The 68,167-nt window shown below is 40.2% G+C and overlaps 2 protein-coding genes across 2 annotated transcripts in view; one reads left to right on the plus strand and one right to left on the minus strand.

Annotated features, from left to right (window-relative positions):
- Positions 1-27,907: 27,907 nt before the first annotated feature.
- LOC311124940 (desmin-like) lies at positions 27,908-46,903 on the minus strand. The gene is made up of 9 exons (XM_084199035.1): positions 46,287-46,903; positions 41,793-41,853; positions 41,278-41,373; positions 38,292-38,453; positions 37,666-37,791; positions 34,521-34,741; positions 34,036-34,115; positions 33,177-33,262; positions 27,908-28,511 (listed from the first exon to the last, which is right to left on the minus strand). Exons 1-9 carry the CDS (start codon positions 46,853-46,855, stop codon positions 28,470-28,472), a joined length of 1,443 nt encoding a protein of 480 aa, XP_084055161.1. The 5' UTR covers positions 46,856-46,903; the 3' UTR covers positions 27,908-28,469.
- Positions 46,904-64,742: 17,839 nt separating this feature from the next.
- LOC311124938 (receptor-type tyrosine-protein phosphatase-like N) overlaps positions 64,743-68,167 on the plus strand; it is a gene marked incomplete at both ends in the record, with an annotated part of 30,991 nt that continues 27,566 nt past the window's right edge. Inside the window, one exon of the mRNA XM_084199033.1 lies at positions 64,743-64,863. Within this exon, the coding sequence (XP_084055159.1) occupies positions 64,743-64,863 (121 nt within the window). The remainder of the gene's footprint in view (positions 64,864-68,167) is intronic.

Genomic DNA, 68,167 nt, shown 5'->3' on the forward strand with positions numbered 1-68,167 from the left:
CTCCTGTTATTATGAAGACTAGTATTACCTCCTGTTATTATGAAGACTAGTATTACCTCCTGTTATTATGAAGACTAGTATTACCTCCTCCTGTTATTATGAAGACTAGTATTACCTCCTCCTGTTATTATGAAGACTAATATTACCCCCTCCTGTTATTATGAAGACTAGTATTACCTCCTCCTGTTATTATGAAGACTAGTATTACCTCCTGTTATTATGAAGACTAGTATTACCTCCTCCTGTTATTATGAAGACTAGTATTACCTCCTGTTATTATGAAGACTAACCTCCTCCTGTTATTATGAAGACTAGTATGACCTCCTCCTGTTATTATGAAGACTAGTATTACCTCCTGTTATTATGAAGACTAGTATTACCTCCTGTTATTGTGAAGACTAGTATTACCTTCTGTTATTATGAAGACTAGTATTACTTCATGTTATTATGAAGACTAGTATTACCTCCTGTTATTATGAAGACTAGTATTACCTCCTCCTGTTATTATGAAGATTAGTATTACCTCCTCCTGTTATTATGAAGACTAGTATTACCTCCTCCTGTTATTATGAAGACTAGTATTACCTCCTGTTATTATAAAGACTAGTATTACCTCCTCCTGTCATTATGAAGACTAGTATTACCTCCTCCTGTTATTATGAAGGCTAGTATTACCTCCTCCTGTTATTATGAAGACTAGTATTACCTCCTGTTATTATGAAGACTACTATTACCTCCTCCTGTTATTATGAAGGCTAGTATTACCTCCTCCTGTTATTATGAAAACTAATATTACCTCCTCCTGTTATTATGAAGACTAGTATTACCTCCTCCTGTTATTATGAAGACTAGTATTAACTCCTCGTGTTATTATGAAGACTAGTATTACCTCCTCCTGTTATTATGAAGACTAGTAATACCTCCTGTTATTATGAAGACTAGTATTACCTCCTGTTATTATGAAGACTAGTATTACCTCCTGTTATTATGAAGACTAGTATTACCTCCTGTTATTATGAAGACTAACCTCCTCCTGTTATTATGAAGACTAACCTCCTCCTGTTATTATGAAGACTAGTATTACCTCCTCCTGTTATTATGAAGACTAGTATTACCTCCTGTTATTATGAAGACTAGTATTACCTCCTCCTGTTATTATGAAGACTAGTATTACCTCCTCCTGTTATTATGAAGACCAGTATTACCTCCTCCTGTTATCATGAAGACTAGTATTACCTCCTGTTATTATGAAGACTAGTATTACCTCCTGTTATTATGAAGACTACTATTACCTCCTCCTGTTATTATGAAGGCTAGTATTACCTCCTCCTGTTATTATGAAAACTAATATTACCTCCTCCTGTTATTATGAAGACTAGTATTACCTCCTCCTGTTATTATGAAGACTAGTATTAACTCCTCCTGTTATTATGAAGACTAGTATTACCTCCTCCTGTTATTATGAAGACTAGTAATACCTCCTGTTATTATGAAGACTAGTATTACCTCCTGTTATTATGAAGACTAGTATTACCTCCTGTTATTATGAAGACTAGTATTACCTCCTCCTGTTATTATGAAGACTAGTATTACCTCCTCCTGTTATTATGAAGACTAATATTACCCCCTCCTGTTATTATGAAGACTAGTATTACCTCCTCCTGTTATTATGAAGACTAGTATTACCTCCTGTTATTATGAAGACTAGTATTACCTCCTCCTGTTATTATGAAGACTAGTATTACCTCCTGTTATTATGAAGACTAACCTCCTCCTGTTATTATGAAGACTAGTATTACCTCCTCCTGTTATTATGAAGACTAGTATTAACTCCTCGTGTTATTATGAAGACTAGTATTACCTCCTCCTGTTATTATGAAGACTAGTAATACCTCCTGTTATTATGAAGACTAGTATTACCTCCTGTTATTATGAAGACTAGTATTACCTCCTGTTATTATGAAGACTAGTATTACCTCCTGTTATTATGAAGACTAACCTCCTCCTGTTATTATGAAGACTAACCTCCTCCTGTTATTATGAAGACTAGTATTACCTCCTCCTGTTATTATGAAGACTAGTATTACCTCCTGTTATTATGAAGACTAGTATTACCTCCTCCTGTTATTATGAAGACTAGTATTACCTCCTCCTGTTATTATGAAGACCAGTATTACCTCCTCCTGTTATCATGAAGACTAGTATTACCTCCTGTTATTATGAAGACTAGTATTACCTCCTGTTATTATGAAGACTACTATTACCTCCTCCTATTATTATGAAGGCTAGTATTACCTCCTCCTGTTATTATGAAAACTAATATTACCTCCTCCTGTTATTATGAAGACTAGTATTACCTCCTCCTGTTATTATGAAGACTAGTATTAACTCCTCCTGTTATTATGAAGACTAGTATTACCTCCTCCTGTTATTATGAAGACTAGTAATACCTCCTGTTATTATGAAGACTAGTATTACCTCCTGTTATTATGAAGACTAGTATTACCTCCTGTTATTATGAAGACTAGTATTACCTCCTCCTGTTATTATGAAGACTAGTATTACCTCCTCCTGTTATTATGAAGACTAATATTACCCCCTCCTGTTATTATGAAGACTAGTATTACCTCCTCCTGTTATTATGAAGACTAGTATTACCTCCTGTTATTATGAAGACTAGTATTACCTCCTCCTGTTATTATGAAGACTAGTATTACCTCCTGTTATTATGAAGACTAACCTCCTCCTGTTATTATGAAGACTAGTATTACCTCCTCCTGTTATTATGAAGACTAGTATTACCTCCTGTTATTATGAAGACTAGTATTACCTCCTGTTATTGTGAAGACTAGTATTACCTTCTGTTATTATGAAGACTAGTATTACTTCATGTTATTATGAAGACTAGTATTACCTCCTGTTATTATGAAGACTAGTATTACCTCCTCCTGTTATTATGAAGACTAGTATTACCTCCTCCTGTTATTATGAAGACTAGTATTACCTCCTCCTGTTATTATGAAGACTAGTATTACCTCCTGTTATTATAAAGACTAGTATTACCTCCTCCTGTCATTATGAAGACTAGTATTACCTCCTCCTGTTATTATGAAGGCTAGTATTACCTCCTCCTGTTATTATGAAGACTAGTATTACCTCCTGTTATTATGAAGACTACTATTACCTCCTCCTGTTATTATGAAGGCTAGTATTACCTCCTCCTGTTATTATGAAAACTAATATTACCTCCTCCTGTTATTATGAAGACTAGTATTACCTCCTCCTGTTATTATGAAGACTAGTATTAACTCCTCCTGTTATTATGAAGACTAGTATTACCTCCTCCTGTTATTATGAAGACTAGTAATACCTCCTGTTATTATGAAGACTAGTATTACCTCCTGTTATTATGAAGACTAGTATTACCTCCTGTTATTATGAAGACTAGTATTACCTCCTCCTGTTATTATGAAGACTAGTATTACCTCCTCCTGTTATTATGAAGACTAATATTACCCCCTCCTGTTATTATGAAGACTAGTATTACCTCCTCCTGTTATTATGAAGACTAGTATTACCTCCTGTTATTATGAAGACTAGTATTACCTCCTCCTGTTATTATGAAGACTAGTATTACCTCCTGTTATTATGAAGACTAGTATTACCTCCTCCTGTTATTATGAAGACTAGTATTACCTCCTGTTATTATGAAGACTAGTATTACCTCCTGTTATTATGAAGACTAACCTCCTCCTGTTATTATGAAGACTAACCTCCTCCTGTTATTATGAAGACTAGTATTACCTCCTCCTGTTATTATGAAGACTAGTATTACCTCCTCCTGTTATTATGAAGACTAGTATTACCTCCTGTTATTATGAAGACTAGTATTACCTCCTGTTATTATGAAGACTAGTATTACCTCCTCCTGTTATTATGAAGACTAGTTTTACCTCCTCCTGTTATTATGAAGACCAGTATTACCTCCTCCTGTTATTATGAAGACTAGTATTACCTCCTGTTATTATGAAGACTAGTATTACCTCCTGTTATTATGAAGACTAGTATTACCTCCTCCTTTTATTATGAAGACTAGTATTACCTCCTCATGTTATTATGAAGACTAGTATTAACTCCTGTTATGATGAAGACTAGTATTACCTCCTGTGATTATGAAGACTAGTATTACCTCCTCCTGTTATTATGAAGACTAGTATTACCTCCTCCTGTTATTATGAAGACTAGTATTATCTCCTCCTGTTATTATGAAGACTAGTATTACCTCCTGTTATTATGAAGACTAGTATTACCTCCTGTTATTATGAAGACTAGTATTACCTCCTCCTGTTATTATGAAGACTAGTTTTACCTCCTCCTGTTATTATGAAGACCAGTATTACCTCCTCCTGTTATTATGAAGACTAGTATTACCTCCTGTTATTATGAAGACTAGTATTACCTCCTGTTATTATGAAGACTAGTATTACCTCCTCCTTTTATTATGAAGACTAGTATTACCTCCTCATGTTATTATGAAGACTAGTATTAACTCCTGTTATGATGAAGACTAGTATTACCTCCTGTGATTATGAAGACTAGTATTACCTCCTCCTGTTATTATGAAGACTAGTATTACCTCCTCCTGTTATTATGAAGACTAGTATTACCTCCTCCTGTTATTATGAAGACTAGTATTACCTCCTGTTATTTTGAAGACTAGTATTACCTCCTGTCATTATGAAGACTAGTATTACCTCATCCTGTTATTATGAAGACTAGTAGTACCTCCTCCTATTATTATGAAGACTAGTATTACCTCCTGTTATTATGAAGACTAGTATTACCTCCTCCTGTTATTATGAAGACTGGTATTAACTCCTCCTGTTATTATGAAGACTAGTATTACCTCCTCCTGTTATTATGAAGACTAGTATTACCACCTCCTGTTATTATGAAGACTAGTATTACCTCCTGTTATTATGAAGACTAGTATTACCTCCTCCTGTTATTATGAAGACTAGTATTACCTCCTCCTGTTATTATGAAGACCAGTATTACCTCCTCCTGTTATCATGAAGACTAGTATTACCTCCTGTTATTATGAAGACTAGTATTACCTCCTGTTATTATGAAGACTACTATTACCTCCTCCTGTTATTATGAAGGCTAGTATTACCTCCTCCTGTTATTATGAAAACTAATATTACCTCCTCCTGTTATTATGAAGACTAGTATTACCTCCTCCTGTTATTATGAAGACTAGTATTAACTCCTCCTGTTATTATGAAGACTAGTATTACCTCCTCCTGTTATTATGAAGACTAGTAATACCTCCTGTTATTATGAAGACTAGTATTACCTCCTGTTATTATGAAGACTAGTTTTACCTCCTGTTATTATGAAGACTAGTATTACCTCCTCCTGTTATTATGAAGACTAGTATTACCTCCTCCTGTTATTATGAAGACTAATATTACCCCCTCCTGTTATTATGAAGACTAGTATTACCTCCTCCTGTTATTATGAAGACTAGTATTACCTCCTGTTATTATGAAGACTAGTATTACCTCCTCCTGTTATTATGAAGACTAGTATTACCTCCTGTTATTATGAAGACTAACCTCCTCCTGTTATTATGAAGACTAGTATTACCTCCTCCTGTTATTATGAAGACTAGTATTACCTCCTGTTATTATGAAGACTAGTATTACCTCCTGTTATTGTGAAGACTAGTATTACCTTCTGTTATTATGAAGACTAGTATTACTTCATGTTATTATGAAGACTAGTATTACCTCCTGTTATTATGAAGACTAGTATTACCTCCTCCTGTTATTATGAAGACTAGTATTACCTCCTCCTGTTATTATGAAGACTAGTATTACCTCCTCCTGTTATTATGAAGACTAGTATTACCTCCTGTTATTATAAAGACTAGTATTACCTCCTCCTGTCATTATGAAGACTAGTATTACCTCCTCCTGTTATTATGAAGGCTAGTATTACCTCCTCCTGTTATTATGAAGACTAGTATTACCTCCTGTTATTATGAAGACTACTATTACCTCCTCCTGTTATTATGAAGGCTAGTATTACCTCCTCCTGTTATTATGAAAACTAATATTACCTCCTCCTGTTATTATGAAGACTAGTATTACCTCCTCCTGTTATTATGAAGACTAGTATTAACTCCTCCTGTTATTATGAAGACTAGTATTACCTCCTCCTGTTATTATGAAGACTAGTAATACCTCCTGTTATTATGAAGACTAGTATTACCTCCTGTTATTATGAAGACTAGTATTACCTCCTGTTATTATGAAGACTAGTATTACCTCCTCCTGTTATTATGAAGACTAGTATTACCTCCTCCTGTTATTATGGAGACTAATATTACCCCCTCCTGTTATTATGAAGACTAGTATTACCTCCTCCTGTTATTATGAAGACTAGTATTACCTCCTCCTGTTATTATGAAGACTAGTAATACCTCCTGTTATTATGAAGACTAGTATTACCTCCTGTTATTATGAAGACTAGTTTTACCTCCTGTTATTATGAAGACTAGTATTACCTCCTCCTGTTATTATGAAGACTAGTATTACCTCCTCCTGTTATTATGAAGACTAATATTACCCCCTCCTGTTATTATGAAGACTAGTATTACCTCCTCCTGTTATTATGAAGACTAGTATTACCTCCTGTTATTATGAAGACTAGTATTACCTCCTCCTGTTATTATGAAGACTAGTATTACCTCCTGTTATTATGAAGACTAACCTCCTCCTGTTATTATGAAGACTAGTATTACCTCCTCCTGTTATTATGAAGACTAGTATTACCTCCTGTTATTATGAAGACTAGTATTACCTCCTGTTATTGTGAAGACTAGTATTACCTTCTGTTATTATGAAGACTAGTATTACTTCATGTTATTATGAAGACTAGTATTACCTCCTGTTATTATGAAGACTAGTATTACCTCCTCCTGTTATTATGAAGACTAGTATTACCTCCTCCTGTTATTATGAAGACTAGTATTACCTCCTCCTGTTATTATGAAGACTAGTATTACCTCCTGTTATTATAAAGACTAGTATTACCTCCTCCTGTCATTATGAAGACTAGTATTACCTCCTCCTGTTATTATGAAGGCTAGTATTACCTCCTCCTGTTATTATGAAGACTAGTATTACCTCCTGTTATTATGAAGACTACTATTACCTCCTCCTGTTATTATGAAGGCTAGTATTACCTCCTCCTGTTATTATGAAAACTAATATTACCTCCTCCTGTTATTATGAAGACTAGTATTACCTCCTCCTGTTATTATGAAGACTAGTATTAACTCCTCCTGTTATTATGAAGACTAGTATTACCTCCTCCTGTTATTATGAAGACTAGTAATACCTCCTGTTATTATGAAGACTAGTATTACCTCCTGTTATTATGAAGACTAGTATTACCTCCTGTTATTATGAAGACTAGTATTACCTCCTCCTGTTATTATGAAGACTAGTATTACCTCCTCCTGTTATTATGGAGACTAATATTACCCCCTCCTGTTATTATGAAGACTAGTATTACCTCCTCCTGTTATTATGAAGACTAGTATTACCTCCTGTTATTATGAAGACTAGTATTACCTCCTCCTGTTATTATGAAGACTAGTATTACCTCCTGTTATTATGAAGACTAGTATTACCTCCTCCTGTTATTATGAAGACTAGTATTACCTCCTGTTATTATGAAGACTAGTATTACCTCCTCCTGTTATTATGAAGACTAGTATTACCTCCTCCTGTTATTATGAAGACTAGTATTACCACCTCCTGTTATTATGAAGACTAGTATTACCTCCTGTTATTATGAAGACTAGTATTACCTCCTCCTGTTATTATGAAGACTAGTATTACCTCCTCCTGTTATTATGAAGACCAGTATTACCTCCTCCTGTTATCATGAAGACTAGTATTACCTCCTGTTATTATGAAGACTAGTATTACCTCCTGTTATTATGAAGACTACTATTACCTCCTCCTGTTATTATGAAGGCTAGTATTACCTCCTCCTGTTATTATGAAAACTAATATTACCTCCTCCTGTTATTATGAAGACTAGTATTACCTCCTCCTGTTATTATGAAGACTAGTATTAACTCCTCCTGTTATTATGAAGACTAGTATTACCTCCTCCTGTTATTATGAAGACTAGTAATACCTCCTGTTATTATGAAGACTAGTATTACCTCCTGTTATTATGAAGACTAGTTTTACCTCCTGTTATTATGAAGACTAGTATTACCTCCTCCTGTTATTATGAAGACTAGTATTACCTCCTCCTGTTATTATGAAGACTAATATTACCCCCTCCTGTTATTATGAAGACTAGTATTACCTCCTCCTGTTATTATGAAGACTAGTATTACCTCCTGTTATTATGAAGACTAGTATTACCTCCTCCTGTTATTATGAAGACTAGTATTACCTCCTGTTATTATGAAGACTAACCTCCTCCTGTTATTATGAAGACTAGTATTACCTCCTCCTGTTATTATGAAGACTAGTATTACCTCCTGTTATTATGAAGACTAGTATTACCTCCTGTTATTGTGAAGACTAGTATTACCTTCTGTTATTATGAAGACTAGTATTACTTCATGTTATTATGAAGACTAGTATTACCTCCTGTTATTATGAAGACTAGTATTACCTCCTCCTGTTATTATGAAGACTAGTATTACCTCCTCCTGTTATTATGAAGACTAGTATTACCTCCTCCTGTTATTATGAAGACTAGTATTACCTCCTGTTATTATAAAGACTAGTATTACCTCCTCCTGTCATTATGAAGACTAGTATTACCTCCTCCTGTTATTATGAAGGCTAGTATTACCTCCTCCTGTTATTATGAAGACTAGTATTACCTCCTGTTATTATGAAGACTACTATTACCTCCTCCTGTTATTATGAAGGCTAGTATTACCTCCTCCTGTTATTATGAAAACTAATATTACCTCCTCCTGTTATTATGAAGACTAGTATTACCTCCTCCTGTTATTATGAAGACTAGTATTAACTCCTCCTGTTATTATGAAGACTAGTATTACCTCCTCCTGTTATTATGAAGACTAGTAATACCTCCTGTTATTATGAAGACTAGTATTACCTCCTGTTATTATGAAGACTAGTATTACCTCCTGTTATTATGAAGACTAGTATTACCTCCTCCTGTTATTATGAAGACTAGTATTACCTCCTCCTGTTATTATGGAGACTAATATTACCCCCTCCTGTTATTATGAAGACTAGTATTACCTCCTCCTGTTATTATGAAGACTAGTATTACCTCCTGTTATTATGAAGACTAGTATTACCTCCTCCTGTTATTATGAAGACTAGTATTACCTCCTGTTATTATGAAGACTAGTATTACCTCCTCCTGTTATTATGAAGACTAGTATTACCTCCTGTTATTATGAAGACTAGTATTACCTCCTGTTATTATGAAGACTAACCTCCTCCTGTTATTATGAAGACTAACCTCCTCCTGTTATTATGAAGACTAGTATTACCTCCTCCTGTTATTATGAAGACTAGTATTACCTCCTCCTGTTATTATGAAGACTAGTATTACCTCCTGTTATTATGAAGACTAACCTCCTCCTGTTATTATGAAGACTAACCTCCTCCTGTTATTATGAAGACTAGTATTACCTCCTCCTGTTATTATGAAGACTAGTATTACCTCCTGTTATTATGAAGACTAGTATTACCTCCTCCTGTTATTATGAAGACTAGTATTACCTCCTCCTGTTATTATGAAGACCAGTATTACCTCCTCCTGTTATCATGAAGACTAGTATTACCTCCTGTTATTATGAAGACTAGTATTACCTCCTGTTATTATGAAGACTACTATTACCTCCTCCTGTTATTATGAAGGCTAGTATTACCTCCTCCTGTTATTATGAAAACTAATATTACCTCCTCCTGTTATTATGAAGACTAGTATTACCTCCTCCTGTTATTATGAAGACTAGTATTAACTCCTCCTGTTATTATGAAGACTAGTATTACCTCCTCCTGTTATTATGAAGACTAGTAATACCTCCTGTTATTATGAAGACTAGTATTACCTCCTGTTATTATGAAGACTAGTATTACCTCCTGTTATTATGAAGACTAGTATTACCTCCTCCTGTTATTATGAAGACTAGTATTACCTCCTCCTGTTATTATGAAGACTAATATTACCCCCTCCTGTTATTATGAAGACTAGTATTACCTCCTCCTGTTATTATGAAGACTAGTATTACCTCCTGTTATTATGAAGACTAGTATTACCTCCTCCTGTTATTATGAAGACTAGTATTACCTCCTGTTATTATGAAGACTAACCTCCTCCTGTTATTATGAAGACTAGTATTACCTCCTCCTGTTATTATGAAGACTAGTATTACCTCCTGTTATTATGAAGACTAGTATTACCTCCTGTTATTGTGAAGACTAGTATTACCTTCTGTTATTATGAAGACTAGTATTACTTCATGTTATTATGAAGACTAGTATTACCTCCTGTTATTATGAAGACTAGTATTACCTCCTCCTGTTATTATGAAGACTAGTATTACCTCCTCCTGTTATTATGAAGACTAGTATTACCTCCTCCTGTTATTATGAAGACTAGTATTACCTCCTGTTATTATAAAGACTAGTATTACCTCCTCCTGTCATTATGAAGACTAGTATTACCTCCTCCTGTTATTATGAAGGCTAGTATTACCTCCTCCTGTTATTATGAAGACTAGTATTACCTCCTGTTATTATGAAGACTACTATTACCTCCTCCTGTTATTATGAAGGCTAGTATTACCTCCTCCTGTTATTATGAAAACTAATATTACCTCCTCCTGTTATTATGAAGACTAGTATTACCTCCTCCTGTTATTATGAAGACTAGTATTAACTCCTCCTGTTATTATGAAGACTAGTATTACCTCCTCCTGTTATTATGAAGACTAGTAATACCTCCTGTTATTATGAAGACTAGTATTACCTCCTGTTATTATGAAGACTAGTATTACCTCCTGTTATTATGAAGACTAGTATTACCTCCTCCTGTTATTATGAAGACTAGTATTACCTCCTCCTGTTATTATGAAGACTAATATTACCCCCTCCTGTTATTATGAAGACTAGTATTACCTCCTCCTGTTATTATGAAGACTAGTATTACCTCCTGTTATTATGAAGACTAGTATTACCTCCTCCTGTTATTATGAAGACTAGTATTACCTCCTGTTATTATGAAGACTAGTATTACCTCCTCCTGTTATTATGAAGACTAGTATTACCTCCTGTTATTATGAAGACTAGTATTACCTCCTGTTATTATGAAGACTAACCTCCTCCTGTTATTATGAAGACTAACCTCCTCCTGTTATTATGAAGACTAGTATTACCTCCTCCTGTTATTATGAAGACTAGTATTACCTCCTCCTGTTATTATGAAGACTAGTATTACCTCCTGTTATTATGAAGACTAGTATTACCTCCTGTTATTATGAAGACTAGTATTACCTCCTCCTGTTATTATGAAGACTAGTTTTACCTCCTCCTGTTATTATGAAGACCAGTATTACCTCCTCCTGTTATTATGAAGACTAGTATTACCTCCTGTTATTATGAAGACTAGTATTACCTCCTGTTATTATGAAGACTAGTATTACCTCCTCCTTTTATTATGAAGACTAGTATTACCTCCTCATGTTATTATGAAGACTAGTATTAACTCCTGTTATCATGAAGACTAGTATTACCTCCTGTGATTATGAAGACTAGTATTACCTCCTCCTGTTATTATGAAGACTAGTATTACCTCCTCCTGTTATTATGAAGACTAGTATTACCTCCTCCTGTTATTATGAAGACTAGTATTACCTCCTGTTATTTTGAAGACTAGTATTACCTCCTGTCATTATGAAGACTAGTATTACCTCATCCTGTTATTATGAAGACTAGTAGTACCTCCTCCTATTATTATGAAGACTAGTATTACCTCCTGTTATTATGAAGACTAGTATTACCTCCTCCTGTTATTATGAAGACTGGTATTAACTCCTCCTGTTATTATGAAGACTAGTATTACCTCCTCCTGTTATTATGAAGACTAGTATTACCACCTCCTGTTATTATGAAGACTAGTATAACCTCCTGTTATTATGAAGACTAGTATTACCTCCTCCTGTTATTATGAATACTATTATTACCTCCTCCTGTTATTATGAAGGCTAGTTTTACCTCCTCCTGTTATTATGAAGACTAGTATTACCTCCTCCTGTTATTATGAAGACTAGTATTACCTCCTCCTGTTATTATGAAGACTAGTATTACCTCCTGTTATTATGAAGACTAACCTCCTCCTGTTATTATGAAGACTAACCTCCTCCTGTTATTATGAAGACTAGTATTACCTCCTCCTGTTATTATGAAGACTAGTATTACCTCCTCCTGTTATTATGAAGACTAGTATTACCTCCTGTTATTATGAAGACTAGTATTACCTCCTCTTGTTATTATGAAGACTAGTATTACCTCTTCCTGTTATTATGAAGACTAGTATTACCTCCTGTTATTATGAAGACTAGTATTACCTCCTGTTATTATGAAGACTAGTATTACCTCCTCCTGTTATTATGAAGACTAGTATTACCTCCTCCTGTTATTATGAAGACTAGTATTACCTCCTCCTGTTATTATGAAGACTAGTATTACCTCCTGTTATTATGAAGACTAGTATTACCTCCTCCTGTTATTATGAAGACTAGTATTACCTCCTCCTGTTATTATGAAGACTAGTATTACCTCCTCCTGTTATTATGAAGACTAGTATTACCTCATCCTGTTATTATGAAGACTAGTATTACCTCCTGTTATTATGAAGACTAGTATTACCTCCTGTTATTATGAAGACTAGTATTACCTCCTGTTATTATGAAGACTAGTATTACCTCCTCCTGTTATTATGAAGACTAGTATTACCTCCTGTTATTATGAAGACTAGTATTACCTCCTCCTGTTATTATGAAGACTAGTATTACCTCCTGTTATTATGAAGACTAGTATTACCTCCTGTTATTATGAAGACTAACCTCCTCCTGTTATTATGAAGACTAACCTCCTCCTGTTATTATGAAGACTAGTATTACCTCCTCCTGTTATTATGAAGACTAGTATTACCTCCTCCTGTTATTATGAAGACTAGTATTACCTCCTGTTATTATGAAGACTAGTATTACCTCCTGTTATCATGAAGACTAGTATTACCTCCTCCTGTTATTATGAAGACTAGTTTTACCTCCTCCTGTTATTATGAAGACCAGTATTACCTCCTCCTGTTATCATGAAGACTAGTATTACCTCCTGTTATTATGAAGACTAGTATTACCTCCTGTTATTATGAAGACTAGTATTACCTCCTCCTTTTATTATGAAGACTAGTATTACCTCCTCATGTTATTATGTAGACTAGTATTAACTCCTGTTATGATGAAGAATAGTATTACCTCCTGTGATTATGAAGACTAGTATTACCTCCTCCTGTTATTATGAAGACTAGTATTACCTCCTCCTGTTATTATGAAGACTAGTATTACCTCCTCCTGTTATTATGAAGACTAGTATTACCTCCTGTTATTTTGAAGACTAGTATTACCTCCTGTCATTATGAAGACTAGTATTACCTCATCCTGTTATTATGAAGACTAGTAGTACCTCCTCCTATTATTATGAAGACTAGTATTACCTCCTGTTATTATGAAGACTAGTATTACCTCCTCCTGTTATTATGAAGACTGGTATTAACTCCTCCTGTTATTATGAAGACTAGTATTACCTCCTCCTGTTATTATGAAGACTAGTATTACCACCTCCTGTTATTATGAAGACTAGTATAACCTCCTGTTATTATGAAGACTAGTATTACCTCCTCCTGTTATTATGAATACTATTATTACCTCCTCCTGTTATTATGAAGGCTAGTTTTACCTCCTCCTGTTATTATGAAGACTAGTATTACCTCCTCCTGTTATTATGAAGACTAGTATTACCTCCTCCTGTTATTATGAAGACTAGTATTACCTCCTGTTATTATGAAGACTAACCTCCTCCTGTTATTATGAAGACTAACCTCCTCCTGTTATTATGAAGACTAGTATTACCTCCTCCTGTTATTATGAAGACTAGTATTACCTCCTCCTGTTATTATGAAGACTAGTATTACCTCCTCCTGTTATTATGAAGACTAGTATTACCTCCTGTTATTATGAAGACTAACCTCCTCCTGTTATTATGAAGACTAACCTCCTCCTGTTATTATGAAGACTAGTATTACCTCCTCCTGTTATTATGAAGACTAGTATTACCTCCTCCTGTTATTATGAAGACTAGTATTACCTCCTCCTGTTATTATGAAGACTAGTATTACCTCCTGTTATTATGAAGACTAACCTCCTCCTGTTATTATGAAGACTAACCTCCTCCTGTTATTATGAAGACTAGTATTACCTCCTCCTGTTATTATGAAGACTAGTATTACCTCCTCCTGTTATTATGAAGGCTAGTATTACCTCCTGTTATTATGAAGACTAGTATTACCTCCTCTTGTTATTATGAAGACTAGTATTACCTCCTCCTGTTATTATGAAGACTAGTATTACCTCCTGTTATTATGAAGACTAGTATTACCTCCTGTTATTATGAAGACTAGTATTACCTCCTCCTGTTATTATGAAGACTAGTATTACCTCCTCCTGTTATTATGAAGACTAGTATTACCTCCTGTTATTATGAAGACTATTATTACCTCCTCCTGTTATTATGAAGACTAGTATTACCTCCTCCTGTTATTATGAAGACTAGTATTACCTCCTGTTATTATGAAGACTATTATTACCTCCTCCTGTTATTATGAAGACTAGTATTACCTCCTCCTGTTATTATGAAGACTAGTATTACCTCCTCCTGTTATTATGAAGACTAGTATTACCTCCTCCTGTTATTATGAAGACTAGTATTACCTCCTGTTATTATGAAGACTAGTATTACCTCCTGTTATTATGAAGACTAGTATTACCTCCTGTTATTATGAAGACTAGTATTACCTCCTCCTGTTATTATGAAGACTAGTATTACCTCCTGTTATTATGAAGACTAGTATTACCTCCTCCTGTTATTATGAAGACTAGTATTACCTCCTGTTATTATGAAGACTAGTATTACCTCCTGTTATTATGAAGACTAACCTCCTCCTGTTATTATGAAGACTAACCTCCTCCTGTTATTATGAAGACTAGTATTACCTCCTCCTGTTATTATGAAGACTAGTATTACCTCCTCCTGTTATTATGAAGACTAGTATTACCTCCTGTTATTATGAAGACTAGTATTACCTCCTGTTATTATGAAGACTAGTATTACCTCCTCCTGTTATTATGAAGACTAGTTTTACCTCCTCCTGTTATTATGAAGACCAGTATTACCTCCTCCTGTTATCATGAAGACTAGTATTACCTCCTGTTATTATGAAGACTAGTATTACCTCCTGTTATTATGAAGACTAGTATTACCTCCTCCTTTTATTATGAAGACTAGTATTACCTCCTCATGTTATTATGAAGACTAGTATTACCTCCTGTTATGATGAAGAATAGTATTACCTCCTGTGATTATGAAGACTAGTATTACCTCCTCCTGTTATTATGAAGACTAGTATTACCTCCTCCTGTTATTATGAAGACTAGTATTACCTCCTCCTGTTATTATGAAGACTAGTATTACCTCCTGTTATTTTGAAGACTAGTATTACCTCCTGTCATTATGAAGACTAGTATTACCTCATCCTGTTATTATGAAGACTAGTAGTACCTCCTCCTATTATTATGAAGACTAGTATTACCTCCTGTTATTATGAAGACTAGTATTACCTCCTCCTGTTATTATGAAGTCTGATATTAACTCCTCCTGTTATTATGAAGACTAGTATTACCTCCTCCTGTTATTATGAAGACTAGTATTACCACCTCCTGTTATTATGAAGACTAGTATAACCTCCTGTTATTATGAAGACTAGTATTACCTCCTCCTGTTATTATGAATACTATTATTACCTCCTCCTGTTATTATGAAGACTAGTATTACCTCATCCTGTTATTATGAAGACTAGTAGTACCTCCTCCTATTATTATGAAGACTAGTATTACCTCCTGTTATTATGAAGACTAGTATTACCTCCTCCTGTTATTATGAAGACTGGTATTAACTCCTCCTGTTATTATGAAGGCTAGTTTTACCTCCTCCTGTTATTATGAAGACTAGTATTACCTCCTCCTGTTATTATGAAGACTAGTATTACCTCCTGTTATTATGAAGACTAGTATTACCTCCTGTTATTATGAAGACTAACCTCCTCCTGTTATTATGAAGACTAACCTCCTCCTGTTATTATGAAGACTAGTATTACCTCCTCCTGTTATTATGAAGACTAGTATTACCTCCTCCTGTTATTATGAAGACTAGTATTACCTCCTCCTGTTATTATGAAGACTAGTATTACCTCCTCCTGTTATTATGAAGACCAGTATTACCTCCTCCTGTTATCATGAAGACTAGTATTACCTCATGTTATTATGAAGACTAGTATTACCTCCTGTTATTATGAAGACTAGTATTACCTCCTGTTATTATGAAGACTAGTATTACCTCCTCCTGTTATTATGAAGACTAGTATTACCTCCTCCTGTTATTATGAAGACTAGTATTACCTCCTCCTGTTATTATGAAGACTAGTATTACCTCCTGTTATTATGAAGACTAGTATTACCTCCTGTTATTATGAAGACTAGTATTACCTCCTGTTATTATGAAGACTAGTATTACCTCCTCCTGTTATTATGAAGACTAGTATTACCTCCTCATGTTATTATGAAGACTATTATTAACTCCTGTTATGATGAAGACTAGTATTACCTCCTGTGATTATGAAGACTAGTATTACCTCCTCCTGTTATTATGAAGACTAGTTTTACCTCCTCCTGTTATTATGAAGACTAGTATTACCTCCTGTTATTATGAAGACTAGTATTACCTCCTCCTGTTATTATGAAGACTAGTATTACCTCCTGTTATTATGAAGACTAGTATTACCTCCTCCTGTTATTATGAAGACTAGTATTACCTCCTGTTATTATAAAGACTAGTATTACCTCCTCCTGTCATTATGAAGACTAGTATTACCTCCTCCTGTTATTATGAAGACTAGTATTACCTCCTCCTGTTATTATGAAGACTAGTATTACCTCCTCCTGTTATTATGAAGACTAGTATTACCTCCTCCTGTTATTATGAAGGCTAGTATTACCTCCTCCTGTTATTATGAAGACTAGTATTACCTCCTGTTATTATGAAGACTACTATTACCTCCTCCTGTTATTATGAAGGCTAGTATTACCTCCTCCTGTTATTATGAAAACTAATATTACCTCCTCCTGTTATTATGAAGACTAGTATTACCTACTCCTGTTATTATGAAGACTAGTATTAACTCCTCCTGTTATTATGAAGACTAGTATTACCTCCTCCTGTTATTATGAAGACTAGTAATACCTCCTGTTATTATGAAGACTAGTATTACCTCCTGTTATTATGAAGACTAGTATTACCTCCTGTTATTATGAAGACTAGTATTACCTCCTGTTATTATGAAGACTAGTATTACCTCCTGTTATTATGAAGACTAATATTACCCCCTCCTGTTATTATGAAGACTAGTATTACCTCCTCCTGTTATTATGAATACTAGTATTACCTCCTCCTGTTATTATGAAGACTAGTATTACCTCCTCCTGTTATTATGAAGACTAGTATTACCTCCTGTGATTATGAAGACTAGTATTACCTCCTGTTATTATGAAGACTAGTATTACCTCCTCCTGTTATTATGAAGACTAGTATTACCTCCTGTTATTATGAAGACTAGTATTACCTCCTCCTGTTATTATGAAGACTAGTATTACCTCCTGTTATTATGAAGACTAGTATTACCTCCTGTTATTATGAAGACTAACCTCCTCCTGTTATTATGAAGACTAACCTCCTCCTGTTATTATGAAGACTAGTATTACCTCCTCCTGTTATTATGAAGACTAGTATTACCTCCTCCTGTTATTATGAAGACTAGTATTACCTCCTGTTATTATGAAGACTAGTATTACCTCCTCCTGTTATTATGAAGACCAGTATTACCTCCTCCTGTTATCATGAAGACTAGTATTACCTCCTGTTATTATGAAGACTAGTATTACCTCCTGTTATTATGAAGACTAGTATTACCTCCTCCTTTTATTATGAAGACTAGTATTACCTCCTCATGTTATTATGAAGACTAGTATTAACTCCTGTTATGATGAAGACTAGTATTACCTCCTGTGATTATGAAGACTAGTATTACCTCCTCCTGTTATTATGAAGACTAGTATTACCTCCTCATGTTATTATGAAGACTAGTATTACCTCCTCCTGTTATTATGAAGACTAGTATTACCTCCTGTTATTATGAAGACTAGTATTACCTCCTCCTGTTATTATGAAGACTAGTATTACCTCATGTTATTATGAAGACTAGTATTACCTCCTCCTGTTATTATGAAAACTAATATTACCTCCTCCTGTTATTATGAAGACTAGTATTACCTCCTCCTGTTATTATGAAGACTAGTATTAACTCCTCCTGTTATTATGAAGACTAGTATTTCCTCCTCCTGTTATTATGAAGACTAGTAATACCTCCTGTTATTATGAAGACTAGTATTACCTCCTGTTATTATGAAGACTAGTATTACCTCCTGTTATTATGAAGACTAGTATTACCTCCTCCTGTTATTATGAAGACTAGTATTACCTCCTCCTGTTATTATGAAGACTAATATTACCCCCTCCTGTTATTATGAAGACTAGTATTACCTCCTCCTGTTATTATGAAGACTAGTATTACCTCCTGTTATTATGAAGACTAGTATTACCTCCTCCTGTTATTATGAAGACTAGTATTACCTCCTGTTATTATGAAGACTAGTATTACCTCCTGTTATTATGAAGACTAACCTCCTCCTGTTATTATGAAGACTAACCTCCTCCTGTTATTATGAAGACTAGTATTACCTCCTCCTGTTATTATGAAGACAAGTATTACCTCCTCCTGTTATTATGAAGACTAGTATTACCTCCTGTTATTATGAAGACTAGTATTACCTCCTCCTGTTATTATGAAGACTAGTATTACCTCCTGTTATTATGAAGACTAGTATTACCTCCTCCTGTTATTATGAAGACTAGTATTACCTCCTGTTATTATAAAGACTAGTATTACCTCCTCCTGTCATTATGAAGACTAGTATTACCTCCTCCTGTTATTATGAAGACTAGTATTACCTCCTCCTGTTATTATGAAGACTAGTATTACCTCCTCCTGTTATTATGAAGACTAGTATTACCTCCTCCTGTTATTATGAAGGCTGGTATTACCTCCTCCTGTTATTATGAAGACTAGTATTACCTCCTGTTATTATGAAGACTACTATTACCTCCTCCTGTTATTATGAAGGCTAGTATTACCTCCTCCTGTTATTATGAAAACTAATATTACCTCCTCCTGTTATTATGAAGACTAGTATTACCTCCTCCTGTTATTATGAAGACTAGTATTAACTCCTCCTGTTATTATGAAGACTAGTATTACCCCCTCCTGTTATTATGAAGACTAGTAATACCTCCTGTTATTATGAAGACTAGTATTACCTCCTGTTATTATGAAGACTAGTATTACCTCCTGTTATTATGAAGACTAGTATTACCTCCTCCTGTTATTATGAAGACTAATATTACCTCCTCCTGTTATTATGAGACTAGTATTACCTCCTCCTGTTATTATGAAGACTAGTATTACCTCCTGTTATTATGAAGACTAGTATTACCTCCTCCTGTTATTATGAAGACTAGTATTACCTCCTGTTATTATGAAGACTAACCTCCTCCTGTTATTATGAATACTAGTATTACCTCCTCCTGTTATTATGAAGACTAGTATTACCTCCTGTTATTATGAAGACTAGTATTACCTCCTGTTATTATGAAGACTAGTATTACCTCCTCCTGTTATTATGAAGACTAGTATTACCTCCTCATGTTATTATTAAGACTAGTATTAACTCCTGTTATGATGAAGACTAGTATTACCTCCTGTGATTATGAAGACTAGTATTACCTCCTCCTGTTATTATGAAGACTAGTATTACCTCCTCCTGTTATTATGAAGACTAGTATTACCTCCTGTTATTGTGAAGACTAGTATTACCTTCTTTTATTATGAAGACTAGTATTACTTCATGTTATTATGAAGACTAGTATTACCTCCTGTTATTATGAAGACTAGTATTACCTCCTCCTGTTATTATGAAGACTAGTATTACCTCCTGTTATTATGAAGACTAGTATTACCTCCTCCTGTTATTATGAAGACTAGTATTACCTCCTGTTATTATAAAGACTAGTATTACCTCCTCCTGTCATTATGAAGACTAGTATTACCTCCTCCTGTTATTATGAAGGCTAGTATTACCTCCTCCTGTTATTATGAAGACTAGTATTACCTCCTGTTATTATGAAGACTACTATTACCTCCTCCTGTTATTATGAAGGCTAGTATTACCTCCTCCTGTTATTATGAAAACTAATATTACCTCCTCCTGTTATTATGAAGACTAGTATTACCTCCTCCTGTTATTATGAAGACTAGTATTAACTCCTCCTGTTATTATGAAGACTAGTATTACCTCCTCATGTTATTATGAAGACTAGTAATACCTCCTGTTATTATGAAGACTAGTATTACCTCCTGTTATTATGAAGACTAGTATTACCTCCTGTTATTATGAAGACTAGTATTACCTCCTGTTATTATGAAGACTAGTATTACCTCCTGTTATTATGAAGACTAATATTACCCCCTCCTGTTATTATGAAGACTAGTATTACCTCCTCCTGTTATTATGAATACTAGTATTACCTCCTCCTGTTATTATGAAGACTAGTATTACCTCCTCCTGTTATTATGAAGACTAGTATTACCTCCTGTGATTATGAAGACTAGTATTACCTCCTGTTATTATGAAGACTAGTATTACCTCCTCCTGTTATTATGAAGACTAGTATTACCTCCTGTTATTATGAAGACTAGTATTACCTCCTCCTGTTATTATGAAGACTAGTATTACCTCCTGTTATTATGAAGACTAGTATTACCTCCTGTTATTATGAAGACTAACCTCCTCCTGTTATTATGAAGACTAACCTCCTCCTGTTATTATGAAGACTAGTATTACCTCCTCCTGTTATTATGAAGACTAGTATTAACTCCTCCTGTTATTATGAAGACTAGTATTACCTCCTCCTGTTATTATGAAGACTAGTAATACCTCCTGTTATTATGAAGACTAGTATTACCTCCTGTTATTATGAAGACTAGTATTACCTCCTGTTATTATGAAGACTAGTATTACCTCCTGTTATTATGAAGACTAGTATTACCTCCTGTTATTATGAAGACTAATATTACCCCCTCCTGTTATTATGAAGACTAGTATTACCTCCTCCTGTTATTATGAATACTAGTATTACCTCCTCCTGTTATTATGAAGACTAGTATTACCTCCTCCTGTTATTATGAAGACTAGTATTACCTCCTGTGATTATGAAGACTAGTATTACCTCCTGTTATTATGAAGACTAGTATTACCTCCTGTTATTATGAAGACTAGTATTACCTCCTGTTATTATGAAGACTAGTATTACCTCCTCCTGTTATTATGAAGACTAGTATTACCTCCTGTTATTATGAAGACTAGTATTACCTCCTGTTATTATGAAGACTAACCTCCTCCTGTTATTATGAAGACTAACCTCCTCCTGTTATTATGAAGACTAGTATTACCTCCTCCTGTTATTATGAAGAATAGTATTACCTCCTCCTGTTATTATGAAGACTAGTATTACCTCCTGTTATTATGAAGACTAGTATTACCTCCTCCTGTTATTATGAAGACTAGTATTACCTCCTCCTGTTATTATGAAGACCAGTATTACCTCCTCCTGTTATCATGAAGACTAGTATTACCTCCTGTTATTATGAAGACTAGTATTACCTCCTGTTATTATGAAGACTAGTATTACCTCCTCCTTTTATTATGAAGACTAGTATTACCTCCTCATGTTATTATGAAGACTAGTATTAACTCCTGTTATGATGAAGACTAGTATTACCTCCTGTGATTATGAAGACTAGTATTACCTCCTCCTGTTATTATGAAGACTAGTATTACCTCCTCATGTTATTATGAAGACTAGTATTACCTCCTCCTGTTATTATGAAGACTTGTATTACCTCCTGTTATTATGAAGACTATTATTACCTCCTCATGTTATTATGAAGACTAGTATTACCTCCTGTTATTATGAAGACTAGTATTACCTCCTCCTGTTATTATGAAAACTAATATTACCTCCTCCTGTTATTATGAAGACTAGTATTACCTCCTCCTGTTATTATGAAGACTAGTATTAACTCCTCCTGTTATTATGAAGACTAGTATTACCTCCAACCTCTTATTATGAAGACTAGTAATACCTCCTGTTATTATGAAGACTAGTATTACCTCCTGTTATTATGAAGACTAGTATTACCTCCTGTTATTATGAAGACTAGTATTACCTCCTCCTGTTATTATGAAGACTAGTATTACCTCCTCCTGTTATTATGAAGACTAATATTACCCCCTCCTGTTATTATGAAGACTAGTATTACCTCCTCCTGTTATTATGAAGACTAGTATTACCTCCTGTTATTATGAAGACTAGTATTACCTCCTCCTGTTATTATGAAGACTAGTATTACCTCCTGTTATTAAGAAGACTAGTATTACCTCCTGTTATTATGAAGACTAACCTCCTCCTGTTATTATGAAGACTAACCTCCTCCTGTTATTATGAAGACTAGTATTACCTCCTCCTGTTATTATGAAGACTAGTATTACCTCCTCCTGTTATTATGAAGACTAGTATTACCTCCTGTTATTATGAAGACTAGTATTACCTCCTCCTGTTATTATGAAGACTAGTATTACCTCCTCCTGTTATTATGAAGACTAGTATTACCTCCTGTTATTATGAAGACTAGTATTACCTCCTGTTATTATGAAGACTAGTATTACCTCCTCCTGTTATTATGAAGACTAGTATTACCTCCTCCTGTTATTATGAAGACTAGTATTACCTCCTCCTGTTATTATGAATACTAGTATTACCTCCTGTTATTATGAAGACTAGTATTACCTCCTCATGTTATTATGAAGACTAGTATTACCTCCTCCTGTTATTATGAAGACTAGTATTACCTCCTGTTATTATGAAGACTAGTATTACCTCCTGTTATTATGAAGACTAGTATTACCTCCTCCTGTTATTATGAAGACTAGTATTACCTCCTCCTGTTATTATGAAGACAAGTATTACCTCCTCCTGTTATTATGAAGACTAGTATTACCTCCTGTTATTATGAAGACTAGTATTACCTCCTCCTGTTATTATGAAGACTAGTATTACCTCCTCCTGTTATTATGAAGACTAGTATTACCTCCTGTTATTATGAAGACTAGTATTACCTCCTGTTATTATGAAGACTAGTATTACCTCCTCCTGTTATTATGAAGACTAGTATTACCTCCTCCTGTTATTATGAAGACTAGTATTACCTCCTCCTGTTATTATGAAGACTAGTATTACCTCCTGTTATTATGAAGACTAGTATTACCTCCTGTTATTATGAAGACTAGTATTACCTCCTCCTGTTATTATGAAGACTAGTAATACCTCCTGTTATTATGAAGACCAGTATTACCTCCTGTTATTATGAAGACTAGTATTACCTCCTCCTGTTATTATGAAGACTAGTATTACCTCCTGTTATTATGAAGACTAGTATTACCTCCTCCTGTTATTATGAAGACTAGTATTACCTCCTGTTATTATGAAGACAAGTATTACCTCCTCCTGTTATTATGAAGACAAGTATTACCTCCTCCTGTTATTATGAAGACTAGTATTACCTCCTCCTGTTATTATGAAGACTAGTATTACCTCCTGTTATTATGAAGACAAGTATTACCTCCTCCTGTTATTATGAAGACTAGTATTACCTCCTGTTATTATGAAGACTAGTATTACCTCCTCCTGTTATTATGAAGACTAGTATTACCTCCTGTTATTATGAAGACTAGTATTACCTCCTCCTGTTATTATGAAGACTAGTATTACCTCCTGTTATTATGAAGACTAGTATTACCTCCTCCTGTTATTATGAAGACTAGTATTACCTCCTCCTGTTATTATGAAGACTAGTATTACCTCCTGTTATTATGAAGACTAGTATTACCTCCTCCTGTTATTATGAAGACTAGTATTACCTCCTCCTGTTATTATGAAGACTAGTATTACCTCCTCCTGTTATTATGAAGACTAGTATTACCTCCTCCTGTTATTATGAAGACTAGTATTACCTCCTGTTATTATGAAGACTAGTATTACCTCCTCCTGTTATTATGAAGACTAGTATTACCTCCTCCTGTTATTATGAAGACTAGTATTACCTCCTGTTATTATGAAGACTAGTATTACCTCCTGTTATTATGAAGACTAGTATTACCTCCTCCTGTTATTATGAAGACTAGTATTACCTCCTCCTGTTATTATGAAGACTAGTATTACCTCCTCCTGTTATTATGAAGACTAGTATTACCTCCTGTTATTATGAAGACTAGTATTACCTCCTGTTATTAAGAAGACTAGTATTACCTCCTCCTGTTATTATGAAGACTAGTATTACCTCCTCCTGTTATTATGAAGACTAGTATTACCTCCTCCTGTTATTATGAAGACTAGTATTACCTCCTCCTGTTATTATGAAGACTAGTATTACCTCCTGTTATTATGAGACTAGTATTACCTCCTCCTGTTATTATGAAGACTAGTATTACCTCCTGTTATTATGAAGACTAGTATTACCTCCTCCTGTTATTATGAAGACTAGTATTACCTCCTGTTATTATGAAGACTACTATTACCTCCTCCTGTTATTATGAAGACTAGTATTACCTCCTGTTATTATGAAGACTACTATTACCTCCTCCTGTTATTATGAAGACTAGTATTACCTCCTCCTGTTATTATGAAGACTACTATTACCTCCTCCTGTTATTATGAAGACTAGTATTACCTCCTCCTGTTATTATGAAGACTAGTATTACCTCCTCCTGTTATTATGAAGACTAGTATTACCTCCTCCTGTTATTATGAAGACTAGTATTACCTCCTCCTGTTATTATGAAGACTAGTATTACCTCCTGTTATTATGAGACTAGTATTACCTCCTCCTGTTATTATGAAGACTAGTATTACCTCCTGTTATTATGAAGACTAGTATTACCTCCTCCTGTTATTATGAAGACTAGTATTACCTCCTGTTATTATGAAGACTACTATTACCTCCTCCTGTTATTATGAAGACTAGTATTACCTCCTGTTATTATAAAGACTACTATTACCTCCTCCTGTTATTATGAAGACTAGTATTACCTCCTCCTGTTATTATGAAGACTACTATTACCTCCTCCTGTTATTATGAAGACTAGTATTACCTCCTCCTGTTATTATGAAGACTAGTATTACCTCCTCCTGTTATGATGAAGACTAGTATTACCTCCTGTTATTATGAAGACTAGTATTACCTCCTCCTGTTATTATGAAGACTAGTATTACCTCCTGTTATTATGAAGACTAGTATTACCTCCTCCTGTTATTATGAAGACTAGTATTACCTCCTCCTGTTATTATGAAGACTAGTATTACCTCCTCCTGTTATTATGAAGACTAGTATTACCTCCTCCTGTTATTATGAAGACTAGTATTACCTCCTGTTATTATGAAGACTAGTATTACCTCCTCCTGTTATTATGAAGACTAGTATTACCTCCTCCTGTTATTATGAAGACTAGTATTACCTCCTGTTATTATGAAGACTAGTATTACTTCCTGTTATTATGAAGACTAGTATTACCTCCTCCTGTTATTATGAAGACTAGTATTACCTCCTCCTGTTATTATGAAGACTAGTATTACCTCCTCCTGTTATTATGAAGACTAGTATTACCTCCTGTTATTATGAAGACTAGTATTACCTCCTGTTATTAAGAAGACTAGTATTACCTCCTCCTGTTATTATGAAGACTAGTATTACCTCCTCCTGTTATTATGAAGACTAGTATTACCTCCTCCTGTTATTATGAAGACTAGTATTACCTCCTCCTGTTATTATGAAGACTAGTATTACCTCCTGTTATTATGAGACTAGTATTACCTCCTCCTGTTATTATGAAGACTAGTATTACCTCCTGTTATTATGAAGACTAGTATTACCTCCTCCTGTTATTATGAAGACTAGTATTACCTCCTGTTATTATGAAGACTACTATTACCTCCTCCTGTTATTATGAAGACTAGTATTACCTCCTGTTATTATGAAGACTACTATTACCTCCTCCTGTTATTATGAAGACTAGTATTACCTCCTCCTGTTATTATGAAGACTACTATTACCTCCTCCTGTTATTATGAAGACTAGTATTACCTCCTCCTGTTATTATGAAGACTAGTATTACCTCCTCCTGTTATTATGAAGACTAGTATTACCTCCTCCTGTTATTATGAAGACTAGTATTACCTCCTCCTGTTATTATGAAGACTAGTATTACCTCCTGTTATTATGAGACTAGTATTACCTCCTCCTGTTATTATGAAGACTAGTATTACCTCCTGTTATTATGAAGACTAGTATTACCTCCTCCTGTTATTATGAAGACTAGTATTACCTCCTGTTATTATGAGACTAGTATTACCTCCTCCTGTTATTATGAAGACTAGTATTACCTCCTGTTATTATGAAGACTAGTATTACCTCCTCCTGTTATTATGAAGACTAGTATTACCTCCTGTTATTATGAAGACTACTATTACCTCCTCCTGTTATTATGAAGACTAGTATTACCTCCTGTTATTATGAAGACTACTATTACCTCCTCCTGTTATTATGAAGACTAGTATTACCTCCTCCTGTTATTATGAAGACTACTATTACCTCCTCCTGTTATTATGAAGACTAGTATTACCTCCTCCTGTTATTATGAAGACTAGTATTACCTCCTCCTGTTATGATGAAGACTAGTATTACCTCCTGTTATTATGAAGACTAGTATTACATCCTGTTATTATGAAGACTAGTATTACCTCCTGTTATTACAAAGACTAGTATTACCTCCTCCTGTTATTATGAAGACTAGTATTACCTCCTCCTGTTATTATGAAGACTAGTATTACCTCCTCCTGTTATTATGAAGACTAGTATGACCTCCTCCTGTTATTATGAAGACTAGTATTACCTCCTCCTGTTCTTATGAAGACTAGTATTACCTCCTGTTATTATGAAGACTAGTATTACCACCTACTGTTATTATGAAGACTAGGAAATGAAATCATTGTTACACCATTGTAATACACTGTGATCTCTTATAATGTAATAAAACAAATGAAACAAGGAATGAGTAGCTCATTAATAACACCATCTCTGTTTTAATTTCCCAAATGGCCATCCCAAATATCACAATATTTCCTATTTTTGACCAGAACCCTATGAGCCCTATGGACCATGGTCAAAAGTAGTGCACTATAAAGGGAACAGGGTGCCATTTGGGATGCACACCTAAATATGACTCATGCTTGACTAATGAAGTTACCCGAGCAAAATCAATCGAATCAATAGAATTCTCTTTTGAAGATACCGTATATATCTTTATTTTCAAATCATTGGCACTGTGAAACATTGTGAAGCAAAGAGACCCACCCACACACACAAACTTGCAAAAACGTGCACTACAGAAATCCTATTCTTGACATTCTGGCGCTCCCGTCTAGCCATGCGTGTTCCTGTTCTGGCCAGGGCATGACTTGACTTTCACTCCACCTTGTTCCCACCTTCCTGATTACTGTAACATTGTCTTCTCCTGTGTTCTTCTCCTTTGGTGATGGGTCATATAACATCTGATTAGTAGGAGTTAATGAGTTATAAACATTCCTATGGCGGTCATAACCCTGCATAAGGTGATTATAACACCTTCGTAAGGTGTTCGTACCTCACTCCCTCTCAAAAAGAGACCTTTTAAAATAGGCTTTCCTTAGAAACGGTAGCTAGAGAACCCCTCGTATCTTGTTATGTAAACATCAATCCTAATTTAAACTTGTTGTTGTTGTTGTTTACATGATGTCCTGCTGCTGCTGTGTAGATTCACTGACCACCTGTGGGAGCAGAGGACAGTCAGTCAGGGTTGAAAGGTCAAGCACATAGAGACAACAAACAGATGGTTTAGAGAGACACAGTGCAGCATATTTAATAGTTTATATTGAACCTTTCTTTCAATAGTAAGTCCCATTGAGACCAAGATCTCTTTCGCAAGGGAGCCCTGCATCTCACAATTATACACAATTTGCAAAATACAACGTAGTACAAAATACAATAGTGTACGAGTCCCCTCATATAAATACCTTGGCATTTGGATTGATGACAAGTTGTCATTTAAAACACATATAGATGAGCTAATGAAGAAGCTGAGAATTAAACAGATGTAGGTTGTGCCTTTCTCTTGATAGTAGGAAAAACAATTGTTCAGTTGACTTTCCTGTCAGTCCTTCACTATGATGACATAATCTATATGAACGCTGCTGCCACTTCTTCAAAAGCATTGAATGCTGTTTATAATAGCACACTGCATTTGATTACGGGTGAGCGATTTTACACATCACTGTGATGTGAATCAGAAAGTGGGCTGGCCATCACTGGCAACGCGGAGAATGCAACATTGTCTTGTATTCATTTACAAAGCTATCTAGCAGAAATTACTGTACTGAACAAAAATATAAATGCAACATGCAACAATTTCAAAGAATTTACTGAGTTACAGTTCATATAAGGAAATCAGTCAATTGAAATAAATTCATTAGGCCCTAATCTATGGATTTCAAATGACTGGGAATAAAGATATGCATCTGTTGGTCACAGATACCTTTAAAAAAAGGAAGGGGGCGTGGATCAGAAAACCAGTCAGTATCTGGTGTGACCACCATTTGCCTTTTGCAGCGTGACACATCTCCTTCGCATGGAGTTGATCAGGCTGTTGATTGTGGCCTGTGGAATGTTGTCCCACTTCTCTTCAATGGCTGTGCAAAGTTGCTGGATATTGGTGGGAATTGGAACACGCTGCCGTACACTTTGATCCAGAGCATCCCAAACATGCTCAATGTTTGACATGTCTGGTGAGTATGCAGGCCATGGAAGAACTGGGACATTTTCAGCTTCCAGGAATTGTGTACAGATCCTTGCGAAATGTGGCCGTGCATTATCATGCTGAAACATGAGGTGATGGTGGCGGATGAATGGCACGACAATGGACCTCAGGATCTCATCACGGTATCTCTGTGCATTCAAATTGCCATCGATAAAATGCACTTCTGTTCGTTGTCCGTAGCTTATGCCTGCCCATACCATAACCCCACCGCCACCATCGGGCACTCTGTTCACAACGTTGACATCACCAACCGCTCGCCCACACGACGCCATACATGTGGTCTGCGGTTGTGAGGCCGGATGGACATACTGCCAAATTCTCTAAAATTACGTTGGAGGCGGCTTAGGGTAGAGAAATGAATATTTAATGCTCTGGCAACAACTCTGGTGGACATTCCTGCAGTCAGCATTCCAATTGCACGCTCCCTCAAAACTTGAGACATCTGTGGCATTGTGTTGTGTGACAAAACTGAACATTTTAGAGTGGCCTTTTATTGCCCCTAGTACAAGGTGCACCTGTGTAATGATCATGCCGTTTAATCAGCTTCTTGATATGCCACACCTGTCAGGTGGATGGATTATATTCGCAAAGGAGAAATGATCACTAACAGGGATGTAAACAAATTTGTGCACAACATTTGAGAGAAATAAGCTTTTTGTGTGTATGGAACATTTCTGGGATCTTCTATTTCAGCTCATAAAACATGGGACAAACACTTGTTTTTTATATTTTTGTTCAGTGTATATTAGGCCTACTTCACATCGCTTCTAACGCACAGAAGTAGGAAATACCTTACTTGCTCGGCTGGCTAACTCTTGAAATTCATTTTTTTAGATAAAACAGCCTTTAGTTTTTATGGGCCACATACATGGAACACATATCAGAGTACTCTACATTAGAGACCGTTACAGTGTGGACAGGACAGGACAGAACACATCTGTAGTTTAATGTGAAGAGTAGTGTTTCCTCCATAGCCAACAGGTTTAGTACTGAGGGGGTGGAGAGAACATAGCCATCAGGTCTAGTACTGAGGGGGTGGAGAGAACATAGCCATCAGGTTTAGTACTGAGGGGGTGGAGAGAACATAGCCATCAGGTTTAGTACTGAGGGGGTGGAGAGAACATAGCCATCAGGTCTAGTACTGAGGGGGTGAGGATAGGAGAAGTGTGTTAATTAAAGGTGGTTGGTCAACAGTTGAGATTTAAACTGCACTTACACACGGAGCACTAGCACCATCGCTCATTGAATATGTAATCTAGAACAAAATGAATGAAGGAAATGAATACAAAATGTTGATTTTCTCCACATTGATTAGCTGTAAGGCTACGAAATATTATGTCTGCCTTTATTAGCTAGGCCTGCATGACTATATGAGTGGTACTTTCCCCTACTGATTGACTGTCAGCTGTGGGTTTCCATGGACGCGTCCCAAATGGCACCCTATTCCACATATAGCGCACTACTTTTGAACAGAGCCCTATGGGTGCCCTGATCAAAAGTAGTGTACCCTACAAAACTAGACTCCCTGCGGACCTGTCATCTTTTCACTCCCTCCTCTCTACATTCTCTTCCTCTGTTTCCGCTGCTAAAGCCACTTTCTACCACTCTAAATTTCAAGCCTCTGCCTCTAACCCTAGGAAGCTCTTTGCCACCTTCTCCTCCCTGCTGAATCCTCCTCCTCCTCCCCCTCCCTCCTCCCTCTCTGTGGATGACTTCGTCAACCATTTTGAAAGGAAGGTTGACGACATCCAATCCTCATTTGTTAAGTCAAATGACACCGCTGGTCCTGCTCACACTGCCCTACCCTATGCTTTGACTTCTTTCTCCCCTCTCTCTCCAGATGAAATCTTGCGACTTGTGACGGCCGGCCGCCCAACAACCTGCCCGCTTGACCCTATCCCCTCCTCTCTTCTCCAGACCATTTCCGGAGACCTTCTCCCTTACCTCACCTCGCTCATCAACTCATCCTTGACCGCTGGCCATGTCCCTTCCGTCTTCAAGAGAGCGAGAGTTGCACCCCTCCTCAAAAAACCTACACTCGATCCCTCCGATGTCAACAACTACAGACCAGTATCCCTCTTTCTTTTCTCTCCTAAACTCTTGAGCGTGCCGTCTTTAGCCAACTCTCTTGCTATCTCTCTCAGAATGACCTTCTTGATCCAAACCAGTCAGGTTTCAAGACTTGTCATTCAACTGAGACTGCTCTTCTCTGTGTCACGGAGGCTGTCTACATTGTTAAAGCTAACTCTCTCTCCTCTGCTCTTGTCCTTCTAGACCTGTCTGCTGCCTTTGATACTGTGAACCATCAGATGCTCCTATACACCCTCTCCGAGTTGGGCATCTCTGGCGCTGCTCACTCTTGGATTACGTCCTACATGACAGGTCGCTCCTACCAGGTGGCGTGGCGAGAATCTGTCTCCGCACCACGTGCTCTCACCACTGGTGTCCCCCAGGGCTCAGTTCTAGGCCCTCTCCTATTCTCTCTATACACCAAGTCACTTGGCTCTGTCATATCCTCACATGGTCTCTCCTATCATTGCTACGCAGATGACACACAATTAATTTTCTCCTTTCCCCCTTCTGATAACCAGGTGGCGAATTGCATCTCTGCATGTCTGGCAGACATATCAGTGTGCATTTTGGATCACCACCTCAAGCTGAACCTCGGCAAGACGGAGCTGCCATCACGGTTGACAACTCCATTGTGTCCTCCTCCCAGAGTGCAAAGAACCTTGGCGTGACCCTGGACAACACCCTGTCATTCTCCGCTAACATCAAAGCGGTGACCCGATCCTGCAGGTTCATGCTCTACAACATTCGCAGAGTACGACCCTACCTTACACAGAAAGCGGCACAGGTCCTAATCCAGGCACTTGTCATCTCCCGTCTGGCTAACTGCAACTCGCTGTTGGCTGGGCTCCCTGCCTGTGCCATTAAACCCCTACAACTTATCCAGAACGCTGCAGCCCGTCTGGTGTTCAACCTTCCCAAGTTCTCTCATGTCACCCCGCTCCTCCGCACACTCCACTGGCTTCCAGTTGAGGCTCGATCTACTACAAGACCATGGTGCTTGCCTACTGAGCTGTGAGGGGAACGGCACCTCCTTACCTTCAGGCTCAGATCAGTCCCTACACCCAAACGAGGGCACTACGTTCATCCACCTCTGGCCTGCTAGCCCCCCTACCTCTACGGAAGCACGGTTCCCGCTCAGCCCAGTCAAAGCTCTTCGCTGCTCTGGCACCCCAATGGTGGAACAAGCTCCCCCACGACGCCAGGAGTCACTGACCACCTTCCGGAGACACTTGAAACCCTACCTCTTTAAGGAATACCTGGAATAGTATAAAGTAATCCTTCTACCCCCCCCCCCCCCCCCCCCCCCTCCCCCACTCCCCCATAAAAAAAAGTGGTTGTCCCACTGGCTATCATAAGTTGAATGCACCAATTTGTAAGTCGCTCTGGATAAGAGCGTCTGCTAAATGACGTAAATGTAAAATGTATTCCCTATAAAGTGCACTACTTTTCACCCTGATCAAAAGTAGTTTGCTATATAGGGAATAGGGTGTTATTTGGGACTGAGCCGATATTGGTCCTAAGCATCTTCTGTGTGCGTTTATCTCACCTCTCCATCGCGGGTCTCGATGGTCTTGATCAGAACAGTCTTCTTGGAGTGGACCTCTGATGATCGCCCGGCGTCTGGGCTGGTCTCTGTGGATGGGATCGGACAGGAGGTAAGACAACCTTATACTAACAGAAACACAAAACCAACCTAACAGAAACACAACACCAAGCTAACAGAAACACAACACCAAGCTAACAGAAACACAAAACCAACCTAACAGAAACACAACACCAAGCTAACAGAAACACAACACCAAGCTAACAGAAACACAACACCAAGCTAACAGAAACACAACACCAAGCTAACAGAAACACAAAACCAACCTAACAGAAACACAACACCAAGCTAACAGAAACACAAAACCAACCTAACAGAAACACAACACCAAGCTAACAGAAACACAAAACCAACCTAACAGAAACACAACACCAAGCTAACAGAAACACAAAACCAACCTAACAGAAACACAACACCAAGCTAACAGAAACACAACACCAAGCTAACAGAAACACAACACCAAGCTAACATCAACACCAACCCAGAGTTGTGTATATGATTCGTTCTGCCTCAACCTAACCCAAAAAGCCACAGTTGAATGACCCCTAATCAATCAATCAATCAATCAATCAATCAATCAATTAACTTCAATCGTGCTCAATTGTTTTCATTTAATTGATTGTGGTCTCAGTGATGTCGATATCTGAAATGCATGAATTCATGGTACAGCTACTCCACCTTGTGGTGAAGTTGTGATGCTTCTCTCAGGTTCCTGTCACGACCCCTTACTTTAACTTCCTGTACACGTGTCACATAGTACTCATTGCTGACAGTTGTGAGGAAGTGTGTTTGCAGTAGTCACCTCTGAATCCAACAGTGGAATATAATGAGGCATTAGAGCGGGAGCCTGAGTGGGAAGACTGGGAGCCAGATACAGTGATTCTGGGGAAGACAGTGAAGACCAACAGAACAGTTAATTACAGGTGAAATGACCAGTTTATGATAACCTTACTCACTCACTTACCTCCCCCTGCTCCTACCCCTACACCTCCCCTTCCTCTTCTCTAGCCCTCCCCTGCTCCTCCCCCTACTCCTCCCCTCCCTCTTCTCTATCCCTCCTCCTGCTCCTCCCCCTACACCTCCCCTCCCTCTTCTCTAGCCCTCCCCTGCTCCTCCCCCTGCCCTTCCCCTACTCCTCTCCTCCCTCTTCCCTAGCCCTCCCCTGCTCCTCCCCCTTCTCCTCCCCCTACTCCTCCCCTCCCTCTTCTCTATCCCTCCCCCTGCTCCTCCCCCTACTCCTCCCCTCCCTCTCCTCTATCCCTCTCCCTACTCCTCCCTCTCTCCTACCTGCTCTCCTCTCCCTCCAGTAGTTTCCTGTAGGTAGCGATCTCTATGTCCAGGGCCATCTTGACATTGAGCAGGTCCTGGTACTCTCTGAGGTGGCGAGCCATATCATCCTTCATCTTGGCGATCTCAGCCTCCAGACGGGTGATGGAGTCCTGGTAACCTCCAGACTCGTTTCCCAGACGATCCTCCATCTCCCTCATCTGCCTCAGCAGAGACTCGTTCTGTAGGGGGGAGAGAGAGAGAGGGGTGATTACATAAACAGTAAGGTGGGTAAACAGGCATCATAGTTAGATTGAGAGGGGAGCCTGTGGAGAGGTGCTTAAAGTGATGATAGATTAGGGAATTGTCCAGAAGTGATGATAGGTTAGGGAATTGTCCTGAAGTGATGATAGGTTAGGGAATTGTCCTGAAGTGATGATAGGTTAGGGAATTGTCCAGAAGTGATGATAGGTTAGGGAATTGTCCTGAAGTGATGATAGGTTAGGGAATTGTCCAGAAGTGATGATAGGTTAGGGAATTGTCCTGAAGTATGTACTACTCCCCAGACATTTAAAAGCATTGGATTGGTGTAAGCCATGGCTAGATGGAGTTTCTAACATATTTCCTACACCAATCCTTTCCTGTCAAATCCATGAAAGGAAGCAAACAAGAGTACACTTAGTCCAGGAGGATGTAGAGTAGGATGTAGTAATAGTCCAGGAGGATGTAGAGTAGGATGTAGTAATAGTCCAGGAGGATGTAGAGTAGGATGTAGTAATAGTCCAGGAGGATGTAGAGTAGGATGTAGTAATAGTCCAGGAGGAAATAGAGTAGGATGTAGTAATAGTCAAGGAGGATACAGAGTAGGATGTAGTAATAGTCCAGGAGGATATCGAGTAGGATGTAGTAATAGTCCAGGAGGATGTAGAGTAGGATGTAGTAATAGTCCAGGAGGATGTAGAGTAGGATGAAGTAATAGTCCAGGAGGATATAGAGTAGGATGTAGTAATAGTGTAGCAGGATGTAGAGTAGGATGTAGTAATAGTCCAGGAGGATATAGAGTAGGATGTAGTAATAGTCCAGGAGGATATCGAGTAGGATGTAGTAATAGTCCAGGAGGATATCGAGTAGGATGTAGTAATAGTCCAGGAGGATGTAGAGTAGGATGTAGTAATAGTCCAGGAGGATATCGAGTAGGATGTAGTAATAGTCCAGGAGGATGTAGAGTAGGATGTAGTAATAGTCCAGCAGGATGTAGAGTAGGATGTAGTAATAGTCCAGTAGGATATCGAGTAGGATGTAGTAATAGTCCAGGAGGATGTAGAGTAGGATGTAGTAATAGTCCAGGAGGATGTAGAGTAGGATGTAGTAATAGTGTAGCAGGATGTAGAGTAGGATGTAGTAATAGTCCAGGAGGATGTAGAGTAGGATGTAGTAATAGTCCAGGAGGATGTAGAGTAGGATGTAGTAATAGTCCAGGAGGATGTAGAGTAGGATGTAGTAATAGTCCAGGAGGAAATAGAGTAGGATGTAGTAATAGTCAAGGAGGATACAGAGTAGGATGTAGTAATAGTCCAGGAGGATATCGAGTAGGATGTAGTAATAGTACAGGAGGATGTAGAGTAGGATGTAGTAATAGTCCAGGAGGATATAGAGTAGGATGTAGTAATAGTCCAGGAGGATATAGAGTAGGATGTAGTAATAATCCAGGAGGATGTAGAGTAGGATGTAGTAATAGTCCAGGAAGATGTAGAGTAGGATGTAGTAATAGTCCAGGAGGATATAGAGTAGGATGTAGTAATAGTCCAGGAGGATATAGAGTAGGATGTAGTAATAGTCCAGGAGGATGTAGAGTAGGATGTAGTAATAGTCCAGGAGGATATAGAGTAGGATGTAGTAATAGTCCAGGAGGATATAGAGTAGGATGTAGTAATAGTCCAGGAGGATATAGAGTAGGATGTAGTAATAGTCCAGGAGGATATAGAGTAGGATGTAGTAATAGTCCAGGAGGAGGTAGAGTAGGATGTAGTAATAGTCCAGGAAGATACAGAGTAGGATGTAGTAATAGTCCAGGAGGATGTAGAGTAGGATGTAGTAATAGTGTAGGAATATATATAGTAGGATGTAGTAATAGTCCAGGAAGATACAGAGTAGGATGTAGTAATAGTCCAGGAGGATGTAGAGTAGGATGTAGTAATAGTGTAGGAATATATATAGTAGGATGTAGTAATAGTCCAGGAAGATACAGAGTAGGATGTAGTAATAGTCCAGGAGGATGTAGAGTAGGATGTAGTAATAGTGTAGGAATATATATAGTAGGATGTAGTAATAGTCCAGGAAGATACAGAGTAGGATGTAGTAATAGTCCAGGAGGATGTAGAGTAGGATGTAGTAATAGTGTAGGAATATATATAGTAGGATGTAGTAATAGTCCAGGAAGATACAGAGTAGGATGTAGTAATAGTCCAGGAGGATGTAGAGTAGGATGTAGTAATAGTGTAGGAATATATATAGTAGGATGTAGTAATAGTCCAGGAAGATACAGAGTAGGATGTAGTAATAGTCCAGGAGGATGTAGAGTAGGATGTAGTAATAGTCCAGGAGGATGTAGAGTAGGATGTAGTAATAGTCCAGGAGGATATAGAGTAGGATGTAGTAATAGTCCAGGAGGATATAGAATAGGATGTAGTAATAGTCCAGGAGGATATAGAGTAGGATGTAGTAATAGTCCAGGAGGATGTAGAGTAGGATGTAGTAATAGTCCAGGAGGATGTAGAGTAGGATGTAGTAATAGTCCAGGAGGATATAGAGTAGGATGTAGTAATAGTCCAGGAGGATATAGAGTAGGATGTAGTAATAGTCCAGGAGGATATAGAGTAGGATGTAGTAATAGTGTAGGAGGATATAGAGTAGGATGTAGTAATAGTCCAGGAGGATATAGAGTAGGATGTAGTAATAGTCCAGGAGGATATAGAGTAGGATGTAGTAATAGTCCAGGAGGATATAGAGTAGGATGTAGTAATAGTCCAGGAGGATGTAGAGTAGGATGTAGTAATAGTCCAGGAGGATATAGAGTAGGATGTAGTAATAGTCCAGGAGGATATAGAGTAGGATGTAGTAATAGTCCAGGAGGATGTAGAGTAGGATGTAGTAATAGAGTACTCACGGTTCCCTTGAGAGAGTCGATCTCGCAGGTGTAGGACTGGATCTGGTGTCTGAACTCCATGCTCTCCTGTTTGGCCTGTCTCAGAGCATCGTTGTTCTTGTTCACAGCCTGGTTCAGGTCTGACACCTGGAGAGGAGGTGGAGACATGGGTTAGAATAGATGCTACTGTCACTGTCTAGTAGTGCCGATGTAGTTAGTTCAGCTACTGTCACAGTCCACATATCATATCCAGCTTTGGCTCATCTGGCCCTGCTTTACTTCAAGTACTGGCAGTCACATGTTCTTTGCCAGGGTTGGGGACTTGGGGTCGATTTCATTTCATTGCAATGCAGTCAATTTAATTCAAATTTCAACGTAATTAATTCACTGAATTGAAACGGAATAGTCTCCAATCCCCTTCTGTGTTGTCCTAAACCAATTATCTCAACCAATCCGATGGCAGCAAGCCTCTCTAACTACCCGCCCGTATTTCTAGTGTTTACCTTGGACTTGTACCAGTCCTCGGTACTCTACCATCATATATAATACTACTGTGTTTTATAGGTGGTGTTTACCTTGGACTTGTACCAGTCATCTGTACTCTACCATCATATATAATACTACTGTGTTTTATAGGTGGTGTTTACCTTGGACTTGTACCAGTCCTCTGCCTCTGAGATGTTCTTGGCGGCGATGCCCTCGTACTGCATGCGGATGTCCCTGAGGGCAGCGGTCAGGTCTGGTTTGGTCATGTCCATCTGGACCTGTACTGAGGTCTCCTGCATCTGGCTCGTCAGCTCATGGATCTCCTGCAGGGGTCAGAGGATAGAGTTCAGAGGTCAGAGTTCAGAGGTTAGGGGTCGGGGTACATACAGGATTTAATTTAGATTATCAGCCTTTAGCATTAACAGCAATTATTTTCCTCCACTTTCCTCATTTATTGACTATACGTACGGCCCAGAGTTACACTGACTATGCCGCCCCACCAGGAAGAACCCTGGCTCCTACAATACATATACAGGACCAATGGTCTCTCTCTCTCTGTCCTTCATATACAGGACCAATGGTCTCTCTCTCTCTGTCCTTCATATACAGGACCAATGGTCTCTCTCTCTCTGTCCTTCATATACAGGACCAATGCTCTCTCTCTCTCTGTCCTTCATATACAGGACCAATGGTCTCTGTCTCTCTCATAGTTTAATTTTAGCTGTGCATGTGTTGAATAACATGCCAGAGGGCCCTCCATGTCACGAACCAGCTGATACATGCCAGCATTTCTCTAAAGTCAAATGTCAGGGGGAAGAAGAGAGAGCATGAAAGGACTTCTGGCTTAAGAAACTAGAAAAGTCCCTCTCCCCATCCACTGTACGCAGTGGAGCTGTATGGTTAGTGGTGTGGTGTGGTGTGGTGTGTATAGTTGGTTGTGTGGTGTGGTGTGGTGTGGTGTGTATAGTTGGTTGTGTGGTGTGGTGTGTATAGTTGGTTGTGTGGTGTGGTGTGGTGTGGTGTGTATAGTTGGTTGTGTAGGTGTGGTGTGGTGTGGTGTGGTGTGTATAGTTGGTTGTGTAGGTGTGGTGTGGTGTGGTGTGTATAGGTGGTTGTGTAGGTGTGGTGTGGTGTGGTGTGTATAGCTGGTTGTGTAGGTGTGGTGTGGTGTGGTGTGTATACTTGGTTGTGTGGTGTGGTGTGGTGTGGTGTGTATAGTTGGTTGTGTGGTGTGGTGTGGTGTGGTGTGTATAGTTGGTTGTGTGGTGTGGTGTGTATCATTGGTTCTGTGGTGTGGTGTGTATAGTTGGTTGTGTGGTGTGGTGTGGTGTGTATAGTTGGTTGTGTAGGTGTGGTGTGGTGTGGTGTGGTGTGTATAGTTGGTTGTGTAGGTGTGGTGTGGTGTGGTGTGGTGTGGTGTGTATAGTTGGTTGTGTGGTGTGGTGTGTATCATTGGTTCTGTGGTGTGGTGTGTATAGTTGGTTGTGTGGTGTGGTGTGTATCATTGGTTCTGTGGTGTGGTGTGTATAGTTGGTTGTGTGGTGTGGTGTGTATAGTTGGTTGTGTGGTGTGGTGTGTATCGTTGGTTCTGTGGTGTGGTGTGTATAGTTGGTTGTGTGGTGTGGTGTGTATCATTGGTTCTGTGGTGTGGTGTGTATAGTTGGTTGTGTGGTGTGGTGTGTATAGTTGGTTGTGTGGTGTGGTGTGTATCATTGGTTCTGTGGTGTGGTGTGTACCATTGGTTCTGTGGTGTGGTGTGTATAGTTGGTTGTGTGGTGTGGTGTGTATAGTTGGTTGTGTGGTGTGGTGTGTATCGTTGGTTCTGTGGTGTGGTGTGTATCGTTGGTTCTGTGGTGTGGTGTGTACCATTGGTTCTGTGGTGTGGTGTGTATAGTTGGTTGTGTGGTGTGGTGTGTATCGTTGGTTCTGTGGTGTGGTGTGTATCGTTGGTTCTGTGGTGTGGTGTGTATCGTTGGTTCTGTGGTGTGGTGTGTACCATTGGTTCTGTGGTGTGGTGTGTATAGTTGGTTGTGTGGTGTGGTGTGTATCGTTGGTTCTGTGGTGTGGTGTGTATCATTGGTTCTGTGGTGTGGTGTGTATAGTTGGTTGTGTGGTGTGGTGTGTATAGTTGGTTGTGTGGTGTGGTGTGTATCATTGGTTCTGTGGTGTGGTGTGTATAGTTGGTTGTGTGGTGTGGTGTGGTGTGGTGTGTATAGTTGGTTGTGTAGGTGTGGTGTGTTTACTGTAAGTATGCATGTCATATTTGCCCTACAATGTTGTTCTATAGTAACAGTGAGTGCCACATATATGATACTCCAGCTAACTGTATATTTAGGGGTATATATTGAGCTAACTGTATATTTAGGGGTATATATTGAGCTAACTGTATATTTAGGGGTATATATTGAGCTAACTGTATATTTAGGGGTAAATACTGACACAAAGGGTTTGTGTCAGCGACAAGCAGTCTGTATATTTACATTATGTTCCCCACCATGAAAATGTCAAGCAGAAAGAACAGCTGCAGGTTTGGTGTATAGAAGGGTCGAATGGGGGAACGTCTGACGATAAAGAATGCACGGGAACTGACATAGGCTGAAGTGGAGACGATTATACTCTTTTCTGTAGCATAAATAAGCCCTGTCTGAGCCAGAATGGCCCATATCTCCTGTTTCTGCAGCATACTGTACTGGTTTGTATATTTTCTTTTCACGTTGACCTTGTAGCATGGTTCCAGCAACTATGGTAGATATGTAAACAAGCCAGCCCAGTTCAGCTTGGCCCAGCTTGGCTCAGCTCGGCTCAGTAGTGTTAAAAGGGTATAAGTAAGTATCCTTGTCTGAGACAGGCTCCTGCCCTATGGGTAATTATATAATAATAATAATAATAATATGCCATTTAGCAGACGCTTTTATCCAAAGCGACTTACAGTCATGCGTGCATACATTTTTGTATATGGGTGGTCCCGGGGATCGAACCCACTACCCTGGCGTTACAAGCGCCGTGCTCTACCAACTGAGCTACAGAGGACCACATATATCTCCTGTTTCTGTAGCGTGAGGCTTGATGTACAAGTCTGAACAGGACGCTAATCTATCGCAGGGTGAAAAAAAGGGTTAAACATAAAGGCCCTGGGACACTACTGACCTCCTCATGAATCTTCTTGAGGAAGGTGATCTCCTCCTGCAGGCTCTCAATGCGTCTCTCCAGGTCCAGCCTGGCCAGAGTGGCAGAGTCCACATCCTAGAGAAACAGAACAAGAACATGGGATATAGTAGAGGATGTTTAATGTCTACGTCTCTGAGAGAGAGAGAGAGAGAGAGAGAGAGAGAGAGAGAGAGAGAGAGAGAGAGAGAGACAGAGGGAGAGAGAGAGAGAGAGAGAGAGAGAGAGAGAGAGAGAGAGAGAGAGAGAGAGAGAGAGAGAGGGGGAGAGAGAGAGAGAGAGAGTGTGAGAGTGAGTGAGAGAGAGAGTGAGAGAGAGAGAGAGACTCAGAAGTTACTCTGGGGAACAATTGCAGTTTCAGTTCATGTTGGTGTCACACTCGGCACTGTTATTGTTGATCTAACTTGACTGCATGTATTTCATTGATCATTATGGGAAGAGAGACATTTCTGAAGGCTGCCAAAGAAAGAGAGAAGGAGAAGGAAAGTGAGACTCACAGCTCTGAAAGCAGACAGGTTGTTCTCTGCCTCTTCCTTCTGGTGGATCTCCTCCTGCAGCCTGGAGGGAGGGAGAGAGAGTGGGAGAGAGGGAGGGAGCGAGGGAGGGAGGGAGGGAGGGAGATATTAAAGAAAAGGCTCAATTGGACTGTTAAACAGATTCAGAGACAACATTTTCCTCCCTGTCTGAGCCTGTAAGTAGGTGTTGTGATTTTGATTAGATTTATTAGGATCTCCATTAGCCGACAGCTAGTCTTACTGGGGTCCAACACATAATGAAAAAGACATTACAGACAAAATACTTTACAATTTACATACATTTTAAAAACATGAACATGTAATGTGTGTGTGCATCTATCAGTTACATATACAAATCAGTACATACACACAACAAGTAGGTCACATGGGGGAGAGGCGTTATGCCGTGAGGTGTTGCTTTATTTGTTTTTCGAAACCAGGTTTGCTGTTCACTTGCGCTATATAAGATGAAAGGGGGTTCCATGCACTCATGGCTCTGTATAATACTGTACGTTTCCTTGAATTTGTTCTGGATCTGGGGACTGTGAAAAGACCCCTGGTGGCGTGTCTGATGGGGTAAGTGTGTGTGTCAGTGTTGTGTGTAAATTGACTATGCAAACAATTTGTAACAGCAGACTTGACACTGTTGAACCAACAGACTACACCGAGTATACTCCACAGCAGATATAGGCTGGGAAGCAACTCCATTTTGGACAAACACAAAGTCTCTCAGGGGAGAGTTAATGATGTGCCGTTATCACTTTATCTTTAAAGCACAGTCTCTCTCTGTGACCAGAGGAATGGACCCTTCCTCCAGAGACACACATTCTTCATACGGTGGACCCCTGCAGCTGTTCTAAGGCAGGTCAAGGGTCAAACACAAAAGCAGAGAGGGCAGTGAGGTACAGAGATGGTTATAACCCCTACAAATCATTTGACATCCTTTTTGTGTCCCGGTTGCTTCCTGAATGGCTAAACATAGCTGACCATGCTCTGTTTATACAGACGTCACCTACACTGTGTCATTACTGTAGATGCAGACACTGTGTCATTACTGTTGATAAAGACACCTACACTGTGTCATTACTGTTGATAAAGACACCTACACTGTGTCATTAGTGTTGATGCAGACACCTACACTGTGTCATTACTGTTGATAAAGACACCTACACTGTGTCATTACTGTTGATAAAGACATCACTGACACTGTGGGTATGTATCCTATTATAGCCCACGGCGATACTCTGCTTATCTGTGGTCCACTGTAGCTCAGTTGGTAGAGCATGGTGCTTGCAATGGCAGGATAGTGGGTTGGATTCCCGGGACCACCCATACGTTAAATGTATGCATGCATGACTGTGAGTTGCTCTGGATCAAAGTGTCTGATAAATGGCACATATAATGGTTGGCAGGCTTAAGGCATGTCAGGACTCTGTGTTTAGATCACAGGGGAGGCGACTGATTCCCACCACGCCGTGTGTCTCATGTTGCCGTCGGCGATAAACTCCTTTACAGAGCAGACAGACAGAGGGGAGCATGTATAGCTGACAGAAGCTGGAGGCAGTGTTCTACCACAGAGCAGGAACTGTATGTGTCTCAGGGTAGGAGCACTGATCTAGGATACTAGATAATACTCTAATACGCTATGAATACCAACCCTGAGTTGATCTGAGGTCAGTATCACACAGCAGCTGTGTATTCCACCCTCAACCTTCCAACCTCCACTTTCACACTATTTTGACTCTCTCTCATTCCCCACTGCATCCAAACCCCTCCCACACAGGCCTTGAAGGAGATAGATTCCATCAGCTGTTACAGTGCAGAGAGAAAGAAAAAACCCAGAGACGATTTGACACTGCTGATCCAGTACCTCTACATAGAAACGTCTGTTAACAACAGTCAAACCACTAACTGTTCTTTTTATTTATATTTCTCCTGTGTTTGTGTTCTACTTGGCTTTTTACATAATTTTTCCTACTACCGTACTACCGATATTGATTACTGCATTGTTGGGAAAGAGCCTGAAAGGCTTTTCACTGTACTAGTCTTACGTGACAATAAAAACTTGAAACTTGTTGAACGCTCCCACAGTTTGTGTATAGACTCTCATGAGGCCTTGCATTCCACAGAGTCAGACACAGCATCCAATAGTCCTGCTGATAAATAGTTATATTTAGGAGAGGTACGGCAGGCGCTCAGGGTAAATTGGGATGGATAAGAATAGTGGTCTAATATGGGAATGGTATTCTGGGACTCCTGATTCGTAAAGGGCTCTGAGCAACTGTTGGACAAAGACGATCTGTCTGCCTGTCTGCCTGTCTGCCTGTCTCTGCCTGTCTCTGCCTGTCTGTCTGTCTCTGTCTGTCTGCCTGTCTGCCTGTCTGTCTGTCTGTCTGTCTGTCTGTCTGTCTGTCTGTCTGTCTGTCTGTCTGTCTGTCTGTCTGTCTGTCTGTCTGTCTGTCTGTCTGTCTGTCTGTCTGCCTGCCTGTCTGTCTGTCTGTCTGTCTGTCTGTCTATCTGGCTGTCTGTCTGTCTATCTGTCTGTCTGTCTCGGTCTGTCTGTCTGTCTCGGTCTGTCTATCTGTCTGTCTCTCTCTGTCTGTCTGTCTGTCTGTCTGTCTGTCTTTCTGCATGTCTCTGTTTTCTGCATGTCTCTGTCTGTCTGTCTGTCTGTCTGTCTGTCTGTCTGTCTGTCTGTCTGTCTGCCTGTCTGCCTGCCTGTCTGCCTGTCTGCCTGCCTGTCTGCCTGTCTGCCTGCCTGCCTGCCTGTCTGTCTAATCTGTCTGTCTACTATGGGGACTCTTTGAGACAGGTCTAGCAAACTTCTGCACTCTAGCAAACTTCAGACGGGCCTGGACATGTACTGGCTTAAGCAGGGGGACACGTCTGGCACTGCAGGATTTGAGTCCCTGGCGGCGTAGTGTGTTACTGATGGTAGGCTTTGTTACTTTGGTCCCAGCTCTCTGCAGGTCATTCACTAGGTCCCCCCGTGTGGTTCTGGGATTTTTGCTCACCGTTCTTGTGATCATTTTGACCCCACGGGGTGAGATCTTGCGTGGAGCCCCAGATCGAGGGAGATTATCAGTGGTCTTGTATGTCTTCCATTTCCTAATAATTGCTCCCACAGTTGATTTCTTCAAACCAAGCTGCTTACCTATTGAAGATTCAGTCTTCCCAGCCTGGTGCAGGTCTACAATTTTGTTTCTGGTGTCCTTTGACAGCTCTTTGGTCTTGGCCATAGTGGAGTTTGGAGTGTGACTGTTTGAGGTTGTGGACAGGTGTCTTTTATACTGATAACAAGTTCAAACAGGTGCCATTAATACAGGTAACGAGTGGAGGACAGAGGAGCCTCTTAAAGAAGAAGTTACAGGTCTGTGAGAGCCAGAAATCTTGCTTGTTTGTAGGTGACCAAATACTTATTTTCCACCATAATTTGCAAATAAATTCATTAAAAATCCTACAATGTGATTTTCTGGAATTTTTTTTCTCAATTTGTCTGTCATAGTTGACGTGTACCTATGATGAAAATTACAGGCCTCTCTCATCTTTTTAAGTGGGAGAACTTGCACAATTGGTGGCTGACTAAATACTTTTTTCCCCCACTGTATAATCACACTGCTCTCTTCTGTCTTCTGTCTTCTGCACCCTCTTTCTGACATTCTCTTTCTCAATCTCTTCTGCATTCATTCTCAAGCATTTTCTCAAAGCAGGAGAGAACTTCAAGTATTCATTGGTTCATTTCAATGTCAACTGACACCGTCACTGTGCGTCACCCGACACGACATGGCTGTTGTTTTCCTACTCACTCTAAGATGGAGGATACCAAATCACTGCTCGGACAATATTACTCCCCATTCAACCTATATTCTAAGGAATGGTTTTCATTCAGCAGAAAAACATACACATATTCTGATCATATCAGTCTTTGGCTACATTCTAAGGAATGGCTTTCACTCAGCACAACAGACAACACCTGTTCCGTCGTGTATTGATACATCTCAAGTAGTTCCAGACAGAAAACGTACAGTTATTGGAATATCACGATATTGATATATTTCGGGGCCCATAATCAAACGGCCCAAACTTCTCAAGTGAACAAGTTCATGAAGAATGTTTTACAGTAGTAATAGTTAACAGGTAGTTTCAGGGATTCTCTTTGGGTTTTTACCAACTTCTACTTCATGCAGTTTGAATTAAATCTACTTCCATTGTCTTCCAACAGTGGCTCCTGAATATAATAACCTCCTCTCTTCAGTTTTTACTAACGTGGCTTTTCTCTCATGCCATTTGATTTCTTAATCAAGAGCGTATTAGCCAGTGATTTTACTAACGTCTCTCTCATTGAACACTGCGTTGTTGAGGAAGAGCTTGCAGGTTAGCATTTCACTGAACCTGCCTGCTGTATCCTGTGCATGTGACAAATAAACTTAGATTTGATTTGCTGTATGTTTTGACCCCTGACCCCTGACCTCTCACCTGAGTTTGAGTTTCTGCAGGTCATCAGCCAAGTTGTCTCTCTCCACCTCTATGCGGGCTCGGTCATTGGACATGCCGTCCACCTGGCGCCTCAGCTCTCTCATTTCCTCCTCGTACATCTCGGCCACGCGGGTCGGCTCGCGGCCCCTCAGCCTCTCGATCTCCACCACCAGAGTAGCGTTCTGTTGCTCCAGGAAACGGACCTTCTCAATGTAGCTGGCGAACCGGTCGTTCAGGTGCTGCAGCTCTGCCTTCTCATTGGTTCTGGTGTCCAGGAAGTCGCGGTTCGTGGCGTCGGCCAGGTTGAAGTCCAGCTTCTCACCCATCCCGGCGTACGAGCGCATCGCGCCTCCGGAGGAGGAACGGATGCCGCCGGAGGAGTAGCTCGGGCGGGCGGAGGTCTTGGTCATCTCATACACTCTGGAGGACATGTGGGCCGAGCCGGAGGAGCCGCGCCCACCGTGGGAGAACATGGAGGACATGCTTGGGGTGGATCCAACACCGGAGCCGAAGGTGCGGCGGTAGGAGGAGGCTGACTGGGCGGACTGGGAGGAGAAGGACTTGCTCATGGTGGACGTTGTCCGATGGTCTGGCTGGAGGAACTTGATTGCTGTTGGAGGTGGAGGACTGAATGAGGGGCTGGTGGACAGCAGATTTGCTATTTGTAGACGTACAACGCCCACTCCATAACGCCAAGCCCCCTCCCTCCAACTCCCTCAATCACCCCACTCTCTCTCTCTTCTCATGTCTCTCGCTATCTCTCTCTCATTTCTATTCCCACTCTTTGATTCAGCTGTCATAGGCTCTGGTTTCCAGTAGCAGAGTGGAAGCTAGCCAGAGGGGGGGTGTAGGAAGTGGCTGTGTAGGAGTTGTAGGAAGTGGGGGTGGGGGGGTGGGGGGTGGGGGGGGGGGGGGGTGAGGGGATGAGGGGGGATGAGGGGGGATGATGTTAGTCTCATGGCCCTCTTTAAAACATGAGATTACGGTTACCGTAAATTACCCTACACATCTCTATCAGAGGGACAGAAATAGACCGAGTAGCCCACTCTGCTACTGGGAACCAGAGCCTGAATCAAAGAGTGGGAATAGAAATGAGAGAGAGATAGCGAGAGACATGAGAAGAGAGAGAGAGAGTGGTAGCTAGCTAAATTACTTAGCTATCAAACTATATAGCTAGCTTACTAAATAAGTAGGCCTACATGAATAGATAAACTATGGCCTTAGCAACATAACGTGACTGCATAGCTAGATTGATTGTGTAGAGTCCTAATCACTGCCCTTTTTTTTCATTTGTTTATTGGGTCAGTGAAACTGAAACAGTTCATCCCCTGAATAGCTGGAGGCAGCAAACAATGATGCAAAACCTGATAGCAATATTTATTAGACTACCCAGCGATTTATTGGTGAATTTTATTAATCTTGCATTGATTGACTGCATCAATTTCATTCTGCCAAAAATGCCTTAAAACCTCTTATAAATTATATCACCAAAATTTAGAGAATATGGCCGAACTTTTTATATATATATGTGGCTCCGGTCCAACCTAGTAAAGACACCATCCAGTGATTTGAGATTAGGGTAGATCAGGAGACCCAGACTGGTGAGTCACCAGTGGGCCACTCTCTGGCCCTGAGCCCTGATGAGTCCCGGCTCTCTCTCTGTGGTGTGACCTGATGATACACAGATACCATCTGACTACAGTCTGAGTCTAAATAGCCTCCACTTCCCAGCTTCCTCGCGTGAGACTTGGAAGTATGATAACGCAAGTCTGACCAGTTGGTAAGAGGGTGGAGACCTGTCATAGAAAAATCATCTAAAAGATTAGGAATTATGATGTCACATGCCCATACAAGTGTGCCATTATGTTTCACACATAAAACCTGCTTGTGTGTGTGTGTGTCTGTGTGTGTGTGTGTCTCTGTGTGTGTGTATGTGTGTGTGTGTGTGTTCGTGTCTGCGTCTGCTTGTGTGTGTGTGTGTGCGTGTGTGTGTGTGTGTGCGCGTCTGTGTCTGCGTGTGCGTGTGTGCGTGTGTGTGTGTGTGTGCGCGTCTGTGTCTGCGTGTGTGTGTGTGTGTGTGTGTGTGTCTCTGTGTGTGTGTGTATGTGTGTGTGTGTGTGCGTGTCTGCGTCTGCGTGTGCGTGTGTGTGTGTGTGTCTGTGTGTGTGTGTGTGTCTCTGTGTGTGTGTGTATGTGTGTGTGTGTGTGCGTGTCTGCGTCTGCGTGTGTGTGTGTGTGTGTGTGTGTATGTGTGTGTGTGTGTGCGTGTCTGCGTCTGCTTGTGTGTGTGTGTGTGCGTGTGTGTGTGTGTGTATGTGTGTGTGTGTGTGCGTGTCTGCGTCTGCGTGTGTGTGTGTGTGTGTGCGTGTGTGTGTGTGTGTACGGCTCAGCTGCTGGTGTCACAGCTATTGTTATCCTGTCAGTCTGAACTCAGTCACTGCATGGCCCAGGACCCTAAGAGAGGAAGCAGAAAATAAACCTCCAGTCTCATCTCTTACACATTGGACTGTGGGTGAAAATGGCGGGTAAAGCTGACAGTTATAGGGCAAGCCTCATTTCCAAGTTAGAAAATGTGTAATACTACTAAACTTGAAGCAAGGAGCACTGCAGCTCTAGGGGACACTGAGTTGGAATAGAACGTGTCAAAAGGTCAAAAGGCATTCCTGGTTATTAACAGTATCGCGAGTTAGCACTAGGCCTCTTGACGTTAACATGCACCAGCCATTACAATAGTCCTATGACCTCTTTGTCCTTGACGGTAACATGCACCAGCCATTACAATAGTCCTATGACCTCTTTGTCCTTGACGGTAACTCATGGGTACACTGAAAATGGCTGCCAGTCCATCCATTATGCCATCATTGACTTGAATGGGGAGGCCCGTTCCATGGATTCTATTTCTGTGGAATTAACACCAGAGCTGTGTCTCCCTAGCCTACAGTGACCTGCTGTGTCTCCCTAGCCTACAGTGACCTGCTGTGTCTCCCTAGCCTATAGTGACCTGCTGTGTCTCCCTAGCCTACAGTGACCTGCTGTGTCTCCCTAGCCTACAGTGACCTGCTGTGTCTCCCTAGCCTACAGTGACCTGCTGTGTCTCCCTAGCCTATAGTGACCTGCTGTGTCTCCCTAGCCTATAGTGACCTGCTGTGTCTCCCTAGCCTATAGTGACCTGCTGTGTCTCCCTAGCCTATAGTGACCTGCTGTGTCTCCCTAGCCTACAGTGACCTGCTGTGTCTCCCTAGCCTACAGTGACCTGCTGTGTCTCCCTAGCCTATAGTGACCTGCTGTGTCTCCCTAGCCTATAGTGACCTGCTGTGTCTCCCTAGCCTATAGTGACCTGCTGTGTCTCCCTAGCCTATAGTGACCTGCTGTGTCTCCCTAGCCTATAGTGACCTGCTGTGTCTCCCTAGCCTATAGTGACCTGCTGTGTCTCCCTAGCCTATAGTGACCTGCTGTGTCTCCCTAGCCTATAGTGACCTGCTGTGTCTCCCTAGCCTATAGTGACCTGCTGTGTCTCCCTAGCCTATAGTGACCTGCTGTGTCTCCCTAGCCTATAGTGACCTGCTGTGTCTCCCTAGCCTATAGTGACCTGCTGTGTCTCCCTAGCCTATAGTGACCTGCTGTGTCTCCCTAGCCTATAGTGACCTGCTGTGTCTCCCTAGCCTATAGTGACCTGCTGTGTCTCCCTAGCCTACAGTGACCTGCTGTGTCTCCCTAGCCTACAGTGACCTGCTGTGTCTCCCTAGCCTATAGTGACCTGCTGTGTCTCCCTAGCCTACAGTGACCTGCTGTGTCTCCCTAGCCTACAGTGACCTGCTGTAGGCTAGGGAGTTAACCCAGGCACCAGCTTCCTTTAAACTCTGGCAGAGAGCCTCGTGTCCGTTAAGCTGTTTGGCCAATGCCAGCCCCACATCCAAGAAAGACGCTGGAGTGTTACGAGAGAGACAGACAGACAGACAGACAAACAGACAGACAGGCTGAACACACACACACACACATGCACACACAGACACACACACTATGTCTTGTCCTGTCTTGTCCTGTCCAGTTCACTGCCAAGACAAAGATGCTGAGTCTGGATAATTTTAGGCTTGGATCATTGGATTGGATCATTGGATTGGATCATTGGATTGGATCATTGGATTGGATCAGTCCCAACACTAGGACACCTCACTAAGAAGTCACTGGATTGGATATATGTTTGCTGTGTACTGACACTAATAAGGAGGAGTTTTGCAACCTGCTTTAAAAGTCAGAAATCACGTTTAAAATGGTGTTGCTTTATTCCAAAAGCTAAGGCTACCTCTCAATGGGACCTGACTGTGAATCCCCTAAAACAGTGGCACAGATGTTGCCTACATTAAAACTGAAAACACACTATCATCACTATCATCTGGTAGATGGATTTTTATACGTCGAAGGACAGGAACTTCCCCCCGGAGACATGATCTCTGATCTCACCATAACAATGTAAAAATACACCTGGCTACGTCCCAAATGACACCCTATTCCTGTCAAGAGTAGTACACTACAGTGCCTTCGGAAAGTATTCAGACCCCTTGACTTTTCCCACATTTTGTTAACGTTAAAGCCTTAGTCTAAAATTGATTAAATAAATACAAATCCTCAGCAATCTACACACTATACCCCATAATGACAAAGCGAAAACAGGTTTTTAGAAATGTTTGCAAATGAATAAAAAAAAATTAAAAACAGAAATACCTTATTTACATAAGTTTTCAGACCCTTTGACATGAGACTCGAAATTGAGCTCAGGTGCATCCTGTTACCATTGATCATCCTTGAGATGTTTCTGCAACTTGATTGGACTCCACCTGTGGTAAATTCAATTGATTGGACATGATTTGGAAAGGCACACACCTGTCTATATAAGGTCCCACAGTTGACAGTTCATGTCAACAAAAAAATATATATATATTCAAAAAACTCTAAAAACCTGTTTTCGCTTTGTCATTATGGGGTATTGTGTGTAGATTGCTGAGGATTATTTATTTTTTAATCAATTTTAGAATAAGGCTGTAACGTAAAAAAAAAAAAAAAAAAATGAACAAGTCAAGGGGTCTGAATACATTTCCGAAGGCACTGTATACCTTTTAATTTCGACTTTCAATTTAATTTGACACCCAATTTGACATGCTCCTATGAACTTCACATGTTGGTGCTCATGGGTCCTTCTACGTGGACATAACCAGCTTTAAAGCTAATATCCTACAATTCTTCACATTTTGCCAGGCAGAGAGAAGACGAAAAAAAAACATTTTTGGGGGAATACAAGAAGTATTCGTGCAGTACTGTTGATACCAATAATATAATTGGTGCAGTACTGTTGATATCAATATCCCTGTGAGCCTTCCAGGCCCATGATGCCCAGGGTTAAGAACATAAATTGTAGATTAATAATATTACATTTTATTGTATTCTATTACACCCCCTAAACATATTCCACACATCCAAAATAAGTTTAATCTGTTGTTGTTGTTGTTAGTAATATACAAACTACAAAAAAATGAATGTAAAAAAAAGCTGACCCCACTTTAAGAACCCTTGGCCTACGGAATGTGGACCAGGTGGGGTTTGGGGGAATGACATGCTGGGAAATGTGACACTGCCAGCCTGTGTTATGTTTGCCGTGTAGAGTAGGGGAAGTGGGGAGAAAGAGGGAGGAGGAAAGAGAGATAGAGCGAGAGAGGGGGGTTGAGGGGGGAGAGAGAGAGACAGAGAGAGACAGAGAGAGACAGAGACAGTCACAGAGACAAGACAGAGAGAGAGAGACAGAGACATTCACAGAGATAAGACAGAGAGAGAGAGAGAGACAGAGACAGTCACAGAGATAAGAGAGAGAGGAGAGAGAGAGAGAGAGAGAGAGAGAGAGAGAGAGAGAGAGAGAGAGAGAGAGAGAGAGAGAGAGAGAGAGAGAGAGAGAGAGAGAGAGAGAGAGAGAGAGAGAGAGAGAGAGAGAGAGGTGAGGGAGAGAGAGAGAGAGAGAGAGAGAGAGATGGTAGAAATGCCATGACATTTGACACAGTGTGTGGGCGGAGGTGTCAGGGACGTGGGTGGCATGGTGAGGGTCATCGGTCTAAAACACATACCCGCTGCCGAGCAACCCACAAAACACACATACACGTATGCCAGGGAGGTGAACTACCACACAAGACGAGAGTCACGGTGTGTGAAAGGAAAATGGAGGGATGGGAGAGAGAGAGAGAGAGAGAGAGAGAGTTTTACAACTGCATGGGAATGTGTCACCGTAGCATAAATAAAGCCATCAAAGATATTCTTGCAAACAAACATACGACCTGTGGTTATTTTCATGCCACATACCCCAAACCTTAAACAATATGCAAAAAAAATGTATCCATGACATAAGACAGTATAAGACACACAGACCATCTTTATCTTAACAGCAATGTGACTTCATATGAGTCATAATCTAAAAAGCAGCATTTACAAGCTATTTACAAGCCACAGGAAGGACAGGTGGTAGGGAGTGGGTTCCATTTGATGGTTATGTATTAAGATCTGATCATTTGAACAAGTATTCACATGACTTGATTCATAAAATGTTTATTTTTTATTTTTTTATTCACGCTGCTGCTCTCTCATTTAGCAATTTCGCCTTACGGATTGTGGTTGTTGTGGATGGCTGTTCACAAATGTACATGTGTTTTCAAATAATGGTTGAATTGAAGAAGTTTAAGTTGCCAAATCAATTCTTGTTTTTTGCGACCAGTGGACATCCACTAGTATTCGTATGGTAATGAGGGAAACAAAATGATATTGTGCCAAGAAGAAAAGGCAATAAACAAATTTAGGAAAAAATAAAAAATAAAAAAATATGGTTTTAAAAACATTCCTTAAGACCAATAATGAAGAAAATACTATGTTGACATTGGTATGTTGAGAATATTGGCCAATAGAAAGAGAACCTCAGTAGGCTCTCTAAACAAATATGATTAGTTTCACTCCTCCAATAGAAAGAGAACCTTACTACCTGTCTCTCTAACCAAATATGATGTCGCACAGGCCTGCTGCTGGCTTTTCATTCCGCCCCCTCCATAGCCCACAATGCAATTCAATATAATACAATACACTGTACATGGGATACATATTGTTAGTAGAGATCCTATTGAGTATTTCCAACCTCACTTTAGCTGTGAAAATGTATTTTTTTATATAAAACAATCTAACTTTTGATATCGATAATACATTTTTTATATAAAAATGTCTCTGCCACGAGCTCTGGGCATGCTCTGCCACGAGCTCTGGGCATGCTCTGCCACGAGCTCTGGGCATGCTCTGCCACGAGCTCTGGGCATGCTCTGCCACAAGCTCTGCCTAGCATTTTTCATTTCCTTTATCATTATTCTTTATCACTATTCTTTTAATTACTGTGACCCCACTCACAATAAATAGATTTATAGAATATTATGATGTTTCTATTCCAAGAAGAACAAAAATACATTTTACAGTAGCCTATATACTGCCTACATAGAAACACTACGTCTCCCGAGTGGCGCAGTGGTCTTAGGCACTGCATCGCAGTGCTAGCTGTGCCACTAGAGATCCTGGTTCGAATCCAGGCTCTGTCGTAGCCGGCCGCGACCGGGAGACCCATGGGGCGGCGCACAATCTGCCCAGCGTTGTCCAGGGTAGGGGAGGGAATGGCCGGCAGGGATGTAGCTCAGTTGGTAGAGCATGGCGTTTGCCACGGGGGGGCCAGTATAAAAAATGTAATGTATGCACTCACTAACTGTAAGTTGCTCTGGATAAGAGTGTCTGCTAAATGACTAAAATGTAAATCTGTTAATAAATGTGAAGACATTCAAAATAGAAGCTAGATATCCTAATGATAGAAAGTAGATATAGACTACTCTGGGTGGGGTCACAGTAATGAAAATGACTAGCTCTGCTCGGACTCTACTGATAGCTACGTTTATTGAGGAAAAATGTACTTTCTATGCCTGTGATGTGTGGTTTGTCCCACCTCTTAAGATGAATCCACTAACTGTAAGTCGCTCTGGATAAGAGCGTCTGCTAAATGACTAAAAATGTCAAATGTAATGAATGATCATATAAATGGATGGAACCAGTGAATGAATGGCTGCAGCAACCATTTACATGGTCTGGCAAGCTGCATAACTAATTAGACAAAAGAACAATTAAGTCATTCTTGAACTTTTCTTGTCTATTAATGTTCTGTATTATGTCATGTTTCATGTTTTGTGTGGAACCCCAGGAAGAGTAGCTGTGGCGTTTGCAACAGCTAATGGGGATCCTAATAAAATACCAAACAAGATACTAAGTCGTTCAAACAAAATACTAAATCATTCAAACAAGATACTAAGTCGCTCAACAACTATATATTTTTTAGCTTTGGACTTTAGGGCTTCCGTAACTGTTGTTTACTCATCTTTATTCTAATAATTTTCCCATTATCTCCAAACTGTTCCCTACATGGCTACCATGGTTATCCATTTCATATTATTTTATCAATTTCTTCTGTAAGAAACATTTCAATGTAGTCCTATCCACATAGGTCAGGGCTCTCCAACCCTGTTCTTGGAGAGCTACCATCTTGTAGGTTTTAACTCCAACCCTGTTCTTGGAGAGCTACCATCTTGTAGGTTTTAACTCCAACCCTGTTCTTGGAGAGCTACCATCTTGTAGGTTTTAACTCCAACCCTGTTCTTGGAGAGCTACCATCTTGTAGGTTTTAACTCCAACCCTGTTCTTGGAGAGCTACCATCTTGTAGGTTTTAACTCCAACCCTGTTCTTGGAGAGCTACCATCTTGTAGGTTTTAACTCCAACCCTGTTCTTGGAGAGCTACCATCTTGTAGGTTTTAACTCCAACCCTGTTCTTGGAGAGCTACCATCTTGTAGGTTTTAACTCCAACCCTGTTCTTGGAGAGCTACCATCTTGTAGGTTTTAACTCCAACCCTGTTCTTGGAGAGCTACCATCTTGTAGGTTTTAACTCCAACCCTGTTCTTGGAGAGCTACCTTCTTGTAGGTTTTAACTCCAACCCTGTTCCTGGAGAGCTACCATCTTGTATGTTTTAAACAATTTAATTCTGAAATGTATTTTTTTATTTATTTTTTTTATACTTTTTTCAAATGTTCTCAAAATCCCAACTTTGATTGACACTGGAGGTAAAATAGATAATGACAAGGTCAAGGTGTTCTATCTAGACCCTTGCACTAACTATGTTGACACCACATTTAATGTATTTACACCAAACAGAATTTGTTATTTGCCGCATTTTGATATTGTACTAAATATTGTACAAGGATGAGAATGGGTTAAGATAATCCTTTGTAATAATCAATCAGCTTGTGTTCGTCCACACACCAACCTGCTACAAGAGTCTGCCTTGTAGTATCATAGTCTATTCCCCAAAACCATTCTGCAGTTTTATTTCACAATGGAGGAAAATGATCACACTTCAATCAGTGACTGACTTGACTTTCCAGCTCAAATTTGAACTCTAGTCTCTTGTGGTTCTGGCACACTTGTGAGAATAGTTGGATGCATGAGAATGCAGTACACACTTCCAGACACTAGGTGTCACTGCAACTGCAGCCATGCAAGTTGTAGAAACAGCCAGATATCTTACATTCATAGTCTCCTACAGGGCCGGCTTTAACCTTGGGGGCCCTAAGAGAGATTTGGTTGGGGGGGGTAAGAGCTGTTTGAAAAGACAGGCTGTTTTGGTGGGATGGAGTTTTGGCCTTACATGGTGACATCACCATGCGGTAAATTACTTACGTGCCTTCAGTATTCATACCACTTGACTTATTTCAGCCCGAATTCAAAATTGACTAAATATATTTTAATCTCACCCATCTACACACAATACCCCATAATGAAAAAGTGAAAACATGTTTTTAGACATTTTTGCATATGTATTGAAAATGAAATACAGAAATATCTCATATATATAAGTACTCACACCCACGAGGTAATACATGTTAGAATCACCTTTGGCAGCGATTACAGCTGTGAGTCTTTCTGGGTACGGTTTCTAAGATTGTACAATATTTACAACATTATTATTTTTAAAAATTATTCAAGTTATTTGTTGATCATTGCTAGACTGCAATTTTCAAGCTGGTTTAAGTCAAAAATGTAACTAGGCCACTCAGAAATATTCAATGTCATCTTGATAAGCAACTCCAGTGTATATTTGGCCTTGGGTTTTAGGTAATTGTCCTGCTGAAAGGTGAATTTGTCTCCCAGTGTCTGGTGGAAAGCAGACTGAACCAAGTGGTCCTCTAGAATTTTGCCTGTGCTTAGCTCAATTCCATTTATTTTTATCCTAAAAAACTCCCTAGTCCTTGCCGATGACAAGCATACCCCTAACATGATGCAGCCACCACCATGCTTGAAAATATGAAGAGTGGTACTTGGATTTTCCCCAAACTCAAGACATTTCAGCTTTATTTTTTTTATTAATTAGTAAAAAAAATTGAAAAACATAATTCCACTTTTATATCATGGGGTATTGTGTGTAGGCCAGTGGCAAAAAATCTCAATTTAATATTTTTTTTATTCAGGCTGTAACACAACAAAATGTAGAAAAATTCAAGGGGTGTGAATACTTTCTGAAGATATATATCTGAGCTGTAATAAAAGATCCCAGAAATGTTCCATGTGCACAAAAAGTTTATTTCTCTCAAATGTTTTGCACAAATTTGTTTACATCCCTGTTATTGAGTATTTCTCCTTTGCCAAGATAATCCATCCACCTGACAGGTGTGGCATGTCAAGAAGATGATTAAACAGCATGATCATTACACAGGTGCACCTTGTGCTGGGGCCAAGAAAAGGCTACTCTAAAATGTGCAATTTTGACACACAACACAATGCCACAGATGTCTCAAGTTTTGAGGGATCGTGCAATTGGCATGCTGACTGCAGGAAGGTCCACCAGAGCTGTTGCCAGACAATTGAATGTTCATTTCTCTACCATAAGCCGCCTCAAACGTTGTTTTAGAGAATTTGGCAGTACGTCCAACCAGCCTCACAACCGCAGACCACATGTAACCATGCCAGCCCAGGACCTCCACATCCGGCTTCTTCACCTGCGGGATCGTCTGAGACCAGCCACCCGGACAGCTGATGAAACTGTGGATTTGCACAACCGAAGAATTTCTGCACAAACTGTCAGAAACCGTCTCAAGGAAGCTCATCTGTGTGCTCGTCGTCCTCACCAGGGTCTTGACCTGACTGCAGTTTGGCGTTGTAACCAACTTCAGTGGGCAAATGCTCACCTTCGATGGCCACTAGCATGCTGGAGAAGTGTGCTCTTCACGGATGAATCCTGATTTCATCTGTACCGGGCAGATGGCAGACAGCGTGTATGGCGTTGTGTGGGTGAGTGGTTTGCTGATGTCAACGTGCATATCTGTATTTTCAGTCATGTGAAATCAATAGATTAGGGCCTAACTGATTTCCTTATATGAACTGTAACTTAGTAAAACCTTTGAAATTGTTGCATGTTGCGTTTATATTTTTGTTCAGTATAACATCAACAGTGGTGTACCACAAGGCTGTCTACTCCCCCTTTTCATTTATGTTGATGGTTCAACGGTTATCAATTGATATCGGGAATAACCCAGGGTTACGAGGGTTATGCGACAAAAAAGCTTATTGTTTATCAAATCAAGTCTCCAATTGTCATAATTGTCAACAATTCATTCCTCAAGCATTCTCACCAGTTTACGGATCCTGTCCAGGACGGAGTCAATGATCTCCTTGCCGATGGTGTAGTGACCGCGGGCATAGTTGTTGGCAGCATCCTCCTTGCCTGAGATGAGCTGCTCAGGGTGGAACAGCTGGCGATAGGTACCTGTCCTGACCTCATCTGGAGGAAGAGAAAACAGTATTTTTCTATATGGGGCTGGAGAGAAGACTAGATACCCGTGGATGATGTTCTGTACACATTTATAAATGGAATGTACTGGCACATCTGAGATTTGCTTTAGCAGGTGTGTCGTAAATGTTGAAGTGTTTTTCAAAGGATAAAAGCTTCTGTGAAAAGACTTACCGATAACGGTTGGCTCCAGGTCGACGAAGATGGCGCGGGGCACGTACTTCCCGGTGCCCGTGGCGCTGAAGAAGGTAGTGAAGGAGTCGTCAAGGTTACCTGTGGGTTTATCGCTGGGCATCTGTCCGTCCGGCTGGATCCCATGCTCCAGGCAGTACAGCTCCCGACAGGTGTTGCCCATCTGGACTCCGGCTTGGCCCACATGCACAGAGATACACTCACGCTGTTGAGAGAGACGGGTTGAGGAGGAGAAGAGACAATCTGAATGAACTAGACAGCGATGACACCTGACCATATGGAGGATATTGCGCAGTGTGCCACCTAGGTCCAAGAATTCAGCTGTGTCATATGTGTGACACCATGTGTGTAAATGACTATGATACACTAAGTGAACAAAACATTAAGAACACCTGCTCTTTCCATGACATAGAATGACCAGGTGAATCCAGGTTAAAGCTATGATCCCTTATTGATGTCACTTGTTAAATCCACTTCAGTCAGTGTAGATGAAGGGGAGGAGACAGGTGGTTAAAGAAGGATTTTTAAGTCTTGAGACAATTGAGACATGGATTGTGTATGTGTGCCATTCAGAGGGTGAATGGGCAAGACAAAATATTTAAGTGCCTTTGAACGAGGTATGGTAGTAGGTGCCAGGCGCACCTGTTTGTGTCAAGAACTGCAACGCTGCTGGGCTTTTCACGCTCAACAGTTTCCTGTGTGTATCAAGAATGGTCCACCACCCAAAGGACATCTAACCAACTTGACACAACTGTGAGAAGCGTTGGTGTCAAAATGGGTTAGCGGGATTGCTTTTGACACCTTGTAGGCTGTTCTTTTGACACCTTGTAGGCTGTTCTTTTGACACCTTGTAGGCTGTTCTTTTGACACCTTGTAGGCTGTTCTTTTGACACCTTGTAGGCTGTTATTTTGACACCTTGTAGGCTGTTCTTTTGACACCTTGTAGGCTGTTCTTTTGACACCTTGTAGGCTGTTCTTTTGACACCTTGTAGGCTGTTCTTTTGACACCTTGTAGGCTGTTCTTTTGACACCTTGTAGGCTGTTCTTTTGACACCTTGTAGGCTGTTATTTTGACACCTTGTAGGCTGTTCTTTTGACACCTTGTAGGCTGTTCTTTTGACACCTTGTAGGCTGTTCTTTTGATACCTTGTAGGCTGTTCTTTTGACACCTTGTAGGCTGTTCTTTTGACACCTTGTAGGCTGTTCTTTTGACACCTTGTAGGCTGTTCTTTTGACACCTTGTAGGCTGTTCTTTTGACACCTTGTAGGCTGTTCTTTTGACACCTTGTAGGCTGTTCTGAGGGCAAAAGGGGGTGCAACGCAATAGTAAATCTCAAGGCTCACCACTGGGTCACGTTAAGTAACCTCCGGTAGGTACTGTTAAGGTGTATGACGCCACCCCAGAGTTCCTCTCACAACTCGCCTCTCTCTCATCATTTCCAGGGACATCGTCCCTCACCTCCCTCATCAACCCCTCTGACGTCATCAATTACAGACAGGTATCCTTTCTTTTCTGTTTGCCATTAACATTATTGTATGTCTAATCGAACATTTTAATTTAAATTAAAATCATACAATAACTGTATTTTGACATACCTGATCAACCGATAATGCTTGTTTACGTCTCTGTCTCCTATCCTGTTCCCTTTATCTCTGCTCCTGTTCTCCAGGACCTTGGGGTTCTGCCCAACAGCCAGACGTGGATCCACCTGATGTCCTCCGTTACCAACCACCCTCCAACTTTTCATTACATAATCTACAGCTACTGTTGTTGTCATTATCTGATAGAACGTTTTTATTGCTCTCTCATCCTGGCCACATAATATGTGAGATACACAGATTAACTAAAAACGCTGGCACTGCAAAAACACTCAGAACAAAGAGAGCAGCAGTGCCTGGACTTTTGCAGTCTCCCCTCTTCGAGTTCCCCTTCTGAGACTGGCTGCCTGTTGAGAGCAAGTGACAGGCAGAACCTCCCACCCACACAGCAACCACCTCCTCTCTATTCCACACACCAGAGTTCAGTATGTCAGTCTATTATTGCCTGTGAAAATATTATTTTTTTTTGCAGAGGGGGCATTATTTGGCATGACGGCTCCCTAGCGGTCGGAGGCCCTGAGCGACCTGGCTGGAACTGGCCCTGGTCTGGTAAACACAACCCTAGGCAACAGCAGGCCGGAACTGGCCCTGGTCTGGTAAACCCAACCCTAGGCAACAGCAGGCCGGAACTGGCCCTGGTCTGGTAAACCCAACCCTAGGCAACAGCAGGCCGGAACTGGCCCTGGTCTAGTAAACCCAACCCTAGGCAACAGCAGGCCGGAACTGGCCCTGGTCTGGTAAACCCAACCCTAGGCAACAGCAGGCCGGAACTGGCCCTGGTCTGGTAAACCCAACCCTAGGCAACAGCAGGCCGGAACTGGCCCTGGTCTGGTAAACCCAACCCTAGGCAACAGCAGGCCGGAACTGGCCCTGGTCTGGTAAACCCAACCCTAGGCAACAGCAGGCCGGAACTGGCCCTGGTCTGGTAAACCCAACCCTAGGCAACAGCAGGCCGGAACTGGCCCTGGTCTGGTAAACCCAACCCTAGGCAACAGCAGTGACCGTAGCGTTGGATACATTGTGGGAGGCAACCGTCTGCCTAGGGAAACTCCTGTGCAATTCCACAATCACGGAATTGCGCTGAGACTTATTTTTCAATTGAAATGCGTGCCCAAACAAAAAAACATTGATTTTTAAAAGTTTAACAAACCTCACAACTTCTATGCAAAAGGACTAGTGGATTTACACCCGGTAACAGAATGATGGTAACGGCATTACATCATGGGTCCCTGATCTGTACTACACAGAAATGCATAATAATGATGATGATAGCAATGTCGTGCTCTTCATGGTGATGTATCCTGAGTAGGAACACAAACGTAGAGTAGAAATATACAATATCCTCCTTGGCATATTCGGCTATTGTTCTACACACTGGCTATTATTGTAATGAGTTCTGCACCCCAAAACAAGACCATATTTGGTTGGTGCGGACCAAATCTGAACCAATCATAGGAGTCTATGTTTCAAAGTTTGGACATCAGAGTAGAGTACAGTAGAGTTCAGTACAGTACAACACAGCAGAGTAGAGTAGAGTACAGTACAGTACATTATAGTGGACTCAACTCTAGTGTGCTCTACAGTACTTGTACTGAACTGAACTATTATCTACTTTTAGTTTTTACTGTACTGTACTGTGCTGTCCAAACTTGTGAACCCAACTGTGGTTTGTGACTACTATGATTTCCCATTGTAGCCAATTCAATTGCAGAAATTCCATTACCGAATAAAAATAAAATAAAATAAAGTTTTAATCACTTAATAATTCATTAAGAAAATGTATATCAGTAAAAACACTATAACTAATTGCTAGGTCTACCTTTACTGATTACTTCTGTGAACTTTCATTATCCTCCCTCATGAGGGAGAGACATTAGAAAATATTGTAAAGATGTGTGGGTTTTGGTTAAAAGGAAATGTTTCTTAAAATTACTAAAGCCAGAAAAATGTATCCTAAACTAAATATAAGTATTGATATTAGTTGGCAGGGGTCAACGTTATTGTGTTTTGATGTATTTCTAATACATTTTAAGACGTTTTCTGGTAGATGTTTTTGAAGACCTCTGGTTTACCAGACATCAAAGCCTTTTTACTTTAATTTTTACGAAAATGGTGGAAAAGTGTATATATGCCTTAATTTCTTTCAAATATAGAATCTTAGCTTTCATTTGACGCCCAAATTTGAAATGCTGCTATGAACTTCACATGTTGGCGCTCATGGGTCCTTTCACATGGAAATGCCCCACTACCTCCTTTCACATGGAAATGCCCCCACATTGAGCACTTCACATTTAGGGCTCTGTGTTAACAAACCTAACGAAATGGTAAATCTAAGCGCTGTCACTTTAACTTGGCCCTTGGAGGAGGGGTAGATGTGGTAGCCCTGTTTTCATTTGAACGTGATTTAAAGGGGTCCTTCTGCATCCGGTGAATGGTCATGCTGGGGGCATTAGTTTAGCCTACACCTGTCTGGATATGGGCAACTCCCTTGACACACATTAAAACATATAATAACCCACCATAGCAACACTTAGGTTTCTACATATACAGTGGGGGAAAAAAAAGTATTTAGTCAGCCGCTAATTGTGCAAGTTCTCCCACTTAAAAAGATGAGAGAGGCCTGTAATTTTCATCATAGGTACACGTCAACTATGACAGACAAATTGAGAGAAAAAAATCCAGAAAATCACATTGTAGGATTTTTAATGAATTTATTTGCAAATTATGGTGGAAAATAAGTATTTGGTCACCTACAAACAAGCAAGATTTCTGGCTCTCACAGACCTGTAACTTCTTCTTTAAGAGGCTCCTCTGTCCTCCACTCGTTACCTGTATTTATGGCACCTGTTTGAAATTGTTATCAGTATAAAAGACACCTGTCCACAACCTCAAAAAGTCACACTCCAAACTCCACTATGGCCAAGACCAAAGAGCTGTCAAAGGACACCGGAAACAAAATTGTAGACCTGCACCAGGCTGGGAAGACTGAATCTGCAATAGGTAAGCAGCTTGGTTTGAAGAAATCAACTGTGGGAGCAATTATTAGGAAATGGAAGACATACAAGACCACTGATAATCTCCCTCGATCTGGGGCTCCACGCAAGATCTCACCCCGTGGGGTCAAAATGATCACAAGAACGGTGAGCAAAAATCCCAGAACCACACGGGGGGACCTAGTGAATGACCTGCAGAGAGCTGGGATCAAAGTAACAAAACCTACCATCAGTAACACACTACGCCGCCAGGGACTCAAATCCTGCAGTGCCAGATGTGTCCCCCTGCTTAAGCCAGTACATGTCCAGGCCCGTCTGAAGTTTGCTAGAGTGCATTTGGATGATCCAGAAGAGGATTGGGAGAATGTCATATGGTCAGATGAAACCAAAATATAACTTTTTGGTAAAAACTCAACCCGTCGTGTTTGGAGGACAAAGAATGCTGAGTTGCATTCAAAGAACACCATACCTACTGTGAAGCATGGGGGTGGAAACATCATGCTTTGGGGCTGTTTTTCTGCAAAGGGACCAGGACGACTGATCCGTGTAAAGGAAAGAATGAATGGGGCCATGTATCGTAAGATTTTGAGTGAAAACCTCCTTCCATCAGCAAGGGCATTGAAGATGAAATGTGGCTGGGTCTTTCAGCATGACAATGATCCCAAACACACCGCCCGGGCAACGAAGGAGTGGCTTCGTAAGAAGCATTTCAAGGTCCTGGAGTGGCCTAGCCAGTCTCCAGATCTCAACCCCATAGAAAATCTTTGGAGGGAGTTGAAAGTCTGTGTTGCCCAGCGACAGCCCCAAAACATCACTGCTCTAGAGGATATCTGCATGGTGGAATGGGCCAAAATACCAGCAACAGTGTGTGAAAACCTTGTGAAGACTTACAGAAAACGTTTCATCTGTGTCATTGCCAACAAAGGGTATATAACAAAGTATTGAGACATTTTTGTTATTGACCAAATACTTATTTTCCACCATAATTTGCAAATAAATTCATAAAAAATCCGATAATGTGATTTTCTGGAATTTTTTTTCTCATTTTGTCTGTCATAGTTGACGTGTACCTATGATGAAAATTACAGGCCTCTATCATCTTTTTAAGTTGGAGAACTTGCACAATTTGTGGCTGACTAAATACTTTTTCCCCCCACTGTAATAACCCACCATAGCAACACTTAGGTTTCTACACCAACCCTAAACTAAAAGTGGCCCCCAAAACTGCTGTTCAAGAAACGGTTAAATGGGTATTTTCTATCCGAATCAGATGGAAGAACCAACATTGACCATAAATCAATGGCATTGTTAACATCCTCTGTTCCACACCCTTGTCTTTGCTTGTTCTCCTCCATCTCTGAGACAGAGGCAGCTCTCACTACCATTGGCCCACTGCGCTTTCTTTTCCGCTGCAAACATCTTGAAAATCAACAGGGTCCTTTGGTGACGTCATTACGGGACCCCACCAAAGATATATTGCGGGAGGGAAGAGACTAACACAAGGAGGAATCGAGAGATACCCGCTCCCAATCCGCTCCAGGATTTCCAGGTTTTGGATTGCCGTGTGTCATATGTGTGTGTGTGTTTCCCTCCCCTTTAGCTCAAACCCACAGTTATTGCACTTTAGCCAAGGTTTGGTTTCCGTTACCTGGCGTGAATCCAGCGGGATATAGGTCTGGTCGCAGCTCCGTGAAACAACATGGGGATTTGAATAGAGTCCAAAGGGCCGGAATTGAATCGTGAAGCTTACATCTTTTAGGTTTTAGGTCTGTCTAAAATGAAGCACCCGAAGCTATGGAGAGCGTTGTTTTTCATGACGGTGTTGTACCATCTTGGGATGTCAAGCAGATACGGTAAGATGATGGTGGAGTGTCGGGAGCATGTTGTTTCAGTGGAGGGTAAGAGAAGAGAAGAGGCACCGCCCCCGGTAGAAGGGAACCATCACTGGGAAGATAGTGAAGTAGTGTTTGGAATGAGGTCCGCACGAGAGAGAAATTGATAATTCGGTAGTCTTTTCTGTTTACTTCAAAGATCTGCGAGGTGTGGATGTTATTACATTGCATCGAAGTAATGAAATACATCTGATAGGGAAGATGATTTTTGGTCATGGGTTGATATTGAGAAAATACATGTTTAGGTTTTTTTAACTTCAATTAACAGCTAGACATTCAATTGATTTACTAAAATACATAAGGTAGCTAGCTAGCTGTAAAATCGTGAATTAAAGGCGGTTTGCCCGACGTCATATATTTTGATGCGTTTTTAGTTTGACTAGGGCGAGCATGTCATATTTTTTCAGTTAAGTTGTGTAAATAACCACAGTTCACTGTTGAAAAGTAAAAGTGAAGAAAGTAAAAAAAAAATCTATTCGCATTACAAAATAAAAGCTTTAGCTATAGCTTAGAGTTTGCGGTAGGCTTTCCACCTGCAGGAGGTTAATGGATTTCAGGACCACGGAGAGCGAATAGGCCACGGCTTGCCTGTTCATTGTGTACTCTCCTGCCTCCATCTCTCTCCTCTCGGCAAACCCTGGTCTCCACTCCCCTGTTTTTACCTCTCTCCTCACCTCCTCCCCCCCCCCCTCCGCCCCCATCACGCTATTTAGTTCCACAATGAGCATTATTCTGACTCAGAGGCTTCATAATGGTCTCTCGCTCATCTCAGCCAGTTACCATGGGTACTTGGTGTTCTAAAGGTGAAAGTTCAGGGATCTGTTTCATTGTGTAACATTATTCATCAGCATGAGGTAAGCAGTTAGTCGGCCATTAAATGGCTGTGTTCCCTGTTTGACTCCAACAGGAATTAATTTGTCACTAACCATCATTTACGGAATATGTGTTCCATCTCCCTGTTTCTCTGTTATGTGGTGGAATATGCTGTCAACACTTTCCATAGGCTTGGCCCTACAGGGCTAATTATAATATCCCTTCATCCTTTGTGTGTGTTTTGTATGCTGAAGTGCATCTAGCATTATGTGAATGTGGATAAAAACAAAAGTGTACATCTCCCCCTTCGAAGCATCCTCTGAACACTAAATAAGCAACTGTATACCCTGAATGTACAGGGAACGAACACCCTGAATGTACAGGGAACGAACACCGTGAATGTACAGGGAATGTCCCCCTGTTATCCTTATTTTCTCCTATCTCTGTCTTCTCATATTTATTTTATAAGACAATTACTCTGTCTCTGTTGTCTCTCTCTCTCTCTCTCTTTGTCTCTCTCTCTCTCTCTCTCTCGCTCTCTCGCTCTCTGCCTCTCTCCTCTGCCTCTCTTTCTCTGCCTCTCTCTATCTCTCTCTCTCTCTCTCTCTTCCTCTCTCCCTCGCTGTCTCTTTTGCTCTCTCTCTCTCTCTGCCTCTCTCTCTCCCTTTCTCTTTCTCTCTCTCTGTCTGTCTCTCTCTCTCTCTCTCAATTCAATTTCAATTTAAGGGCTTTATTGGCACTCAGAAGTTTCAAAAGAATAAAGACATTTCAAATGTCATATTATGTATATATACAGTGTTGTAACAATGTGCAAATAGTTAAAGTACAAATGGGAAAATAAATAAACATAAATATGGGTTGTATTTACAATGGTGTTTGTTCTTCACTGGTTGCCCTTTTCTTGTGGCAACAGGTCACAAATCTTGCAGCTGTGATTGCACACTGTGGTTTTACACCCAGTAGATAAGGGAGTTTATCAAAATTGGGTTTGTTTTCAAATTCTTTGTCGATCGCTGTAATCTGAGGGAAATATGTGTTTCTAATATGGTCATACATTTGGCAGGAGGTTAGGAAGTGCAGCTCAGTTTCCACCTCATTTTGTGGGCTGTGTGCACATAGCCTGTCTTGAGAGCCAGGTCTACCTACGGCGGCCTTTCTCAATAGCAAGGCTATGCTCACTGAGTCTGTACATAGTCAAAGCTTTCCTTAAGTTTGGTTCAGTCACAGTGGTCAGGTATTCTGCCACTATGTACTCTCTGTTTAGGGCCAAATAGCATTCTAGTTTGCTCTGTTTTTTTGTTTGTTCTTTCCAATGTGTCAAGTAATTCTCTTTTTGTTTTCTCATGATTTGGTTGGGTCTAATTGTGTTGCTGTCCTGGGGCTTTGTGGGGTCTGTTTGTGTTTGTGAACAGAGCCCCAGGATCAGCTTACTTAGGGGACTCTTCTCCAAATTCATCTCTCTGTAGGTGATGGCTTTGTTATGGAAGGTTTGGGAATCGCTTCCTTTTAAGTGGTTATAGAATTTAATGGCTCTTTTCTGGTTTTTGATAATTAGCGGGTATTAGCCTAATTCTGCTCTGCATGCATTATTTGGTGTTTAACGTTGTACATGGAGGATGTTTTTGCAGAATTCTGCATGCAGAGTCTCAATTTGGTGTTTGTCCCATTTTGTGAATTCTTGGTTGGTGAGCGGACCCCAGACCTCACAACCATAAAGGGCAATGGGTTCTATAACTGATTCAAGTATTTTTAGCCAGATCCTAATTGGTATGTCAAATTGTATGTTCCTTTTGATGGCATAGAAGGCCCTTCTTGCCTTGTCTCTCAGATCGTTCACAGCTTTGTTGAAGTTAGTTGTGGCGCTGATGTTTTAGGCCGAGGTATGTATAGTTTTTTGTGTGCTCTAGGGCAACGGTGTCTAGATGGAATTTGTATTTGTGGTCCTGGCAACTGGACCTTTTTTGGAACACCATTATTTTTGTCTTACTGAGATTTACTGTCAGGGCCCAGGTCTGACAGAATCTGTGCAGAAGATCTAGGTGCTGCTGTAGGCCCTCCTTGGTTGGTGACAGATCATCAGCAAACAGTAGACATTTGACTACAGATTCTAGTAGGGTGAGGCCGGGTGCTGCAGACTGTTCTAGTGCCCTCGCCAATTCGTTGATATATATGTTGAAGAGGGTGGGGCTTAAACTGCATCCCTGTCTCACCCCACGGCCCTGTGGAAAGAAATGTGTGTGTTTTTTGCAGAGGGGTAGTGTGCTAGTATAGCACTGTGCCATGCCAGGGGATGGTCTGTGTGGAAGATAAGGTTGCTTATGTTCCCATTTTTATAAAAATCAGCAAAAAGTGTCTCCTGATTCCCCAAAACAAGTTTATTTTGTACTCTTTTCGTGTCTTGTCGTTTTTTACATTCAGAGGGTACTGTATTTTAATGACCTCTGAACAGCGGGGCGGGGCGGGGGGGGGGGGGGGGGGGCTGCTTCTAAGGCCTCTC

The sequence above is a fragment of the Coregonus lavaretus genome, assembly GCF_964263955.1.
Source record: "Coregonus lavaretus genome assembly, contig: HAP1_SCAFFOLD_415, whole genome shotgun sequence".
Taxonomy (NCBI): domain Eukaryota; kingdom Metazoa; phylum Chordata; class Actinopteri; order Salmoniformes; family Salmonidae; genus Coregonus; species Coregonus lavaretus.

Coding starts and splice junctions, on each gene's coding strand:
- LOC311124940 (XM_084199035.1), bottom strand. CDS start 46,855: ATGAGCAAGTCCTTCTCCTCCCAGTCCGCCCAGTCAGCCTCCTCCTAC. Junction 38,454..41,277: donor TCAAGAAGATTCATGAGGAG/GTCAGTAGTGTC, acceptor TGACCCCTGCAG/GAGATCCATGAGCTGACGAG. Junction 34,116..34,520: donor CTGGAGGGAGAGGAGAGCAG/GTAGGAGAGAGG, acceptor TGTCTTCCCCAG/AATCACTGTATCTGGCTCCC.